The sequence below is a fragment of the Myotis nattereri genome (genome assembly GCF_964212035.1).
Source record: "Myotis nattereri genome assembly, chromosome: 3".
NCBI classification, from domain to species: domain Eukaryota; kingdom Metazoa; phylum Chordata; class Mammalia; order Chiroptera; family Vespertilionidae; genus Myotis; species Myotis nattereri.
This window is the reverse complement of record NC_138077.1, coordinates 212658108-212727533: the sequence shown is the minus strand read 5'-3', so window position 1 is coordinate 212727533 and position 69426 is coordinate 212658108. Positions and strand designations below refer to the sequence as shown.

At 52.0% G+C, this 69426-nt stretch overlaps 3 protein-coding genes across 12 annotated transcripts in view; all 3 read left to right on the top strand.

The window, feature by feature from the left end:
* CAMTA1 (calmodulin binding transcription activator 1) overlaps positions 1-5351 on the top strand; it is a 675715-nt gene extending 670364 nt beyond the window's left edge. For all 9 annotated transcript variants that reach the window (XM_081085448.1, XM_081085446.1, XM_081085447.1 and 6 more), the window contains one exon: positions 2081-5351. In XM_081085448.1, the coding sequence (XP_080941574.1) occupies positions 2081-2144 (64 nt within the window). In that variant the 3' untranslated portion in view covers positions 2145-5351. The remainder of the gene's footprint in view (positions 1-2080) is intronic.
* A 1672-nt stretch (positions 5352-7023) lies between these two features.
* VAMP3 (vesicle associated membrane protein 3) lies at positions 7024-15938 on the top strand. Of its 2 annotated transcripts, XM_081085438.1 has the most exons (5): positions 7024-7136; positions 9451-9532; positions 12533-12691; positions 13445-13496; positions 14228-15938. In XM_081085438.1, coding segments are annotated over exons 1-5 (315 nt in total). In that variant the 5' UTR covers positions 7024-7134; the 3' UTR covers positions 14248-15938. The 2 variants fall into 2 exon arrangements, with proteins under 2 accessions (XP_080941564.1, XP_080941563.1); XM_081085437.1 differs by lacking the exon at positions 7024-7136 and having other exon boundaries at positions 9104-9532.
* A 3289-nt stretch (positions 15939-19227) lies between these two features.
* PER3 (period circadian regulator 3) lies at positions 19228-55351 on the top strand. The gene is made up of 21 exons (XM_081086543.1): positions 19228-19456; positions 19876-20021; positions 20834-20949; positions 22152-22353; positions 26110-26158; positions 27256-27410; positions 29982-30060; positions 31526-31632; positions 31854-32010; positions 33853-33958; positions 34862-34990; positions 35338-35464; positions 40073-40205; positions 44258-44379; positions 44624-44797; positions 46166-46411; positions 46646-47253; positions 48526-48634; positions 52472-52655; positions 53410-53548; positions 54437-55351. The coding sequence occupies exons 1-21, from the start codon at positions 19254-19256 to the stop codon at positions 54599-54601; spliced, it is 3456 nt and encodes a 1151-aa protein (XP_080942669.1). The 5' UTR covers positions 19228-19253; the 3' UTR covers positions 54602-55351.
* The last annotated feature ends 14075 nt before the right edge of the window (positions 55352-69426 follow it).

Sequence of the window (69426 nt, the reverse complement as noted above, 5' to 3'; positions counted from 1 at the left end):
TAAAATGTTTCTGGTTATACTTCACTCCCCTTTCATCTCATCTCGATGAGGAACTGGGTATTTTTAAAGCATCCCTGTGTCCCTCTAGAAAACGGAACGGCTGTCTTTGGTTTATGCTGTCAGGTTTGGAGTTAAGGATTCTCCCTCTAGAGGTCTCCTCGGCGCTGGAGTCATGTGCATATTTGTGAATGAGCCCCGCGGGAGAGCAGAGATACAGTGTAGCACTCGAAGCAGCATGCACATCTTGCCCTAACTCGGCACCTGAGGTCTGCGCAGGCGCAGACAATTGCATGCCCGGAAGTACACGTGGCATCGCTGCATGCCTTGCATTTCTCCAGCCGAAGAGCTGCTAGTATAGACGTTGCATGTTTAAAAATTGAACCCAGACCATAGCATGTTTCAATTTTTAAAACGCCACCGACTGATCAAGTCTGCATGTCCAAAATCAGGGACCTAGAATGACGCACCCCTCTGCGTGGCCGTAGCCGGGTTACCTGAGCACGTCCTAACCCACGGTGTATTTCCTTACAAAACTGAAAGCTAAGTAATGCCTAGGTGCCGTGGTGGACACAGCAACGGTTTCTAAACGTGCCTGTTAAGAAAGGGATTTAACCGCCTTGAAGATCCACGGTTTGATCGAGCTGGGCTCGCTGGATGCCGCAGCTAATCAGACGAGCAAGGTGCCCACTGCTGTCCTGGTCTTTCGTATTAATGACGGTGCAATGGGAGCAGCGTCCCTGAGAAGCCGTTCTGCGCGGGGGCGGTAAATAGAACCGTCGTCTTGAACGGCTGTCCCAGCAGATGCGCCACCTCTGTAACAGACGCCTGGATAATTCGCCGCGGGGTTTCGAATGTCTCCTCCCCACGGGGTTTCCAGAACGTTTTCTGCCCGCTCGAGTTTATCCAGAAAGTAAACTAGCATCTGCTTTGCAGTGAAATGTAAATGTGCTGATATAACTGCAGGTCCCGGGAGAGGCATGACACTCCGAGACCTGAAACTGTGTGGGATTACTGACCTCCATGTGAGAGGCCCGGGTCCGAAAGGCGCGAGGCAGACAGACCAGGCTGTGCAAGTACAGCCCGGCGCCCTGGGAAACCGCCCCTCTGCTGGCCTCCGTCACCTCTCCCGGGTTTGGGAAGCAGATGTTACCATGGGGCACGCAGGGCTGCGAGCTGCCCGTGACGCCCGCGGCGGGCACCGGCCTGGGAGGCTAGACCCCGGAGTCCCTGGCATGGGGTCCTTCTGCCCTGACGGCAGGGGTCTTGGTTGGTCAGTGAGGAGAGCTCTTCTCGGCGCTCACGGCCTCCGCCCTGGTCCCTCGTCTGCATCGGGGCCCCCCTAAAACACCGCGGCGAGTGTTTACATGAAAACAGACCGGAGGTGGTCAATAACCAGTCATTTGCTGATAGCGACTTCCCAGGACTCTGTAACAGTTGCATTTGCATGTGGTTAGCACACCATGTGGGACACCTGGAACCCCCTCCCTTAGGTGCATTGCCCCCTATGGCTGCCCCCCGGGAGCAGGGGGCGGTGACCGGAACCTCTCCTCTGGGAACAGCAGAAGCCCCTGGGGTGAGCCCGAGCTGTGCAGGTGTGAGCTCAGGGCCGCGACCTCTGACAACCTTGAGCCTGTGGGCAAAGGCAGCTGGTTTCCTAGGCCAGGCCGCACCCGCATAGAGGCGTGTGCAGGCCCCCTCACTTGCGTCACCTGGAATTACAGGAATTACAGGGCGCTCACGGTGGCCACCGGGCCGAGAAGAAAGCTGTTTGAACAGTTAACACCGTCTGAGACGCACACGTGACTGTTGGCGCTCAATTCGTGAAGTGGGTTTCGGTTCTCCTTTGTGTTGGGAGCAGGTGGCGGCAGAGCGGGGGTTCAGGAAGGGCCCCCCTTCCTCTGGAGTATGTCCCCCAGCAGTTAAACGGGTTCTTTTGGCATCAATCCTCAAATGGTCTTTTTCTTCTTCTTCTTCTTTTTTTTTTTTTTTTGCTTGAGAGGGAATGGGAACGCCCTTTCCTGGGTTTGGTCAGTTCCACCCTGTAGTTACCACCTGGTGTTGTGTTCTGTTTCTCTTGCAGAGTGAAAGAATTGAAAAAGACCAAGGAACTTGAAGACATACAGCAGCATCCCTTAGCAATGTGACATTGCTTTTCAGACTGTTTTCATTTCTGTTTTTAGCAGAGACATGCAACAACACACAAGCGCGCGCACACACACACACGCACACACACACACACAATCCCTCTGCAGTTTTGGAGAGATCAGCTGCAGGATTTTAACAGGAATGTTTTGTTCATTGCATTTGCACTTTCATGGACAACTTTTAATTTGATCAGCGAGACATCATGGAACTCAACCTTCTGTTGGGTCGCGGGAAAACCAGACGCCGCGAGGAAGGGAAAGAGGCTCCCCCTGGGGAAGCGGCCGCTTTCCTGCTCACATAGGGCTGTACTCAAACATCGCGTGGAACTGTACAAATATTTATACCAAAAATATAGGGAAGAAGTGGTGGGGATGCGCTGGCAACACGAGAACGCTGCTCCCGCACCTGCCAGTGGCTTCCAAGAGGCTGACTCTTCGGGATTCGTTGTCAGCGGAGGGCTTAGATCACCCCAATCTTTATTGCGTCCGTGCGTTCTCATTTCCTTCACTGTTCCGTTGGTTCTTGTTTTAACCTCGACAGCACACTTAATGCAACTTTTTAAAAAATCTGCAGGTTTTTAATGTCTTGTGGAAATGTGCAGAGGGGCGGGCGTGGCAAACGGGTAATGCATGGGAACTGAGGAGAAACCGCTTCCAGAGTGAAGATTTATTTTCTTGTCCCACCCCCCCCCCCCAGGAACCTGCGAGGACTCATCGTGTCCCTTTTCTCATGTTCAGCACTTTAATTTTTTTGCCTTACTTTCATGTGCAATGGGGGTTACTCAGAGAATCGGTAGAGCATGTAGCTTTCTCCAGTAACCCTGGGAAGTGTAGTCATTCTGAGGAATCATAAACCTTGCCTGGACATTTGCCACCTAAAAGATCAGCGTGGTGCTGCGTTCTGGCCAGTAAATTCCATATTTTTGGCTATATCTCATCCAAACAGAGCAGTTTCTGTGTATATATAGAAGGTAGAGATGGAAAGTGAGAAATATTTGAAAGGGATTATATTAATTGCTAAATATTTTATTCACAAAGGTCAATAACATGGCAAGATAAAATTATTTGTATAGTTTTGTCTGAATGAGCAAGAAAAATGTGGATGTATTGTTTGTATATATTGTATATATTAAAACAAAGAGATATGTGCATGAAATCAAGAAAAAAGAAATGAACACAAGCAAAGCATTAGTGGCTATGGTCTGTAAAATGAAACAAAAAAACTTTATTTCACTATAAGAGTACTTTATTTTAAATGTTCTTTAGAAGAACATTTTGCTAAAGCATGACTAAACTGCAAATAAAATAAAAATTAAAAAAAGAGCTACTGTATTTAGACTTAGGAGAAAAGGCAGAGTAACATTACTTAAAAAAAGGATATGTTTACATTTAATTTTGGCTACCAGGAGTTTATTTTATTTTATTTAAAAAAAAAATTTTGCCAATGGTGCCAAGTAATGTGAATGCTAATATTGCTTAAGAAAATTAAGTTCCTTTTGCTAAACAGATAATCATAAGATGAATCCGTAAAACAGCTTAATACCATCCACTCGCTCCAACGAAGAATACTTAGGACGACCAAACCCTGACAAAAGAAATAGTGCGAAAGGTAGAAAAATGTCTCACGTTTTCATATCTCCTGCTGGAAATCAGAACATGTCATTTAAAAAACTGCACACAAAAGAAATAACTAAAACTTTAAGAGATGCAGACTGGTCTTGTAGGGATGTCACGGCACATGACTATTTTCACAGAACGAGGAGCCAAAGAAATCTGATGCTTTTAAACATTCAACTACTAACGTCCAATCGAGGAGAATCCAGTTCGCATCTGCCGATGCCAGTTTAAAAATTCCCAGGTTACGTTTCAGGACCAGTTGGTGTAAAGCTGAAATCATAGTGTGTGTGTGTGTGTTTTCTTCTTGGTTCTGGCTGCCAACTGTAAGTTCAAACTCAAGGCTCGTTGTGAAGCCTAAAAATATTCACAAATAAGCTTTTAAACTGGTGTCTTTTCAGAAGGAAGGTAGACACAACAGGATCGAGGTAAACACTGGGGTCAGTGCTCTTGGTGCCTTTTCTATAATTGTACTTGTTTTTTAATTCCTTTCACTGCCAACCTCAAATTACTGTACAGTATATGTCTTACTGCTTGTGATCAGCTTCGACCACAGTGACAGCCCCACAACTAGTAGCCATCTGTACATTTGTAAACTGAGCTGACTCAATTTTGTTATTTTAAATGTGTGGGTTATGTTACAGCTGTTGCAGTCCCCCCCACACCCCACCCACGATCCCTTTTATTTTACAGTTTAACCTACAGGAGGACACAGTCATTTATACACACACACACACACACACACACACACACACAATTGCATTCCTAAGTGGGAATAGAACGTGAAAGCCAGCTCTCTCAGAATATCCTGTCTTAATGCCGAATTTAGATGTTTATTCCATTTATTCTGGTACAAATAACTGATCTTTTGACAAGAGTAATGACCTCAGTGGGTTTGCTTTAACCCTCACACTTATTTTGTTCATGTTCCACATGCTACATTATTCGCTGAGTGAGTTAGACAGTTCGGGAAGAGAAAGACTGATGTAGAATTGGGAGGGTTCTCGCGGAGGGGACAGGAAGTAGCAGTACAACTGTGAATCCTAGGGGAGGTACCAGTACGCTCCCACCGATACGAAGCACTTCTGACCGCTTTTCCTCGGTTATGAATCTTAATTTTGAATATAAGATGATAGATAAGCGCAGCTTTCTTGGATAATCTGAATTCCCAAGTGCCAGGAGTAGATTTCATTATAAAAGTTAATAGCTAATCTTATTCTGTCTCCTGAAGATTTCATTGCTATTCTTGTTACCCATCTGAAATCAGCTGTACTGTGTGAACGAAATAAAGACACTAACTCGAACCCCTTTCTGGCTGCACGGTCGCTTATGGCAGTTCCACACAGTAGTTGGCGCCCAATGGGGGGTCCCTGAGACTTGCATGTAAAACTAGTCTAGATGTCTTCTTTTTTGTAAGTTTTATTTTTGTAATTGTGCATGTAAAGCATCATTGAATCAATGGATCTGTTGAAGAACTCAGCTGCTGGAAACCATGCAAAATGTTTTGAATTGCCCTTAAAAATATGGAAAATGTTTTCTGAATGCTTTATATTCTTTCTGCTGTAAATTAAAAATGAAGAAAATTTCCCCATATTATGTGTGTGTGTGTGTTGCTTTCACTTTACCTGATACTGCAATCCAAGTTGGATGGGCATGTTTCAAACCATGTGAAATAATTTCAAGTACTTCCTCAGACCCAGATGTGACGTTTTGACATTGAATGTTACATGGTTTCAAATATGTCCACGATGGGAAAAATTTCATAGTAGATCCATGATTTCCAGAACACTTTCAACTATGTTCTCAGGCACCACTCAATGTATCATTTTCCCCAGTTCAGTTATTTGAATGGTAAAGACACCAGGCTACATTTACCTTTTCAGGCCCGACCTATCAACCAGGAGGTCACGGTTCGATTCCCGGTCAGGGCACGTGCCGGGGTTGCAGGCTCGATCTCCAGTGTGGGGCGTGCAGGAGGCAGCCGACCAATGAGTCCCATCATTGATGTTTCCATCTCTCCCTCTCCCTTCCTCTCTGAAATCAACAAAAATACAAAGATCCATAAATAAATTCACCTTTTCCGTTAAAACCCTCTGAAGTCTGTTAACAGGCACGGTCCAGCTGGCTCCTGTGGCAGAATCTCACCTCCCTGGCGGTCTTTCCCCATCTCATCCGACTCAGCGCCACTGCCAGACAGATTGCACGCTCTGCCTGGGGCCTCGATGGTTTCTGCAGTCACTGCATGTAAACGACATGTCTGTCCAGCCTTCATTCCATCTTATGTTCACCTGTGCCCCAACCTGCTCCCTCTGGTTGGTCTGGGCCATTTCCACTGTTTTCTTTGTTCGTGGCCTTTGTTCATCCTTCGGTGGGAAAGTCTCAAATCCCACCTCCTCTGTGACGCTCTCTTGTCTATTCTAATATATACTAACATTTCACTTTTCAAATTGTTCCATTTACAGTTGGAAAAGACAGGTTAGTGTTTATTTTCCGGGTCTCATCTAACTTGCCACATGACCTATTAGTGTTTTGTCTGTTTTTAGGGCAGGAGTTGCCTGTGTTGGTAGGGATACTTTGTTACAACGTGAAAACGCTGCCAAGTAACCCTCTGCGTTCAGCTATGTGCCTCCGCCTCCATAGGATCAAAAGTTGGAGACCTACTCTGTGCTAGGGACCCAGGAAGATGCAGTGTAGAAACTGCAGTCCCTATGAGCAATGACAAATACTTATTCGCGTCACGAATACGAAGACAGCGAACCCAAACCAATCAATGTCTGATAAATGCTCCAAATGGACTGCATACCCCATTTTAACAGGTTTCTTGGGAAAATGTGGGGTCTGCTAGGTTAATGTGGGGAACAGGAACACACAGATGTCTCCAACGTAGCCACCGCCCGAGAGGCGGCCCACCTGGTTTACCTGCAGCCCCTCTCCTGTGGGTAATGCACCACGTCCCCCAGGTCCGCACGGGCGGCAGGCGGCGGGCGGCGGGCGGCGGGCGGCGGGCGGCGGGCGGCGGGCGGCGGGCGGCGGGCGCCTGAGACAGGAGCGGGCGCTAACCCACCCGCGCTCGGCTGGCGGATACCAGCCCCCAGCGCCCTCGTGTGGCCCCGCCCCCAGCGCCCCGCCCCGACACGCCCACCGCGGCCTGCGCGCCCCGCCCTCCCATCCGGCCCCGCCCCTCCGACACGCCCACCGCGGCCTGCGCGCCCCGCCCCCTCCGGCACGCCCACCGCGGCCTGTGCGCCTCGTCCGCCCATCCGGCCCCGCCCTGTGACGTCATCGGCTCCTGCGCCGCCACCGCTCCGCCCAGGTCCTGGTCTCCGGTCCCTCTCCGCCGCTCCGTCGACACTCGCCCGCCGCCACCGCCGCCAAAATGTGAGTGACGCCGTGCGAGCTGGACGGCTTCGGGTCCCGGGGGGCGGCGGCCCGCGACTGGGAGCCCCGCCTGGCCCGGTTCCCGGTGGCGGCCTTTCGGACGCGGCCCGAGGCCGTGCGAGGCTTCCGAGGCCGGGGTGGGGCGCGGCCCCGGGAGTGCGGGCTGCAGACGGGCGGAACGACCCCGCGGCGCCGCCGACCGCCCAGCGGCTGTCGGGGGGACCCGGAAGGGACCAGGGCGGGGCCGGGGGCTTTCCAGATTAGGAGTGCCCGCCCCGCCCCGCCTCCGTCCCCGCCCCTTCGCCGTGCCCTCCTCTACCTCCCCAACCCCCCCCACACTGCCGGGGTCCCCGAAGGGGCGCTGGTCTCTGCCGGGCTGCTGCAGGGCTGGGCTCCGGAAGTTGCCAGGGAAGGGCCTGTCCTGTCTCCAGGCGCCCACGGTCAGAGTGCACTCGGGCGTCCCGGGGCAGCGTGCAGACACTGGAGCCACGAACCCGGCTCCCTCTCCAGCCTGCTCATGGCCCACCGAGGGCGGCGAAGGGAAGCGTTCTTTCCCGGGCTCCTTCCAGGAACTAGGGACCCCACTCTGCAGGGTGGCTGCCGGGGCCGCTGGGCCCGGAGACCCCAGTGGTGAAGGTCCGGGTCCGTGGGATTACACAGCACCTGGTCTCAGCACACCAGCCCGCGGTGCTGACTGCCCAGGCCTCGCCTTACCCGTCTGTAAAATGGGGATAATAGTAGTATCCGCCTCAATGAGTTATGAGGACTAAATGGGAAAATGCACCAGTCCTGGCCTCCCAGACACTAACCTCGCGGAGGCCGAGTGGGACCTGCTGCCTCCCTGGCCTTTGACACGCGGTGGAGCACTGCCTGCTGGCTCCGTGAGTCCGTGGCTGCTGTATGCAAGGCACCTGCGAGGCGCTGTCTTAGAAACAGGGAAGACCTCTGAGACACAGGGGCCTGTGAGCCTTTAGGATCCATTTTGATACACAGTAGGTCCTCGGGTTTCGTCCCTTATCTAATAATAGGCATTTGCTGTGCCTAATCAATGTTACTGGTTTGTTATTGTTACTTTTGTTCCTCGTATGTAAATGTTATACTAGATGCAGAAAAACAAAACTTGACAAACAGCAGAAAGACTCTGATCCTGGTGGCTCAGAAATTGGAAATGACCCAGAATACTTTTTAACAAGGACATATAGGATCTGACTGCCTCCCATTTACCTGCCCTTTTTGAATAGTAATGCATCAGGCCCTCGGGTTACGTCCGAGATCTGTTCCTAGGGCGAGACTTAATGTGATTTTCACCGTAAGTCGGACCCCAGTAAGCACCTACGTCACCCACATGGAGCACAGACACAGCAGTAATGAAGTGAAACAGTAAAAAAAATTTAAAAGAAAGATAATTCCTGACCTTTACTTGTGGTAAATAAATAATAAAAAACATAAAGCACATATGTACATACATCAAAATGACGGAGCTTTTTTTTAATAAATAAATGGGAGATGGTGATGTAACGACGAACATACATCAAGTCCGACGTAACTGAGGACTGCCTGTATATAAAATCAAATCAAAGGGTTACCAACAAAGTCATGGAAACAGTAAGGTCTTCAAACCCAGAGTGGTCAAGGAAGGTCTGCCTGGGGAGAAATACGGCGTTTGATGAGACGTTTAAAGAGAGGGAGCATTGTTTGCTTGTTTCTGTAAATGCCTGTATTTACCATACTGGAAAAAGCATTCCATAACTATCAGAGGAATATCGAGTGCTTTAAAGTAGATGTGTGGCTTGAAAAAAGTAATTAGAAAATTGGAATGTAGAGTTTACCTATCTTAGGACCAGGTTCTTCATTGATACAAAGCAGATTCTATTAAACCTCTCCTTAGACCAGTGATGGCGAACCTTTTGAGCTCGGCGTGCCAGCATTTTGAAAAACCCTAAGTTAACTCTGGTGCCGTGTCACATAGAGAAATGTTTTGATATTTGTAACCATAGTAAAACTAAGACTTATATTTTTGATATTTATTTTATATATTTAAATGCCATTTAACAAAGAAAAATCAACCAAAAAAATGAGTTCGCATGTCACCTCTGACACATGTGTCATAGGTTCGCCATCACTGCCTTAGACCCTGGTCACCTGTCACGTGTGGATGAATGTTGGAAATTCCAGAGTTAGGAGAAATGTCATTAGAACCGTTGTTCGTTATTCGTTTTCTGCTGTAGTTCCGAAGTTACTGGAAGGACTTCGTACGTACAGAAATGTATTTGGAATGCTCCTCGACTGACGCTCGTGCCTTTGCGTGTTTCAGGTCTACGGGTGCGCCTGCAGGTCCAAGCGCTGCCTCCGGCAGTAACCGCAAACTTCAGCAGACACAGAACCAAGTGGATGAGGTACTGCTCTGAAAAGCTGAATTTTCAGTCAACATGGGAACACTCTGGAAATAATTATTTAGGAAGAGTGGCACAGAAGGGTGAACGTAAAGTAAATTCTGACCATATCATAAAAGTAACAGTTTCGCCCCTGCTATTCTGGGAGCCGTGATCTAAGCAGAAGTCAGATTCTCCTGCTTCCTGCTTGTTTTCCTGAAACAAATGCCCCTCCCTGAGGGCATTCCTCCCAGAACTGCCTTATAATGTATATTTTCCACAATAATAAAAAAAAAAAATTTGGAAAAAAGAGAACTACTTTATAAAATAGGGTAATCGAATATTCAGAATTAGATCTATAGGTTGTTCAAGCCAAGACCAACCCTTCTGATCAGATTTTCATCAAAACGCTGTTCCAGTAGCCTGACTTTGTATTACTCGGCCTGTGCAGGCCTCTAGCATCAACTCCAGTTGGTGCTATTGACATGCAGAAGGCAGGTGCTGGCACAGTGCTCTAGCCCCACAAATCTGCGTTTGTGGGATTCTTGAGTTAGAGGGTGCTCACAGCATCTTCGTTCTGCCCTGTTTGCAGACCCACAACAGAAGATTGGCAAATTCAAACTACTGTTTCCCTGTCCCTAAAAGCCATCATTGTCCAACAAGGATATCTTGGCCTTTCTGCATGTAGCTGCCCTTAGAAAGCAGCATTCAACTTCTGTTAAACCAGGGGCCACACACCAGTACATGGTGATGGAAGATGTGGTGGGCATGCAGTGCAACATACAAATCATGTATCCTAGAAATGTACACTGGAAACTTACATGATCTTATTAACCAGTTCACCCCAATAAATGTAAGAAAAATATAAAAGTAAAACTTTGGATTGTTAAAGCATATGGTAATATTTTTATATGATGGCTTTATGAACTTCTGAAAATTTTGTATTTTCATGCTAAGAAACCCATTCTCATTCCATCTTGCATGAAACTTTTGTTTACTTACAAAATCAAATTGGGTCCCTTTTCTTAACCAAAGGAACTTTAAGGAGAGGTGTTTGTTTCTTTAGTTCAGGTGAAATTCACACAACATAATTAACCATTTGAAAGCGTACAGCTCAGTGGTTCTTTGTTATAGTCACAGTGTTGTGCAACCATTGCTTCTGTCTAGTTTCACAATTTTTTGTCATCACCACAGAACACCTTGTACACATTTAGTAATTACTCCCGCCCCCCTTTCTGCTGTTCTCTCCCATTCGGACTGGCTGCTGCTGCTGCGAATGCTCTCATTCTGGATCTGTCACACAGAAGGAATCACGCACGAGGGGGCCTTTTGTGTTTGGTTTCTTTCACTTAGTATATTTTTGATGCTCATCCAAATTGTAACAAATATCAGCACCTTGTTCCTTTTTATGGCTGAGTAATATTCCATTGCATGTGTATACCTTGTTTATCCATTCATCGGTTGATGGATTTTTCAGTTGTTCACCTTTTGGCTTTACCAATTATGCTGCTGTAAACATTTGCATACAAGTTTCTGTGTGTGCATGTTTTTCTTTCTCTTGGGTATGTATCTAGGAATGGAGTTGCTGGGTCATATGGTAGTTCTGTGTTTAGCTTTGAGGAACCAGCAAACTTTTCCACAGCAGCGGCACCATTTTACATGCACACGAGCAATATCCAAGGATTCCTGTTTCTCCACACCCTCACCGACACTTGTTTTCCTGTTTCTGTTGTTATAGACATCCTAGTGAGTATAAAGTAGTATCTCTTTGCGGCTTTGATTTTCATTTCCTTAATGACCAGTGGTGTCGAACTTTTCGTGTGTTTGTTGACCATTTGTATGTATGCTTTGTAGAAATGTCTATATCAGTCCATTGCCTTTTTATTAAATTTATTGACTTTAGAGAGAAAAGGGAAGGGAGATAGAGGGAGAGAGAGAGATGCATCAACCTGTCATTCTATCTATCCATGCATCCAGTGGTTGTTTCCTGTACGTACCTTGACCGGGGATCAAACCCGCAGCCTTGGCGTATCTGGATCATGCTCTAACCAACCGAGCTGCCAGCCAGGGCCACGACCACTGACATTTGACAGAGATTGTGATGACTCTGCACATAAGTACATCATCTTGGCAAATACTGTCATCGTAACAATACTAAGTCTTCCACTCTGTGAACACGGGATGTCTTCGCATTTAATCAGGTCTTCATTTTTTTCCAGTGTTTCGTAGTTTTCAGTGTCCAAGTTTGGGCTCCTGGCCTCAGTTTATCCATGAGTATTTTATTCTTTGGATGCTATTGTGTACAGAATTGGTTTTATTAATTTCCTTTCAAATGTTAGTATATGGAAACACTGGCTTATAGATGCTGATATTGTACCCTGGAACTTTACGGCATTAGTTTATTAACCCTATTGGGGATTCTTTGAGATTTTCTACATATGGGATCATCTGTAAATACGGCTCATTTTACTTCTTCTTTTTAATTTGGACGCCTTTTGTTTCTTCTTCTTGCCCAGTTGCTCTGGCCAGAACTTCCAGTCCCTGGTGAACAGCAGGAGAGCGTGTGGGCATCCTTGTCTTGTCCCTGCTCTCAGGGGGAAAGCTTTCTGGGTTTGTTCCTTCGTTTTATCCTTACCCGGAGATACGTTTATTGACTTGAGAGTGAGAAGAAGGGAGAGAGGGAGGAGGAGAGAGAGAGAGACATCGATTGGTTGCCTCCCATACATGCCCCGAACAGGATAGAACCAGTACCCTTTTAGTGTCAGGGACAGGACGACACTCCAGTCAACTGAGCCACCGGCCAGGGCAGCTTTTTGCTTTTGCCCATTGAGCACGGATGGTAGTTGCGGGTTTTTTTCCCATAAATTCCCTTTATCTTGTTAAGGAAGCTCCCTTCTAGTTCTAGTTTACTAAGTGTTTATTTCATGGAATGGTGAGGCCTGGCCCCCTTTTTAATGAAAGTTTGGCTCAAAATAACAAAGGGCTGACCTTTTGTTCTTCCGCGGTGGGGTCATGTTCCTGCAGGTGGTGGACATCATGAGAGTGAACGTGGACAAGGTGCTGGAACGAGATCAGAAGCTCTCCGAGTTAGACGACCGCGCGGACGCACTGCAGGCAGGAGCTTCGCAGTTTGAGACCAGTGCTGCCAAGTTGAAGAGAAAATATTGGTGGAAGAACTGCAAGGTAATCCTCTTCAGTTCGTCTTTACGTTCAGTGCCCTCTGCATTCTCGGGGTGGACAGAGCCCACAGATACTGGGGTGCACGAATCTTGGCGGTGAGTTTGACTCCCCATGGGAATTTGGGTTGACGCTGACTGTACACCCTTTTCCATCCCCACAACGAGGAGACTGCCACGTTCTGTGGCTGAGCTTGGGAAGCATGTAGACAGTAAAAATAAAGTTAAAAAATAAAGAAGCAGCATGTAGGAGTGTCCAAAATCCATCACAGACATTAACCCTCCCAGCCCCGCCCCCGGCGGAGCCCTGCACACAGGCTGCCGGGAGAGGCGGCGGGGTGAGTGGAAGAGCTTCCCCGAGGCCGCAGTGCGCTCGCAGAGGAGCCGAGGGCAGTGCTACCCAGGACAGGGCCCCTGCAGGTCTTACGTGACTGTCAGAGACACGCGCGGCCACCAGATCCCTGTGTCCTGCCCTCCCCTGGCTTGGAAGTGACACTTCCCATACACCATGTGCCCGGGAGCCCCTCCCGATGTGGGAAACTCATACACAAACACGTGCTGCGGAGGGGCCGCAGGTCACTGAGGGGCTTAGGAAGAGCGGGTAAGTAACCTGATCGAACCGAGAGCAGCACGTTCAGGCGTTCACAGCGGCATTCTCTCAGACCAGTGGCCTGACCGCCTTTCCGTGACTAGGGTGGCAGGGCGCTCTGCAGTCAGGTCGTCTTTCTTTGGGGAATGTGACCTGGACCTTTCGTTGCAGATGTGGGCCATAGGCATCAGCGTGGTGGTCATCATCATCATCATCATCATCGGTGAGTTCTGTCTCAGCTCAGCGGGGCTGCTGACTTCACGTCCGTGGCAGTTTAGTCCACAGATTCTCGTTCTCTTCAGTAAATGTCTTAAACACGAGAGTTGTATGATGGAAGTCTGAGGTATTTTATGTAAACATGAATGCCTTGAAACTCGAGAAAATGTATGCGTTCCCACTGGCCTACCCGTGTTCTCTCTGGATATATTTCCATCTGAGATCACTGCCTTCTGTGAGAAGCAGTGTAGTCTAGCAGTTCACAGCACGGGCCATCCTAGCTCCACCGCCATCCAGCTGCGTGGCTGTGGCAAGTATTTTAGTGTCTCTGAACTTGAGTCTCCTCGTTTGTAAATGGGGATAATAAGAGTACCTCCCTCACATGTTGGTTATGAGGCCAAAACTGGTTCATATACAAAAAGTGCTGAGGGTGTTACCTGGCATATGATAATAATAGTTACATAAATAAATAAATACACCCATTGTTACTGTTACCGCTAATGAGACTACCTACAGTTGTGAACAGCCCATGGCCATTTTAGCCCAGTGCAAACACACCTGCGGGCCTGCCTCTGGACAGTCTGGCCTGGCCTGGCCTGGCCGCCACCACGTGTAGCTGAGCCACGGGGAGAGCCGGCCCGGTGCCCGCTCCGCTCACATGGGGGCTGGAGCGCGAGGCTCCTGAATGCGCCGGAAGCTAATGCGTCTGCTTGCTCTTCCCCTCTCCCTGCTCATTAGTGTGGAGTGTGTCCTCATGAAGAACCAGCCAGCCTCCAGCCTGCGGTTCCAGAAACCTCTTCAAGACTTTGACTTAGAGCCTGCTATCTTATCAAGCTTACAAACTGTAATGTGTAAAATGATTATTCTCTGCTAGTTAATGTAAAGTTTGATTTTTAGGAAATGTGCCCTTTTTTAACATGCACTCCAAACCGGAAGTGTGGTCAGCCCAGCCCGCAGTTTGCACAGTGCCTTCACCACTTCACAGGGCTGATGGGAGACTTCTGGAGTCCCAGAGTGCGTCACCTGCAGTCGCGCTGTCTAGCGATCGCCTTTAGTTCCAGCTAGGGAACTTCCTTCCAAGCTAGCTGTCCTCGTCAGTGACCTTGTCTTCAGAACCACCTTTAAACCTTTGGGTAATCAGCTCTCCCGTCTGTGCCTTCCAGAGAGAACACTACTGTCCCTCAAATCTGTGACCATAACAGGTTGTGCCTTATTTGCTCCTTTTCTGGTTCCTTATGCGAGAACCTCTGCTGTTTAAAAGCACTACTGATGCTCTCACTGTGTTTAAAATAAGATGCTGGTAAAGAATTGTTGTTCTTACATTAGATACGAAGATGTTTACGTTCTTGTTACTGTTTTGTATCATATTTTAAAAATATTTTAATCAGAAATAACCTCTTTAAAACATTTTGATAGAACTATGGCTATGACCAAAGTTCCTATTTTGCCAAAAAGTTAAATCCAGTAAAATGCCCTTGAGTCTGCTCCTGACATAAATCCAGAAAGTGACCAATGGAACGCCAGGTGCCTTCAGAATTCAGGTTGTAATATTGCTTGTGAAGCTTCTACATCCTCAGGCCTTTCTTGCCTTAAAACCCTGCAGGCGTTACAACTCCCCTTCCTAGTCAGCGCGTTTCCTGGGGTTAGAGAAGGTTCCAGCTAGACCCTGACCCTCTCGCACCCAGAGACAGATGGCAGAATACAGCCGTGGGCTCCGTGTGTCTCTGAGAATGATGTGAGCAACAGCGTTGTATGTCGCCTTCAAGGAAGACCCTCTGTCAACTGGTCAGGAGTGGCCCAGGCCTCACAGCCTATCGCTTTTTGGAGTTTGTTTCCATGTTCGTTCATATTCCCCTTCCTGGGTCTGTCTCCGACGTTAGCTGCCGGTTAGCGTTGGTCAGGGCGGCTGGCTTCTCACAGAGAGCTGCCCGAGACACTGTCTGTCTTCGCTGTCAGACGTAGACTGTCGGCACAGGTGCTGCTTTGTCCCCTGAGAGGGTTCTGTGGGGACTGTCAGCATCAGGCTGTGCGGCTCAGGGCGGGCCGTCAGGTAGGAATGAAGACAGGCAAGGCGGCCCCGAGGGAGAAGCAGAGGTTCACACTCCGCCTGCGTCCTGGGGCGCTCACACGCTAGCCGGGCTTGCAGAGCAGGCAGCCGAGTCCGCCAGCACACAGGTCCGTTCCTTTGGCATCTGTCCCCTACGGCGCTGATGTGAGTGAGAACCCGCCGGCTGTGAGGAGGAAGCAGCCGTCAGTGTAGGGACGTCCGCCTCCTCCGCTCAGGGTCTCTGGCCGCGTCTGACGTGGAAACTGGTGCTCTCTCCTTGGCCTGTGCTCAGCCCCATGTAACCCACCGGCTCCTGCATTAACCCAGGATGCCTCGCTCGTGCCTGCATGTAGCTGGGAACTGCCCACTGTAATGACTTCAATAAAGTGTTTATCAACATCATTCTGGTCCTGTGTTGCTTATAGAGGAGGAGCTGTGCCTGGCCAAGTCCTAAAAATGGCGTTCCTTGCCGTGCCCCTGCCTCCCTATCATCCCCTGCACGCCAGTCCCTCCCTGAGTTCCCCAACTTCCTGTTACCCAGCGTCCCCTCCGCCAGTGAACAGAGCAAACTACCCTCTTGTGCAGAGTGCTTTTCAGTATAGGAGACGGGGGGGGGGGGGGGGGGGGGGGGTAGGGGCGGGCGGGGGCGGCTGGCTTTCTCATGGACACCGAATCGTCAGCATTTGGCTTCTGAATTCTTAAGTATGTGGTCTTTCAAGGTGCTGTGAGACTGCCTGCGTGTGGAACAGCAGGCTGCTGCCTGCCTGGGACGGGGGGTATCGTTTGGGAGGTGAGGGACACTTCAAACCCGTGGTTCCTGTTCTGATTCTGCTTCTCTTTCCCCTTGAACATGGTCTCTTACTCAGCAGCCCCTGGGGAGCCATATCATGTGGTGGAAGTAGACTTACGTTTTCAGTAAAATGTCCATTTCCATGGCATCCTATTGGGAGAGAAGAGGTGGACTTTCCCCACTGCCTTCGACAGATGAGCACTCCTTTTCTTGTCCGACCTACTATTGTCCTGGAAAAGAATTGTGCCTCTTCTTCAGGTCCTTCTTATCATGAAATCTGTAGAACTTCGGTGCCATTTTCAAGATTTTGAAGGAAATCTACCATGTATGGGCTCCTCTTTCTCTGCCCTCCCTTAAATGTCAGGGTTCCTGGGGCAGGGTGCTCAGCCAACGTGTCTTTCATTCCACTCACGCTCCATCATCTATTCCCATGTTTCTGTCATGAACCTACTGATGCCCGGCCAGGTAGACACAGGCCTCCCAACTCAATATGAACCTAACAGCATTAAGTATTTCCCCTCCCTCCCACTCCTCTTCTATCTGTATATATAAAGGCCAAGTGACCGGAACCCCGGTGGGACCCCGAGACGACAAGCACTGCAGCCCCGATTGGCCCGCCAGCTGCCTGCGGCCCCTCCCCGCCAGCCAGCCTGGCCCCCCATCGGCCCCATCCCACCCCGATCGGGGGCGGGGCCGGCCCGCTGACCTCCTGTGCCCCCCGCCACCCCAGCCCCAATTGGAGTGGGCTGGCTGGACCCCACCTGTGCACAATTCGTGCACCGGGCCTCTAGTCAATAATAATGTCCACCCAGAGAATGGCTGAGAAATCCAATGGCTACCTGACAACTCTACTTCTCAAACACAACGTGAAAACGTAACTCTCAGTCTTCCCTCTAAGTTTATGTCCCATCACAAATGGCTCTGCTTAAACCAGACTCAGTAGTCACCTTGCTGCTCTCCTCATTCCATCCACAGGGCTCTGTGCCCCCAAATGTATCTTATTGGAATCAAGGCCTCCCAACTTTGAACTATTTCCTGTGCAGCAGTCTGATACAATCACTGTCTTGCTTAAAACCCACCCCTTTCCACTACCATTAGAAAGAAATCCAAGTTTCCCTAATGATAAGGCCCCCTGTAGTCTGGCCCTTCCTCACTTCTGACCCCAACTGGCACCATCCTCCCCCTCCCTGTTCTCCAGGCAAAGTACCCTGCCTTTCGGTTTCTCACCAGCAAACCTGCTCTATGGCAGGGTCTTCCCCACCCCCTTCACACACCCAGGTTTCAATTTCACCTTCTCAGAGGCCTCCCGGATCCCCTGCCAATGTGCCTCTTGCCGCCTTCACCCCCAGGCCTGTCCTGGTTACACCTTATCCAGTGGTTCTCAACCTTCTGGCCCTTTAAAACAGTTCCTCATGTTGTGACCCCCAACCATAAAATTATTTTTGTTGCTACTTCATAACTGTAATTTTGCTACTGTTATGAATCGTAATGTAAATATCTGATATGCAGGATGGTCTTAGGCAACCCCTGTGAAAGGGTCGTTCGACCGCCAAAGGGGTCGCCACCCACAGGTTGAGAACCGCTGCAAGCTCGTTTCATGTTCTGCACAGCACCTGCCACCTCCTGAACTTTATGGAGTTGTTCATATGTTTTATGTCAATAACATGTGGACTCCCTGAGTGGCCACAACGCTCTCCCCGCCCAGGGGCCACACTCATCCCTACCGAGATATGCATTCAATAAATACTTGAATGAATGCAGTCTGACCAAAGAGCTTCAGAGGCGAGAGCAATCTGCCATCATTTGGAAAAATAAGATGGTTTATCCAACACACGGCATGAACAACGGGCACACTTCCCTTCCTATGCAATTCCCTTCGTTCACCCGACAAACACTGAAGATTTCTGATGGACAGGCCCTGGCGAGGGTGCAGGTCTGCACGGTGCCCTCCATCTCGGATGAGCTGGTGCACCCTCAGCCTCCGGTACTTTAAACGGGCGTCTCCACGCCCCCCTTTCCGGGAGGCGCGCCCTTTACTTGCACCGTCTTCCTCCAGGGCCCCGCCCCCTGCTTCCCCGCCAGCCTGTCGGGATTGGCCAGCCTTCCGCCCAACCGCGTGACGTAAGGCGCTCTGGGGGCCTTCGCCCCCGCCCACTCCCCTCGGGTTACGTAACCTGGGCGCCGCCGACCGGGCCCCGCCCCTGGACCAATGGGAGCCCGCAGAGCCCGCCGCGGCGGCCAATCGCGCGGTCAGGGGGCGGGGCCTCATCACGTGGCGTGCGGGGGGCGCGGCGCCTGGGACCCGCTGCACGCGGCTGGCCTCGGGACTCCGCGGCCCCGCGGATTGGGGCCCGCGTGCGGCCTCGCAGACGGCAGCGGGTGAGTGCTGGGGTCCGGCCGCAGGTCGTCCCGAGCCTGCCGTCCAGGCTGGGACCGCGGTCCGGCAGCACCGCCCGCGAACTTGGGGTCCCCGAAACTTTGTACGTGAAGCTGCCCGCCCGCGCGCGCCTCACCGGGTCCCCTTTCTGGCGCGCTTCGGCTCTGCAGGGCTGCGGCGGGCAAGTGGTGAACCCGCGTCAGGCTTTGCGGCCGCCGGGGCCAAGGGTCCCCTCCAGGGCTCCCAGCCGGCGAGCCACAGCCGGTCTCCCGCGCCCAGTGGCCCGTTTCGCTTAACATTGGTCACTTTTCTCTCCCCCCCCCCCACCCCCAGGCTGGACCTCCCGTGAGCGGAGACACCCACGATTGTGTGGAAACACTGGAGAGAACCGCCTCCCGATGACCCGAGATCAGTAATCGCCCATTTGTGTTGGCCGATCGTTTCCCTATAGCAAGGGCGCATGGACCAGAGTGAGCAGTGAATTTCTGTCGCTGGTTACAAACTAGGAAAGAAGCAGGCAACAGGCTGAGACTGCCGCGAAGACCTAAGAATGTCCAGCAGTCAGTCTCCTGACTCCGGGGGGACTGAACCGGATGACCTTGCAGGACCCGGGGCCAGCGGCACCCAACCCCCTGATGACCTTGCAGGACCCCGGGCCAGCCGCCCCCGCCCCGAGGCCCCGGGGAAAGACTCTGATGACAGGTGGAGCCAGAAATACCAGCTTCGGAGCAAATATCTGGAGAGCCGCCACAGGTGATACTTACAACCTGGCTGGTTTGTTTTTCCTCGCCCGCCTGTTGTCAAAGGCACTGGAGGGTGTGTAGGTCTTTTTGTTTTGTTTGTAAGCAAAGCTAGGAGCAAGTTTAGGGCGGGAACTCGGGGAACCTGGAATGAAATGCTCTGGGAAGCAAGTAAATGACCGGAGAAGTAGATGAGGAGGGGTTCAGGAGTTTAGCTGCGTGGAGGCTGGGGTGGGAAGGGGAGTGGGAAATGTGTGGCCGCGTTCCCAGGTTCCGTGGCTGGCATTGTCCCACCTGTAAGACAGATAAACCTGCGCACTCAGACTTGCTCCACGCTAAGCGCTTAGAAAGTTGCTTGGCACGTAACAGGCTGTTCAGTAAAAGCTTGGCTGTTGCTGAAATGGAAAGCGTGAGTTTGTTTTGATCTTACAGCGAACAGCAAGACCGGGACAGAGTTTCTGAAGAACTGATCATGGTTGTCCGAGAAATGAAAAAATACTTCCCGTCGGGGAGACACCGTAAACCGAGCACCCTGGATGCCCTCAGCTATGCCCTCCGCTGTGTGCACAGCGTACAAGGTAAACGAGCCGGAGCGCACGGTCCCAGGGACGCCCTTGCCCAGGGACCGCAGCCAGGCCCGAGGAGCTGTCAGTGTGGTTGCCGTCACAGAAGCGTTCTGAGATTTTCATGGTGTTTTAGGGAGGATGAGCGAGTCCATGAGGGTCTTAGGCTTTCATTCTGGGAGACCCCGATTTGTGCAATAGCGGGGTGCAGTGTTGTGCGTGTCTCTCGCAGGAGAGTCGAGTTTAGCACAAGCACATTTTGAAGGAGCGTCGCCTTCAAAAATTAAGGGGAAAAATACATTTGGGGGAAAATACATTTGGCTAAATACCGGTTTCACACTTTCCCTGCCTCACACATACTTTTAAAACGCACTCCTGACAGTACCAGGAGTTTACCAAATTACGAAGGCGCAGTTATAAACACTTTTTCCTTTCGATCTCTGACTTTTCTTCTCACGGGATTTCGTAAAGTGCACGATCTCTAGCCCAACCTCAGGGGCTACGTATGTGACGCGTGGCTCCGAGGGCCGGAGTAACGCTTCTGTCGTGGTAACGCCCTGTGTGTGCATTTGGAATGCTGGGGCTCAGTCCCCCCTTTAGGACCTTCAGTGTTCTGTTCCTTGCGAACTAGAACATGCAAGATTCCTAAAACTCAAGATCTTAAGTTTGCACAGCGATAGGTATTTCCGGTGAAAGCAGAAAGTGACCTGGTTTCGAGGAAAACACGGAGGTGTCCTCTTGAGAAACGCCAGCTTTGCTCGTCAGAAACGTGGTTTCCTGGAGCTGCTGTGTTCACTGGACTCCCTGTTTATTTTCCTGTTTCTCAGCAAGCAGTGAGCTTTTCCAGACTCGCAGTCCCCATGGAGCGCCTCAAGCAGATGTGACCACGTACAGTCTTGGGGAGCTGGCCTCCATGGCTGCAGAGCACACTTCCAAGAACACAGTAAGAATCCGCGCATTTTGCCATCTCCTCCTGGGGGATTTTCCTGAGCCTGATCTAGACACAGATTTTAAAAAACAATAACCAAGAGTGGCAATAACCATAGCTGGAGGTAAACAGGAGGAGAAAACTGCCCGAGAGGCCCCGTGTCGCTGCCCCGGCCCTCGAGGGGAGCAGGTCCCTCGCAGGGAACAGGTCTGCGGGCAGGAAGCAGCGCAGGTGCACTTGGCTTCGCCTGGGTCCTGAGGCGCCCCCGTCTCCTTAGCATCCCTGAGTTCTCCCCCAGACAAAGATAACACCGCAGAGCAGTGCCCTGCGTTGTATTCTAATCTCCGGATTGTTAATTTCTATTTATATCATTCTTAATTCCAATACCTACTCCTTCAAGTTGTAACAACTGGATTTCACAGGTGAGTCAAGATGATGCTGTCGTTTCTTTAAAAATGTTGGAAGAGACATGTAGTATATCCCTTTTGAATCTCTGTTGACAGAATAACGTCACCTCGTGTTTTGTTGATATGCTGGAGGCTACTTACCTTTATGTTTAGATCTCAACACAATTGCAACGAATAGGTTTTCTAATATCGGGACCTGAGCTACCCCTGATGTCGCCGCAGTGCTTCCATTACTGACTGGTGTGCTCATAGCACATAGTAGGTGCTGTTGAGATTTAAGAAAAGGAAGTGTAAGGACACATTTCCCCTTGCAGGTCTTTCAGATCAAGCGAGGGAGGAGGACGTAGGCCAGGCTAGCAGCGGCGGCAGCAGTGGTGGTTAAGCTAGGTCCTGTGCATGTCTGTTGTCTCACATTCGAGAACAGCTCTTAGGTGAGGAGGCTGGTGAAAGGCCACACCCTGGAGGTGACTCTGGAGCTTGGTCTGAAGCCTGGGCTGTGCTTTGGTGAAGAGGAGACAGCCTCCAGGTGTCGGCACCGTGTGCACAGGAGGAGGGATCGGAGCCGGCGTAGACGCAGTGGAGGGGTGCTTCGTCCTGTAGAGGGAGCTGCCGTGTTTCTTGGCCCAGAAATCAAACCTTCAGAAGGCTTTGCGGTGACAGTTAAAAGTACATGTCGAGAGCTCTGTTGCGTCTGCAGGACATGTGTGTCCTGAGCTATTGATCACGGTAGAAATCTAGGAGAATTACCTTTTGGGGGGCCTGCCTAGTAAGTATCTCAATATTTGCATTTGTTTTCCACGCTTTCCACAGGACACCTTCGTGGCCGTGTTCTCATTGGTGTCTGGGAGGGTGGTGCACATCTCCGAGCAGGCGCCTTCCGTCCTGAACTGTCGGAGAGAGTCCTTGGCGTCCTCTCACTTCGCGGAGCTGCTTGCCCCTCAAGATGTGAGGATGTTCTACACGCACACGGCCCAGGCTCAGCTTCCCGTCTGGAGCAGCTGGACCCAAAGAGGTAACGGCCGTCTGTACATGTCTCCCCGCCTCCTGGAGGTCGCGCTCCTGCCCCAGAGGCAGCACAGAAACCCACACATCATTCAGAACAGGCAGGCGGAACGGCTTTTCTTTCTTCCTTCCTTATTTTAAAAAGCAGCGTGTGATGACAATAACACTTTAAATGCTTCTAAAAACATAGAGATGCAGTAAATTTGCTTTCACGTAGTCCAGTTGATTTCATAGAGTATAAATCATAACACAGCTTGATCGCCACAGCCTGCGTAGCAGGTTAGTTGCTATAAAGGCTCTGCTTCTGGGAAGTGAATGGAATTAAATGTTCTTCCTCTTATATTGGCTTCATCATGTGTGAGCTCTGCTTTGGAGAGAAGCTCCTGAGGGTTAGCTTTCTTCTCCCGCTTTTCTTGTCCGAACCAGTTCAGGAATCTCATTACTTTTTCTTCTGACCTGGGAGGCCTGTTTGCCATTGATTGTGACGTCGGTCCTGTGTGGTCTCTGAGTGACCCGTCATTGCTGCTTTTCGTCTCCCTTCCACGCCGCGCTTTGTGGAGGGTCTCCTACAGAGCTCGCTATAGATGGCCCTTCTCTGTGGTTTCACTTCTTGTAGAAAAGCACATGAACAGAACTGGCCGCTGCCCCTCTCACGCGCGGCCGTGGTGTGGGCACGCTCGCTGCTGTGAAGCGTCTCCGAGCCTCTCCTGCGAGTGGAGCTCGTGTCGTCCTGGTTTTTAACCAGGGCAGTCTCGCCGGCTTCTCTTTCCAGGCCCAGGCCGTGGCCCGTCTTTAACGCACAGACGGTGTGAGCCGTAGAACGCACACCTGTCGTCTGGCTTCCTCCTGGCTCCTCCCCTGTTGCCATCACACAGCAGCACTGATTTCCTTCCTCTTCTGTCCTGAACGCGTGCGTTCGGCCTTTCATTGTTTATAGTGTTTCTCTGCGTTTATTAGTCACTTATTCCTCCCGTGAACATTTACCCACGATCCCCGTGGGCCGGGCCCCGGCCCAGGTGCTGCAGTCGAGGCGGGAGCAGAGCAGCCAGAAGTGTCTGCTGCTCGCTCGCGCGCGTTGCCCGTGTGCGCCTTCCTCTTCGCCGGTGGAGTCTCCTCTCTCCAACCTTTTCCTCCTTGCTGACCGCTTGCTGCTGTGGGTTTCCTCTCCTTGTAACAGCCGAATGTGGCCTGAAATTGTCTTGTAACTAACCCTTCACTTCCTCCACTGAGCGGACCTCCGCCTGGGGCAGTGACGGCGAACCTTCCGAGCTCGGCGTGCCAGCATTTTGAAAAACCCTAACTTAACTCTGGTGCTGTGTCACATAGAGAAATTTCTTGATATTTGCAACCGTAGTAAAACAAAGATTTATATTTTTGATATTTTATATATTTAAATGCCATTTAACAAAGAAAAAAACAAAAAAAAGTTCACGTGTCACCTCTGACACGCGTGTCATAGGTTCGCCATCACTGGCCTAGGGCGCTCCCTGCCTTGCACTTCTGCCCGCAGACCTTGAGCTCTGCCTTCTGAGCGCAGCTGTCGAGTCCCCAGCTCGTGGGCTGTGCCCGCCCGCGCTCCTCGCACCTGTCCCTCCCTCTGAGCTCATGGGACATGACGGGCCGTGGGAAGCCGCCCCGCCGCTGCTCTCACCGTTCGGCCTGCGGTAGAGCCTGGTTCACTTCCCCTTGTCGTGCCGAGGAGCCGACCACGGTTTCTTTAAATGCACCCAGAAAGGAGAAGTGGCACCCACCGCCGAGGGCCTGTCTGTGCCGCCGCCTGGGCGGCCCTGTGTCAGAGACTCCAGGGAGGGGGCTGCGGCAGGGGCTGCGGTCACGGAGAAGCGGGGCGGGGAGTCGCCTGCATGGAGCTCAGCGTCTTCTCTGTGCGAGAATCTCACGCCGGGACCTGGTGTGCGTGTGACACTGAGTCCTGTCCCTGGTGAACCTGGAGGCCGCTCAGCTTCTCGGTGTGCAGTGGCTTCTGACCAGCCCAGGCCAGGGCCGCCGTAGGGTCCCCGTGAGCAGGCGGGAAGCTGGGGGCTTCGCGCATCGCACAGCATCAGGGTCGTCGTAGTTGCCGTCTGCGGACGGGGACTGTGTGCCGGGGCTCTTCCTCCTGTTTTAGGGGATTTAATCTTCACAAGAACCTTGGGAGGCCTGGGCACCGCAGTATCCCCCGCTGACAGGTGAGGTAGCTGTTCTCTGGGGTCGGCGGAGAGGCAAATGTCAGGATGGGGTTAGCTGTGCACGAGACTGACGGGAGGGGCCCCGCCCAGTGCAGGGCTGCGCCTGTGGGAGGAGGCTGGGAGGAGCCGTCCTGGCCCCCACAGCTCAGAGCAGCTGCCGTGGCCAGGCAGCCACAGGGAGGGCCCGGCCGCAGGCGCGCATGGAGGAGGCTGCCTCCCTGGAGTGGCCGGCCTCGGGCCCCGCTGTGCACAGGCGGCGGCTGGGAGCGGCCTGTACCCCTGCAGCCAGGAGCCGGCCCCTGGCTCAGCCACCACAGTCACAGGCGCGGAGCAGGTGACTCACCGAGGTCACCGTGTCCACGAGCCCAGAGCCCTGCTCTTGCCCACGGCCCCGCCCACTGCCGGGCTGTCACTCACCGGGGAGCCGTGAGCAAACAAGAGCGTGCGACAGTGGCACCAGGCGGTGGCTCCCCTCCCGCCTGTGAAATCATCTCGGGACTTGGAGGGTGTTTGATCCTTGCCCACCGTCACCCTCCGTGAGCTCGTCTGCGCCTCAGCAGTGTCTGCGTTGAGACGGCAGCATAACCTCACGTCGCGAACTCGGCTGATGGCCGGGGTCTCTCACAGGGTCCCCCAGACGCCCTGTGAGAACTGTCTTCTGCTGTCGGGACTCGGCTCTGACTAAGTTGCCTTCAGGCTGGCAGTCTGACCGTGGGCCTGGGCTTGGACACGGGAGTCGTACTCACGGGCATTGTCCTGGTCACCGAAGCCCGTGTTCCGGCGCCTCCTGCGCCCCTTTCCCGGGAAGTGAGAAGACCTGGGCCTCTGTCAGGACTCGGTTCTTAGAATTTCCGTTGCCTGTGCTCCTTCGGTGCACAAACCTTCTCCTTGTTCCTAAACTCCGGACTTTCCCTCCAGTGAACACATGCCCAGAAGCCATATTCAGGGAGTTCCAACCAGAGGAAACAGCCAGCAAACCCCTGGGAGAGGCCAGCCCCTCCGCTGCCCGGAGTTAGCACAGTTCCTGGTAAACATTTCCGAGGGACCACGTCACAGATCGATGAAGTCCCTGCAGAAATCAGCGCAGTCGATGCGCACCACGGCCGCGATGGAGAGCGATGTGGTCAGCGACGCTGCCAGGGGGTCCCACCCAGACGTTCGTTTGCCAACACACGAGTCCTAAAGCGATCACGTCCCTGAACCCAGGAACACAGCTTTGGGGAATGTGTCCAAGGAAGGCGAGTGGGGAAGGAGGACTGTGTATCATGTGTCCAGGCGATCGCAGGGGACGCGGGTTCCCACGCAGTGGTGTAGAGGGTTATCGCACTGGCGGGGAAGGGAGGAGTTCGGCGGCGACGGGAACAGAGGGGCCGGTGGGAGGAGGGAGGACTGAGCCGGACCCCCACGGCCTCCCCCGGGGCTCCTGTTGGGAACCCCGGACGCGCCTGCACCTCGGATGGCAGGGGAGGCCCGTCTTCACCAGCGTCTCCGTCTTAAAGACAGTGTCTTGTTGGTGCCATGAGGACGGCTGCTCTGCGGTCGCCCTGCGGGTGCGTGACGGTCTGTCTTTGTCTCCGCAGCGTCGCGGTACGAACTGGCTCCCGTGAAGTCCTTTTTCTGCAGGATCCGGTGAGTGAGGGCTGCGGGGCCACGCGGCTCAGCCGCTTGGACTTGGCTCTTGGTCCTTTGGTGTTCGCCAGGCCTGTTGTGGAAACCAGAGCCAGGGCTTGGTTCTTGCCACAGGAGTTTGTCTTTTGATTGAGGGGAAGAAACGCCCCCTGAGAAGAGCAGATGATGATGCAGCAGGAGGAGAGGGGAAGGTCACGGCTACCCTGGGGGCGTAAGAGCCCCTGGTGGTTCAGGACACTTTTTTTTTTTTTATTCAGAGAGGAAGGGAGAGGGAGAGAGAGAGAAACATCAATGATGAGAGAGAGTCATTGATCACCTGCCTCCTGCACGCCCACACGGGGGATCGAGCCTGTGCCCTGACCGGGAATTGAACCGTGACCTCCTGGTTCATAGTTCGATGCTCAACCGCTGAGCCACGCCGGTGGGGCCAGTACACTTTCAGATGACCACTGTTTGGGTTCTTTTGTTTGTTTGTTTTTTGTTGTTTCATCACATTTAAAATTAATTTTTGACATTTTGAATAATTTGAAAGAAAGCAAGATAGATATATTTACAAGGATTTATAAGGTCCAGAGATACTAAACTAGAGGAAAATAGAACAACATTGTAACCCTTCATTTCTCATAGGAATTTTAGTGAATTTATTTTCCTCTAAGTTTACCAACACGTTACTGTTACATCAGTTACTGTTACTTTCACAATAAAATGTGGTGTCTGACGAGGCACTGGCACTGAGCCTGGCTGGCGCTGGGGGAGGAACCCAGCTGGAGACGGCCGTTGGGCCGTCTGCGCGTGGCTGGCACGGAGAGCCCTCGCCCCCAGCGGACGCAGGGAGTCCGGCGGGAGTTTCGGTGGGGAGGCCGGGGGGAGAGGCGTGGAGTGCCCGGTGCCCATCCCACACTCGCGGGCTCCAACAGCTCCACCAAACCTGCGCGTGCAGAGCGAGTGGCTGGACTTGCCCTTGGGTGCTGACATTTTAAACATTTTTCTTTTTCGGAAAATAAATTTACTTGTTTTAGATGGGGCTGTGTGTCTCAGAAATGACAGGGAAGCGTTTCCCAGCCGTTTCACTGGCTGAGCTATTCCTTCTCGTGCAGCGAAGGCGGCGGCCGAGGGCAGCGTTACGCCCCGTTCCGGGTGATTCCCTATTTGATTCACGTGCGGCCGCAGCCGGGGCCGGAGCCGGAGCCGGGGCCGGAGCCGGAGCCCTGCTGCCTCGCGCTGGCCGAGAAGATGCACTCTGGCTACGAAGGTGAGGGGGGAGGGGGGCTGTTATCGGCGGGGTCCTGGGGATGCCCGTTCGCTGCCGCGGGGACAGGCAGCGCGCCGGCCTTCGGCGTGGCCTGCACTCTGCGCACTGCGGCCGGTTTACTGACCCGGACGTCTGTGCGGTGCCCCCTCCAGGGACCGCACGGCCGAGGGCGCAGCAGGGACTTGCCGCGGCCGGCCCTCTCCTCTGCTGCTGCCAGTCGGCGGCCCTGTGCGCCCTCTGCTGCTGCCAGTCGGCGGCCCTGTGCGCCCTCTGCTGCTGCCAGTCGGCGGCCCTGTGCGCCCTCTGCTGCTGCCAGTCGGCGGCCCTGTGCGCCCTCTGCTGCTGCCAGTCGGCGGCCCTCTCCTCCTCTGCTGCTGCCAGTCGGCGGCCCTGTGCGCTGTCTTGCGTGAAATAGGAGCATGGACATGGTTGCACAGTGCGGTCACAGGAATGGCTTTATGCTTTTAAAGTGTTTGAAACCCCTGGTTTCTCCTGTGTGTAAATAAGCGCTTCAGTGTGGCTTATGTGTCCTGATGGCAGAGCTACATGCTTATGTTCTGTGTGAGTCAGAAGCAGCTCCCACTGCAGTCAGACCTGCTGGACCGTCCTGTGCCGAAAACTCACAGAGAATGAGAGCCACAGGGCTTCTGGGGAAATGAAGTTGGGGGCACAATGCTCGAAGAATTAGCCACACGTTAAAAATAAGACAGAAGCCTATGAAAATGATAACAATGATTAAGACATGAAATTGGTGCAGCCACTATGGAAAACAGTATGGAGCTTCCTCAAAAAATTGAAAATAGAACTGCCATATAACTCAGCAACTCCCCTTCTGAGTGTATATCTGAAGAAATTCAAAACATTAATTTGAAAAGATAATATACATCCCTGTGTTCATTGCAGTATTGTTTATAATAGCCAACATATGGAAGCACCCTAAGTGCCCATGAACAAATGATTGTATAAAGAAGATGTATATATATCTTCTATATACATAAAAGCCTAATATGCAAATTATCCCCTCAGGAGTTCAGTTGCTCGCTATGATGTGCACTGACCACCAGGGGGCTGTGCAGAACGAAGGAAGGTCCCAGCCAGCAGCTAGGGAAGGAAGGCCCCAATTGGCCCTGATTGCCAGCCAGGCCTAGGGGCCCTATCTGTGCACAGATTTCATGCACCAGGCCTCAGTAATGGAACATTACTCAGCCATAAGAAGGAATGAAATTTTATCATTTGCACAAGATGGATGGACATAGAGGGTACTATGCTGTGAGATAAAGACAGATACCATGTGATTTTACTGATAGGCGAAATCTGAAGGACCGTATGGACAACAAATCACAGATACAGACTCACAGATACAGAGGACAAATACAGGGTTACAGATGGGGAGGGAGTTGAGGAAACTGGGTGGAAAGGTGAAGGGATTAAGAAGTACCGATGGGCAGTTACAAAATACAAAGTATGTAAAGTATAGCCACCGTGGAAAGCCCCGGTTTGCTGGTGGGCGGGGCCATCACGGTGATTGTGAGGGTGGAGGAGGGTGTCTGAAGTTCTGACGTCAGATTGACAGGCGTCCCGTGACACTAGTGCGTGGAGGAAGTGGTGGGGGTGTGAGGTGTGTGCAGTCCCAAGTGACTCCATTCAGTTAGATGTTTCCTGCATTCACCTCCTGTTTTTTTTTGCAAATGAAATCATGCGTCAGCAAATGCAGAATTAGCATTATGCTCACATGGTTTCCTAATGTGTTAGCCACTACGTTTGCAAAGCAGCCATGGCTGACCTGACCGGACCAGCTTTATCACACAAATGTACAACGCTCCTGTCCTGTGGGCTGTCCAGGCCTGTGTGCTGAGCTGCTTGCTCCTGCACCCTAAGGTGCTCCAGTAGACGATCTGCAATGAGCAAGCTGGTCCGTGCACACAGACTTCCTCTGTCCAAAGTTAACTGGGGGGCATGGCATTTGACCTGATTAAAAGTAGATGATGCCCTGGCTGGTGTGGCTCAGCTGGTTGGAGCATTGTCCCGCGCACCGAAAGGTGGCAGGTTCGATTCCCAGTCGGAGCAAATGCCCAGGGTTCGGATTTGTTCCACAGTCAGGGTGCATGTGGGAGGCACCTGATCAGTGTTTCTCTCCCACATCGATGTCTCTCTCCCTCTCCCTCTCCCTCTACCCTCCCTCTCTCCCTCTAAAATCAATTAAAAATTATTTTTAAAAAAGAGAAAAAGATGTAAGTAATAATGAAAATCATTACCATCTGATGTCGCTCTGGCTGCTCTGAGGCCAGGCCAGGGGTGGGCAAACTTTTTGACTCAAGGGCCACAATGGGTTCTTAAACTGGACCGGAGGGCGGAACAAAAGCATGGATGGAGTGTTTGTGTGAACTAATATAAATTCAAAGTAAACATCATTACATAAAAGCGTACGGTCTTTTTTTTTTTTTTTAGTTTTATTCATTTCAAACGGGGATCCGGCCCGCGGGCCGTAGTTTGCCCACGGCTGGCCTGGCCCTACGTGAGATTTCACCGTTTCCCCTGAAGTGGATGATTAACTAGATGTTTGTCTCCTAGCTCCTCGGATCCCCGTGGATAAAAGAATTTTTACCACAACACACACTCCAGGCTGTGTTTTTCTTGAAATAGATGACCGGTAAGTACTTCTTTAAGCCTAAGAGAGATTTGTTTCTGGGAATAAGTACAAATATGGAAAGGTTTACGTATGCTCACATGCTCCTACATTGCATATGTGATACCTACCCATTATCTGTTTGATTTTTGTTAGATTGAAATTATTTTTTGTCTAAATCAAGCATGTCAAACTCGCGGACATGCTTGGTCTAAATGTTTAACATAAATACCTTGCCTGCAACACTTCTCACATTTACAAGTTATGTTTGATCCCCAGCTGCTGTAGGTGAGTCAGTTGTTACTGTTCCGTTTACACTGGAGGACGGTGCGGCTGGGGCCAGCGTGCCAGAGCGCGTGTGGGATGTAATCACAGGGTGGCCCCGCCCCGCGCCTCTTGCAGCGCCATTTCCACGGCACAGCTGCTTCCCGCCAGCTCATGACTTCCTTTTTAAAGGGGGTTGGGGAGAGAAAAGAACAGATTTTTTTTGTGCGTATGAAACTAAATTTATTTAAATAATTGTTATTTATTTTGAACTTAGGTCCTTCCTACTTCTTTAAGTGTTAAAATAATCCTTTTTATTGAAAGAACAGTGATGATGAATAGTAGTTGCTAATTGTTGTTTTTTAAGATCTTTATTTGAAAAAATGATAAAACATTGTTACCCCCTGATTAGTATCTTCCATTTTCCCCTCGTTTATTTTAAACTTTTTTCTTATTCATGAAATCTCAAAACCTGGATAGCAAGCCTCATACCACATGGAGGTGTGAAGCAAAAGTGTCAAAAACTTGGCATGGTTATGATATGTGAATGTTGATTTTTAAAAATCTTAACATCTGAAAATGGGTTTATGTCCTTACAGTTACCCTGAGGTAAGCAGTAATTGGTGAGACACTTGGTATAATATAATCTGTCGAAAGCAGGATGATTTAACCAGGATATTTTGAAAACAGCTGACATGTTGTTGCTTAGACAGTGTTTGTGAACTTGTGCACAGAGAACGTGTGTGTGGAGTCGGGTCTTTCCCAGCCACCTGAGTGCCTGTCGCACCTTGGGTGGGAGCCGTTTCCGAGAGCCTCGGGCCTGCAGCACTGGGTGACCGTTGTCAGGGCGTCGTTTTGTGTGATTGTCATCGTAGTGTACAGACGCGTAGCACGCTTCCTTCCTTCACCATCCTGAGCGTGTTTCTGTTAGGATGCCACCTTTGTAAACTTAAGTGGTGGCGAATGCAGGCCCTCGAGGGCCTCTGAGGAACTTGTAAATGCACAGATCCCCGGTCTCGCTCCCGACATTCCACCCCGTTGGCCTGCGGCGAGCCAGTCTGTGAGCAGGTGCCCTGCGTGTTTTCGATGCAGATGGCAGCCTTTCTTAGGTTATGTGACTGTTCCCCATAGTCTGTATGTACCTGTTGACTCGAGTTTAAAATGAAGGAAAGGAGTGTTTTTAAAGTGTAACTGCATCTCACCGGTGGCCTGTGCGTCTGCCCAGGGCCGTGCCTTTGCTGGGGTACCTGCCGCAGGACCTGGTCGGCACGTCCATCCTCGCGCACCTGCACCCGGAAGACTGCTCTCTGATGGTCGCCGTCCACCAGGAAGGTGAGGGCTGCTGCCTGGGGAGGAGGTTCTTTCCTTCGTCGTTGATCGAATTGTTTTTCATTTCTTACCAGAGCTTAACCTTTAATCTGGTGAGCAAGGTGTGGAAACCGCTCACACTCCTTTTTTTCCTACTTTGACGTTCTGAACATTGATCCGTAACTGCCTGACAGTGAGTTTGTCGTCACGTGTGTGTAAGTTCCTCTCCCGTCCCCTCCGTGCAGTGCTGCGGTCCGCGGGCCACGCCCCCTTTGAGCACCGCCCCGTGCGCTTCTGCACACACAACGGCGACTACGTCACCCTGGATTCCAGCTGGTCCGGCTTCGTGGACCCGTGGAGCCGCAAGGTGTCCTTCATCATGGGCCGGCACAAAGTGCGGACGTGAGTCCCCCAGGTTCCTCGTTTTCTGGAAACTCTCTTACCAGGTGTCATTCCTGCCTCCACTTCCCCCCCTTGATCAGGCAGCACGCGGACGGACGGACGGACGGACGGACTCCCAGTGCTTTCAGCAAGAAGTTTCCACGAGTGATTTCCTTCCCGGCCTCATACTTCCCTTCTGGGGATGTTCCAGGGAAAGGTGGCGAAACACAGAAAAGCTATAAAGAAAAGATGGGTTTTGCAGCACAGTCATAATGGCCGACTTAGAGTAGCTCAAATGTCCGTCATTAACTAATTTGGAATGTCTCCTGGACATGTTATATTGGTCAAGAAAAATTTTTACAGAGATTATAGAACATGGGAAGTTGACAGATTAGATGTAAAAAGCATATAAAGTTATTTATACCATATGATTAAAATTACATCTAAAACACACACACTAACCATGAGATGTGACAAGATTAGAAGGAAATAAAATAGACTTTGGTTGTGTGTGGGGTAGTGGGATTATGGGTAAGTTTTGTGTTTTTTTTTTGCCTTTTCAGAATTTTAAAGTGCTGCTTAGTGAGCAAATAAAACTTATTCTATCAGCTTCTGTCAAATCCCACTTCCTTGTGTCTATTTTATTAAATCGTTATTTTTAAAAATTAGACTCTGTGGTACTGACTTTCCTGCCAGCAGGGCTGACTCCGGCCTGTTTGATCCCCGTTCCCTGCGCATTTGCCGGAACCGGTGAGGCAGATCCAGAGCGGCCCGGCCCGGTATCGGAGCCTGAGACGCCCCCATCCCCTGACTTTCTGGCCCGTTTACACTTGACCTGCAGGTTCCTGGGCTGGGCCATCGGTGCCCTTTGATGTCTTTTTACGCGTGGAAATGAGGCCTCACCCTCATGCTGGGACACAGGCGCCGTTCGCTCTTGCTCGTGCAGCCGGGGGACCTGGCTCAGCGGCCACCTCGGGCGGAGGAGGACTGGGTAGCGCAATTGTCACAGTGCCGGGCGCGTCACGGGGTGGAGAAGGCTCGCTCCTGCTGTGGGGGGAGCAGCACAGTGCCTGTCGCTCAGAAGGCCCTGGCAACGTGCCAGACAGTCCTCCTTCCTGCCCCTGGGCTTGCCTGCCCCTCGCTGTATTCGGGTGGAAGATTTAACATGTTCTAGGACGTGAGCACAGATGACGCGAAGGGTGTGACGGCCACACTTCACCAGGGGGGGGCGGCACAGTCATCTTGGCTGCAGAGCTTCAGTCAGGAGGCACCTTCAACAGTCAGTGTTGGGCAGCCTCAGGGTCTTAAGGTTCCTGCAGTAGGTTACGCAGGTGACGTTCCGTTGTGAGGCCCGCAGTTGTGAATATGGTCCGGTAGCTGAGGAGGTTCCGTGTCCCGATCGAGATTTACACCAACAGCGACCGCAGCCGAGAGAGACTGCAGCAAGGGACGCGAGCAGCCTGAACTGTCTCGTTCATCTCTCGGTGCTTTCTCTACCCACGTGAATAGGATTTCAGCTGCAGATTTTCTATATTTGGGATCAAAGAGTGGCTTTGTAAAAGCATAGATTTAGTATTTGAATATTTAAGATTACTTTAGACTTCATTGTAAATGAATTTCATTTTTTTAATGTTTTTAAAATATATTTTTATTGATTTCAGAGTGGAAAGGAGAGGGAGAGAGAGAGAGAAACATCAGTGGTGAGAGAGAATCACTGATTGGCTGCCTCCTGTACCCCCCACAGTGGGGATCGAACCATGACCACCCGTTTCATAGGTCGATGCTCAACCACGGAGCCACGCCGGCCGGGCTGTAAGTGAATTTTAAATCGCCCGACCCAGCCTTTCATGTGCTATTTTGTAGGAGCCCGCTGAACGAGGATGTCTTTGCTGCCAGAATAAGCAAGATGGACAATAACGACAAAGACATAACGGAATTACAGGAACAGATTCACAAGCTTCTGTTACAGGTAAAATGGGGGAGATTTTAAAAATGGACAGAGAATTCCCATAATTGTGTTTTATTTTAACATTCTGTCTAGTAAAGTCACTTCACAAAAATAAGCTGCGGAGAAAGATCCTTACCCTCTGCATTCCAGAAATTTCTGTCTTCCTCTTTTTTGTTTTTAAGGAAACTTTATTAATCTTCTTTTCATTTTTCTATGTTAAATGCACAGAATACTCTGTAAAAACCCATTTTAAGACAATGAAACTGAGTCACAGTGAGCAGTGAGACAGAGAAGTCATTTCTGAGCGAGAGACTTCTTCCGGTGTCCCAGGCTCCCCCGGTGCTCAGCCTCGGATTCGGGGTTTTGGGGATAGTTCACATTTTAAAGGTAGGGAGAGCCTGGCCGATCTCAGTGTCTGGTTGTTATGAGGCAAAAGTAGGAAAAACTGCTTGTTGAAAACAAATACCCGAAATGGTTTCCGTTAGAGATTCCGTCATAAGCTTGTGATGTGCTGCTGGCCTGGCAGGTCTTCAGAGACGCTCGGGTCCGTAAAGCACCTGTCAGGTCCGTGGGGACTGGGGTGTGTATTTCATTTGTTCTGTCTGCTCTAAGCGCAGCATAAAGAACAAGTGATTTTCATATTTAGGAAAATTATGCTGTGGCTTTAAAACAATATTTTTCGTTCCAGAAATACCCACTTAGATTAGAAACTAGACTTTGCCCTTGAAAATTACTGAAATGAGGGGACTGTCTTTCATGTCAGACATAGGGCTAAAAGCATCAACCCTCAAGCCTACTTTAGGGTGTCGGAGATGTCAGTCTTATGTTCTGATGAGTTTAGGTAAGCTCTGAGTGGGTCATGCTGCGTCCCCACCGCCCCGACCGCAAGATAGTAACCCCCAAATTGGACCTGTGTCCTTGCAGCCAGTCCACGGGAGCGCCTCCAGTGGCTACGGCAGCCTGGGAAGCAGCGGGTCCCAGGAGCAGCACGTCAGCGTGGCCTCCTCCGGCGAGTCCAGCGGGCCGGGGGCGGAGGACGCCCAGAAGGAGCCGGTGAGTGGGCGGCACCCCGTCCTCCACCCTGGCACCTGCAGTGCTCGCAGTGCTGGCCTGCAGCCCTGCCTGCTGGGAGCCATTCCCACCCACCCTGGCGTGGGAACCTAAAGAGAAAACCTCCCCTTGGGAAGTGGTGGTTGCGTTAATAGTGTGCTTTCTGCAGACCAGCAGATTGTGCACAGATGTGTGTTGTCAGGTGAACCGGGTGGGAAAGGGAATCAAGGCCATTGCTGTGCTTTTCATCACCACGTGTTCGGGGGACCAGAAGTTTCATGTATTCTGCTCGTGTATCTTGTAATGTTCATGTGATAATATGTGAGACATATTTCGCTCTTTTCCCCAAGTTGACTTTGCAGCAGGTCTATGCCAGTGTAAACAAAATTAAAACCCTGGGGCAGCAGCTGTACATCGAGTCCATGGCCAAACCACCCAACAAGCCAGCGGTGGGGACGCACACAGGACGGCCCAGTGGTGAGTCAACGGGGCCCCAGCCTCCCCCACGTCTGGCCTCCGCATGGACATGGGTGTGTGCTGCGCTTTCCATCATCACTTGTCCCGTCGTGATCGTGGTGATAGCAGCAGCAGCAAGTACTGGCCTGGAAGCTGAGGGGGATGGGAAGGTAGTTACAGTTACGGCTCCTAAAGAGGCGATGTTTCTGGCAATACCAGCACACTCACAGATTCCGCCCGTGAGCTCTCCGCAAACCAGGAGTCAGGTTAGAACCCGTTCCAGAAATTCTAATCCCTTTGTGTCATTTCAAACGTGTGGACAATGCTCAAGACCTGAGTTGAATGAAAAACTTGGCATTTTTCCGACACACGTATACTTTCCTCAAATATAGGTAAGCAGTGCTCTAGAAGAATCAGCTTTTAAGTTAGTTGTGATAGTGGCAGTATTTTGAAATTTTAACCGACTTGCATATACGGCACAGGAAAGTCCAATAATGTAGACATCAAATTATATTGACCTTTTAATTAGCTAGCTTTCCCTTTATCTCTCTCCCTGAATATTAATATAATTTGGGAGTGGTTACAGATTTTGGGCACCTCAGTGTGATTCATGGTCTCTGTCATTGTCAGATGCGGCTGTTTTAGAGTAGAGGGGGCATTGTCTCCAAGGGCAGTGATAATGGCTGCTGTGTTTTGGCCTGGGCATGATCTACACAGCACACATCAGACTCCTGCGCCTGCAGTGCTCTCCCCGGAGCCGTAGGGTGCCGCGGGGCTAGCAAGTCCGTCCTTCCCTGTGTTCTTCACCGGGCGGAGCTTTCTCTGTCTTCTGTGGACGTCGGCACAAGGACAAGGAACGCTTTCCTGTCCCTTGAAGCCATCAGGTCTCCTCTCACAGGAGAGTTCGTCTTCAACACCTTTCTCGATGCGGATCGCTATCCCATGTCTTGGCAGAGAAAGTCTTTGCGTAGATTTTAAATCTACGTTTTGTGACTGTTTTCTTTGTCATCTGGTCCAGTCAGTGCCACGCGGGCTGCCCTGGCCTAGGCCTCGTGTTGGTGCCACAGTTCGGTGGCCTGACGTCTGTGTTTTTCTCCGAGTGGAGACCTTTCTCCCTTCCTGCTTCGCTTTGCTCAGCTTCTCGCCCGTCGCCTGGTAACACGTCAGGACTGGCGTTGGGAGGCTGAGTATTTCAGCAGACCTCAGTCTGCCGTCCTTTATCACTGGATAAAGGCTAAGCTGGACCTCACTGTGCACCTGGGCTGCTATTTCAGACACTGAAATTTCCCTGCTCCTTATATTTATGCTGCACTTGACTCGGAGACATAGGATGGGAAGGAAAATCCATTGCCATTTGGTATGACTTGGGAGAACTCATGTTGTATATATATATATATTTTTTTTTAAAACATATTTTATTGATTTTTTACAGAGAGGAAGGGAGAAGGATAGAGAGTTAGAAACATCAATGAGAGAGAAACATCGATCAGCTTCCTCCTGCACATCTCCTACTGGGGATGTGCCCACAACCCAGGTACATGCCCTTGACCGGAATCAAACCTGGGACCTTCCAGTCCCCAGGCCGACGCTCTATCCACTGAGCCAAACCGGTTTTGGCTATTTTTTTTTTAATTGATTTCAGAGAGGAAGGGGGAGGGAGAGAGAGATAGAAACATCAGTGACGAGAGAGAATCATTGATTGGTTGCCTCCTGCACGCCCCCTACTGTGGCTCAAGCATGGAACCCAGGCATGGGTGACCTGGTTCATAGCTTGATGTTCAACCATTGAGCCACACTGGCTGGGCATCTTGATTTTATTAACATTTAAAACCTACAAGCTTAAAGAACCTAGTGAAAAAAATCTAGTGCTCCTTACTCAAGAGAAATCAGTGTGCAACGTGAGAATAAAATGTTACATTAGAAAGTGAGTGGTGATTCACACCAGTGAAACACTGAATGGTCATTGTGTGCAGCTTCATGTACAGGGTGCTGAGCCAGCAGGCACGGCGGGCGTTAGGTTTTTGGGTTTACTTTCTTACAAGGGCAGGCTACCCTTTAAAGAACAGTAAGAAGGGACACTTTAGAACTTACTGTGGAGGGGCAGGGAGCAACAAGGAGAGAAAGCTCTTCATCAGCTCCGTGGACCGAAGCCAGTGCCGGCGCAGTAACTGGGGAATTAGGGAACACTGAACGTCCCTCTTTGGGCGGACGCGATGCCCGAGTGGAAACAGACGATCTGTAAACGGAAGTGACTCAGAGAGAGCGTGCGCTTTGGTTCCGCGCAGGGAGAGCTGGGGTGAGCATCATTCCAAACGCAGAGGAAGGAAGCCAGACGGATCGCATGCTCATGGTCTTCCTTTTCTTTTTTGAGATGTTTTTATTGATTTTTAGAGAGAGAGGAAGTGAGAGGGATAGGAAGGTGGAAACATCGGTGAGAGAGAAACATCACCGGTTGGCTGCCTGCTGCAACCCCCTCCAGCGACGGAGCCCACAACCCGGACATAACCCCTGACCAGGAATCAAACTGGCTGCCTCTTGGTTCATGGTCGACACTCAGCCACTGAGCAGCACCTGTCAGGCTCCTGGTCTTTCTGGAACCTGTCGGTGCTGAGGATCCAGGGCGGCCAGCAGGCCCGATTCTGAGGGGAGACCACACCTGCAGGGAGAAGGGACGCACACTGGGTGCCGGCGCGCTGGGAACCGAAGCAAGTAACTGGCAAGAGACAGACGTTCTCTGAGGCGCGATGCAAGGGAAGACCAAAAGCTGACAGTGGAGCAAACGCTGGAAAAAGCCGTCCAGCAAACAGCCCCCTGAAGCACCGCGTCTTCAGAGCAATTGGAAACCTAGCACATCGAGCAAAACCATGGCAACAGCCCACCGGCACCCGGGCCTAAACCTTAACAAGATTAACTCAAACACAGGGCTAGCAGGAGGGCTCGCCCCGTCTCTACTGTCCTTTTCCATCAAAAAAGGAAGATGTTTCAACAGATGAGAAAGCAAATGGAAAAGCAACAGCTCCCAGGAGACAGAGCAGTCGTCAGATGAAGAGTCAGAGATGACACAGGTGCTGGGACACCCAGACGGGAATTTAACGTAACTGTGAATGACGCATTAAAGGCTTTAATGGACAAAGCAGGCAACATGCAGGCCTCCCAGGGCAATCACAGCATGGAGATGGAGCGTACACAACCACATGGCAGAGCTAGGAGTGCTAGACAGAGAAGAATAGATGCCTGCGGCGGGCACTCGATGGAGAAAAGCAGCCGTAAATTTGAAGATAGAAAAATAGAAACTGCACAAACCGAAACGCAGTGAGAAATAAAAATACAGACTAGAGCATCTCAAGAATGAGGGACGGTATCAAGTGTTCTACCAGATGAATAATTAGAATCTCACAAGAAGTACTTGAAGAAATACTGGCCAAGGTTTCCCACGAAATCCAGAGAACACTGACTAGTGGAAACACCAAAAACAGAAAAAGAAAAACACCCGCCACAAAGAAAAGCACACCCACGGGAGCATGGCCAGTCAGACTGCTGAAAAGCAAAAGACCGGCTCGAAGCAGCCGGAGGGAAGCACAGGTTATGTCCAGAGAAGCGAAGGTCAGGATGCCAGCCGACACTTCTTCAGGAGCCGTGCAGCCAGAAGACAATAGAGTCTTCAGAGGAAAAACTGCCGGTGTTCGTTTTACACCTGCTGGGAGCTGTCATTCAGAAGTGAGGGAGATACAAAGATTTCCTCACATAAAGACTGGGAGCTTATTGCCAGCAGATTTACTCTGTAAGGAATGCTAACGGGATTTCTAAAGGTAAAAGAAATACAATACAGGCTTAAGACTCAAGTCCATACAAAGTAATGAAAAGCGCTGGAAATGGAATAAACGAAGGCAAAGTCAGTTCTACTTTTCACTTATTTTTAATCGTTCTAAAAGGCAACTGTCAGAAACAAAACCCGCGTTCTGCATTCGTGGTTCCTGTGAAAACTGCAGGCCCTGGGCTGTGCCATCGTAACGTCCTTAAAGTGCACCTGAGGTAGTGCCATTTGGAGGTAGAAACTGAATCCTTAATGACATATTGTAGACTTTAGAACAGTTATTACAAAAAGTTTTTAAAGAAGTGGAAATAATGTCAGTAGAGGAGATAAAATAGAATTTAAAACACCCCAACATGAGGCATAAAAAGGAGGTAAAAAGAGACGTGATAAACCAGCTGGAACAAGGGGAAAACAGCTGGCAAGATGGTTTGTATGAGTCCAGCTATATCAGTAGTCACACTGACCGTGAACGCAGTTTACCGGTTAGGAGATGGGAACGATCAAAGCAGATGAAAAAAGAAGATGCAGATGTATGTCACCTATAAGAATCCATCCTTTAAAACAAAACCCGGTTAAGAGCAAAAGTCCAGGAGAGAGATTCTGTGCCAACAAGGATCAGAGAAAGCTGGGGAGCTGCATTCCGTCAGGTGTGGACACCTTTCTGTGTCAGTGCCTTTAGATCTGTGCTCATTGTTAATGGCTGCATGGTAGTCTATTGAATATATTTATTCTAAATTACTGTGATTTAATCTTGCTGAATATATGTTCTTAAAAATAATGCACTTGTCATTGTACATATTTTCATTCTCTTTTAGGTGAGCAGAAGGCCTTTTCTTCCGTACAGCCCTGGAAGAATGAGAGCGTGCGCACTGAGTCTTGTCAGGGTTTGAGGAAAGACCAGCATAGCCCTTCCTACCAGCAAATCAACTGCATTGACAGTGTCATCAGGTACGAAGCCTGCGTTTTGAGAACATGTTTTTCCAAAGGCATACATGGCCCCTGTGGAGCCCTGGTATCATTTTTAATAGCTGTGGCTTGATTTTTCACTGTAAATCAATAGATACCATGGACTGCCCCTCACATACCGTCCATGACATGCTCAGCATTCCGGGGGTGCAGACAGTTAGAAGATGTATTCCTGGTTTGGAAGGAATGGTTGAGAAGATAAGGCCTCTGCTTGTTGAATGGAGAGGATGTAAGATGTGAAGATCAATTCAAGACTGTGGGAAAAGAGAGGGAACACCAGTGACTCCGGCCGATGGCCAGGGAGGACCCCTTCAGAAGGAAGTGCAAGTCAGCAGCTTGGAAGCGTGAGTTGCTTTTTCTCTCTCCTTCAATTTCCAACTAACTGGACATCCATCACCGTAAAAAGTGCCGCATACAGCAGACCGGACACTGAGAGATCCACCCACCTGTGCACCTGAGAGTGGGTGGCGTGGACCATGGGAGTGGCAGCGAGAGGGCAGCGCCATGGGCAGGCAGGACCTTTGTGGCAGAGGATGTGGTGGGTGAAGGTGGGGAGGGGGGCCAGCCCAGCCCTGGGTCTGCAATTGAAGGGATCTCTGCTCTCTGAGGAGAGACCACAGTGATGGGGTAGGGGGGTGGAGGTGCAGGGAAAGCCATGGGGAGTAGGCAGGAGAGAGAACTGAAGGAAAGGGGCCAGGATTCCGGCAAGAGTTCTGCCACGAATCTCTGGGGACCCCAACCCAACTTGAGCATCTCTCTGTCGGGCCAGGGCGCACTAACGCCCCAAGTGCCGAGTACACAATTCTCCCCGCTCTACTCCCACCCTTGTGTTTCCTCTTTTGGCAGCTTTGTTAAAATGCGTGTACTCTCAACCTTAGCTCAGGTCAGACAAACCAAAAACATGGCCGTATCCCCACCTTGTGGACAATGAAAGGAAGCGTCTAATTGCCAACCTGTTGAACTGTTAGAATCAACCAGGCCTTGTCTCAGTGACAACGGTGTTTGCTGCTTCAGATGCAGTGGGGATGCACTTTTCATCAAACACCATGAAAAGCATGCAGTACAGGATCACAGAAAGGAAATAGCCATTTCCCAGCAGCCAGCTCCACCCGAAAGGCATCCAGCTGGTCGGGGATTCAGAGCAGCTGTTGGGAAGAAATTCAGCAAGCTGCAGAGAGCTCAGAGGGCAGTGCCATGCTCTCAGGAGTGAAAAAGATAGAGGAAGACTTCACCAAAGAGATTAAAATTCCAAATAATAACCACACTAACTCTGGAACTGGAGAATTCAATGAATGAGATAAAGCAGGCGTTGGAAATGTAGCAGGTCAGATGGAAGAGATGGCTAATGAGGTGCGAGATGGGAATCTAGAAGTGATGAAGGTTGAAGGAAAGCGAGAACTCGGATTTTTTGAAAGTGCATAAACCCTCTGAGCGCCATCGGATACCACGCAGAAAGCCAGCCTAAGAGGATGGGTGATCCAGGAAGGGGTAGTCAGCATTACTTTGCTACCAAAAGAGAGAAGGGTACCACAGGGAAAGAAAACTGTAGACCAATATCCTTGATGAATGTAGATGCAAAAATTCTCAACAAACATTAGCTAATTATACGTTAAAAAGATTATATCCTATGACCAAGTGGAATTTATCCCTGGAATGCAGAAAAAGCATTTGAAAAATACAACATCCTTTTATAATAAAAACCCTTAACAGATTGGGTATAGAAGGAACCTAACATAGTGAAGGCCACATACAGTAACTCACAGCTAACACACTCACTGGAAAAAAATTGAAAGTGGTTTCTCTAAGTTCAGTAACAACAATTAATATAATACTGGAAGTCCTAGCTAGAGCAATTAGGCAAGTCAACAAAATAAAAGGCATCCAATTTGGAAAAGAAAAGGTAAAATTGGTGCTATTAGCTATGATATGAACTTGTATGTAGGAAATCCCAGAGTCAGGAAGCTGTTGGAATTACAGTTTCAGTAAAGTGATGGATACAAAATCAACATGTGGAAATCAATTGCTTTCCGTTTTACTAAAGACAAAGCACCTGAAAAAGAAATGATAGCATCCAAACAATAAAATGCTTAGGAATAAATTTAACCACGGAAGTGAGAGATCTGTACAAGGAGAACTACAAGACTTTGCTGAAAGAAATTGGAGGCACAGCAAATGGAAAGACATCCCATGTTCATGGTTGGGAAAAATTAATATTGTTAACCGGCCAGACTACCCAAAGCTGTCTATAGAGTCAGTGCCATCCCCATCAAAGGCATTCTTTCCAGAAATTAACAATCTAAAATTCTTGTGGAGTCACAAAAGACCCCTTATAGCCAAAGCAATTCTGAGGGGAAAAAAGACATGCAGAGATATCACACTTCCAGATTTCAAACTATACTACAGAGTTACAGTCATAAAAACAGTGTGACACAGGCACACGAATAGACACATGGACCAATGGGACAGAATGGAAAGCCCAAAGTTAAATCCTGATGTGTATGTTCAGTTAACATCTGACAAGGGAGCCGAGAATGCCCGACAGAACAAGGAAAGTTCCTCTAACAAACTGCTGGGCAAATTGGAGAAACACGTGCAGAACAGTGAGAGGGGACCCTGTCTAACACAGAAAAATTAACTCAGAACGGGCCAGCACTTAAACATAGGACCTGGTACCATTACACTCCCGGGGGAAGACGGGGAAGGAGCTCATTGATACTATGCTTGGCAGTGATTTTTTTTATATATATATGACACCAAAAGCAAATATGGACAACAGCAAATATTAACAAGTGGAATTCATCCAACCCCAGAGCTTCTGCACAGGCACATCAAAGAGACAAGACGAAAAGATGGCCTACGGAACGGGAGAACGTGCTGCAAACCCTGAGTCACTAAGAGGTTAATGTCAAGAAAGTATAAACCACTCAGCAACAACAAAAAGCAGTCTGAGCTAAAAATGGGCAGGAGAACTAAATAGGCATTTCTCCAAGGAGGAGACATGAATGGCCAACACGCACGTGAGATGATGCTCAACATCACTAACCATCGTGGGAAAGCAAAGCGCAGCCACAGTAACGAGGTGGCGCCTCCCACCTGTTAGTGCGGGCACCATCGAGAAGACGGGAAGTAGGATGTGGAAAGGAAGCTCCCACGTTGCTGGCGGAAACGTAGATCAACCTCCATGGGAAGCAGTACGGAAGCTCGTCAAAAATTAAAAATCTGTCATACAGTCCAGCCGTTCAACTTCCGGCTATGTTCCCAAAGGAAATGAAGCAGGGTTCTGGCCAGATAGCTGCACTCCCATGTTTATCGCAGCATTGTCACGATAGCCAGGATACGGAAACAACCGAATGCCCGTCCGCCGGTGGATTTAAAGTGTGGTCTGTGCAGTCGAATGTTATTCAGCCGAGAGGAAGGAAATGTCCTCCCGCCTGCAGCAGCGTGGTGGGCCGACGTGGAGGGTGTTTAAGGGCACAGACTTCTCATGAGTGTAAATAAGCCGTGGAGATGTGACGAACAGTATGGTGAACACACAGTAACATGGCTCTCTCTTGTGGAAGGTGATCAATACTTCTCCTCGGGTGATAATGTGACATTTTGTAAACAGGTCAGAGTACACACTGGACACCTTAGATCAGCGATGGCGAACCTATGACACGCGTGTCAGAGGTGACACGCGAACTCATTTTTTTGGTTGGTTTTTCTTTGTTAAATGGCATTTAAATATATAAAATAAATATCAAAAATATAAGTCTTTGTTTTACTAGGGTTGCAAATATCAAAAAATTTCTATACGTGACACAGCACCAGAGTTAAGTTAGGGTTTTTCAAAATGCTGACACGCCGAGCTCAAAAGGTTCGCCATCACTGCCTTAGATATACGCAGTGTTACTTGTCAGATGTACCCCATACACGAATACATAAAAGGAAGTACATGTTTCCCAGACAGAAGTGGTGCGAGAAAAGCAGAGGGAGAGGCCGTTAGGGGTCGGGGGGAGTCCCGCCCTCAGCCTGTCCCTCCTGTGTCCTTGCAGATACCTGAGGAGCTGCCGCGCCCCAGCTCTGAAGAGGAAGTGTCTCTCCTGCACAAACACCACTTCGTCCTCAGAAGACGACCGGCAGGCCCACACGGCAGACGGTGCCCACGCCTTTCGAGGTAGCGGGGACGCCCTTCGTACTCGGATAAGAAGTTACGGCAAAGCCACCCCGCCCTCTGTTTCTCTTTAATTTTCCCACTTCCAATATTCCATCGTAATCACACATGATCCGAGTTCCACGGTCCTCTTTACGGCCCGGAGGTGGTTATTTATGTTATCAGTGTCTGTAAGCCATTTGGTCTCTAACATAAGCTTCCTGTCAGGAGTTTTTCTTTTCACTGTCAGCCTCTCTCACATCCCCAGCTGCGTGTCGGATCCCATCAGTCCCTTCACCAGAAGCGCCCGCTCACGGACGGCCCACCGGTGCCGAGGGCGGAGCTGCGCGGACCGAGGCCAGGGCAGCGCCAAGCCTGGGCTCCGGCATCAGCCAGTGCAGCTACAGCAGCACCATGGTCCACGCCCCGCCCCCAGAGCCAGGTACCACGTCACCTTTGACCTCAGATACACGCCACACGGACATGCTACTGTGAGACAGTCGTTTGTACCGTTTACTTAGTAGTAACTTCTCAGCTTTGGGAAGTGTCACACTGGTTACCTATGTACATACATTTTGGACTGAATTTCTTACGTCCCTCAACTAGAGTCACTAATGCAGCTTGGGCCACGTTGCTGCCCTGGAAAGAAGGTTTCAAACTTGGACTGTCGTTGGCCTAGATAGATCATACGTATACACAGGAGGTTCATGTGGGTCTGACCACGCTCCTTCTTTAACAGTATACGACTTGGTAAATTACTTGGATGATGTCTTCTTCTTATTCCTTTTTACGGCCTCCTATTCTTTGACTTTTTCATTACCCATAGCAGTTTGGTGGGTGAAGAAATAGTGACATGTTAAATCAGGTTTTCAGATGAGCTCTAACTTATCTTTGCTAGTTCCGTGGTGAGTCAGTCAGCACGTGCTGAGCTGACCGTGTACACTCCCTGTCCTTAGCCCGTCGCAGAGATTTAGCTCCTCGGAGTTCACACCCCCCAGAGATGGAGAGCGCAGTCCTGGCAGGCGAACTGTGGTTGGTGGGAAAGACCGGAGATGGAACTGCTGTGGGATTAGGTGGCGTTGCTAATGAGCCAAAGATTGCCTGTTCATTTTTAACCATGTGAATACATTACAGATTAAAAACTAAAAGATAAAAAAGAAACATTTTAAAGAGTTCAGGGAGATAGATATTTACAATAAAAGCAAGATTTTAATCCTATATAATAAAACCCTAATATGCAAATTGACCAAACGGTGGAATGACCGGCGAACGACCAGTCACTATGATGCACACTGACCACCAACGGGCCGGTGCACAGTGCAGGAGTTGCCCCCTGGTGGTCAGTGCCGCTCAGCCAGAAGCCGGGCCCATGGCTGGCGAGGGCAGCGGCAGTGGCGGGAGCCTCTCCCACCTCCACTGAAGGCAGGCGGTAAGGAGGGAGGGGTTCTGTACTGTGAGAGCCCCAGACTGCAGAAGGGCACAGGCCGGGCTGAGGGGACAGACAGACACACACACACACACACACACACACACACACACACACACCCCAGTGCACAAATTTTGTGCACCGGGCCTCTAGTTAATATATGTCTACACATTGAGTATTACAGTGCTGTAAGGCATCTATACAGGCATACAAACAGTGTAAAGACAGGCAGAAAAAATAAAAGTATGTGCTAATTGATGAAATTTTTTATATTCCAGCTATTGTAACAGTGTTTGTAAAACTTATCAAAAGGTCATTGAGTTGGTGAAAATAAATGCAAATAGTTGGTAGCAACGACCATTAACCTCTCTTCTCCCACCTCAGCAGAACCGACTCCCGCTGAGGATGCCGCCCCCGCCTGCCAGCCCTGGGCGCCCGGCACCCTGCCGGCCCCGTTAACCGCAGAGGAGTCTCAGCACGTGGGGCTCACCACGGCCGTGCTGTCGGCGCACACGCAGAGGGAGGAGCAGGACTACGTGGACAGGTTCCGGGAGAAGATGCTGTCCTCCCCCTACAGCTCCTACCTGCAGCACGAAGGCGGAGGACAGGCCATGTGTTCAGATGGTCAAGGTAGTTCAGGTCCTTCGAATACACTCCATCGGCCCACGAGCCCTCCGTGTACAGCCGTGTGTCCGCGCTGGGAGATGGGGGTGGGAACGGGCGAGGGCCGAGGAGGAGCTGAAAGGAGTTTGTCCTGTAGCAGCGCTCCCGGCTGCGTGACGGAGGCGGCACTGCCTCTCCCTGCGGGACCTGCACGGCAGCCTTCCCTCCCGGTGGTTTCCTCACTGCACCCTCTGTCCTCAGGAGCCGCCTCTCCCGGGCAGGCCAGGCCTCCTGGGGGCAAGAAGGGGAAGCACAAGCGGAAGAAGCTGCCGGAGCCACTGGGCAGCCGGTGTGCGGGGGACGCCTGCTGTCCCCACTTCAGAAGGGACGTCCAGGACGCTCAGCCCTGGAGCCTGCCCCCTGCCTCCCCTCTCCATGCCCCCGGCCTGGCGTTCCCGGCGGCGGTGGTGGCTCCCAGCCAGGCCCTCCCTTACCTCGTGCCAGCATTGCCCTTGCCCACTGTGGCCCCGGGGGGGCACTGCCCGCCTTTCCCAGATGTGCCTTCACCTTACACAGAGACTTTCCTAACCATTGTGCTGCCTGGCCCCTCTGTGTGTCCTCTGTGGGCACCGTCGTTCTCTCCATACCTGTATTTGGGTGCAGCAGGCCCTTCTGAAACGCCACCCTCAGTACCAACAGCAGCTCCCAGTATGGAACCACCGCCTCCAGTCACCACCCAGAGAGGCGCTGGGCAGAGCTGGGAGACGCAGAGCACAGGGCGCCCGGGCCCCAGCTCCAGGGGCAGCTCGCCGCTGCAGTTGGCCTTGCTGCAGGAGGACAGGCCCCCGTCCTGCGAGTCTGCAGAGCAGGTGAGGGTGTGGGCCCGGAGGCGGAGCCTGTGCGTGAACCGGCTTCCGCACACGACTGGAGAGGGTCGGGCAGAGGGTCTCGCTGGGCGCAGCACAGGTGGCTGAGTGGTGATGGCGGAGGCTGAGCGCTGGGCTCCAGAAACATGCACTTTGTGTGAAGCGGAATGAGAAGCTGCTGCGTCCTGGCTGCTTAGACGTGTGTGGTTTCCCAAAGTGCTTCCAGATGTTCTATAGCAACTAAGTTTTTCCTCCTTTAAAACTTGGCATCCGAGCACTAAACTCAATATGTTCATTGTGTCTAAAGTGCGTTTTACCTACAGCTGAGGGGTGGTCTGGTAAGACAGGAGTAAGCCGTCCTGACAAGGCGTGACTCCAGTAATGTCACTTTTCGAGCGCAGTTACGCGACGGCAGCTGTGTAAGGGGCGGGTCGGAGGCTGTCGGCACCGTCAGTGCAGCAGGCAGTTCATAGTTTCACGTGTGCTGGTCAGTTTCAGAAATGAGGGCTTTGAGTCCGTTTCCTTTGCTTGTCATCCTTACGCTGAAAGGGGTTCTCCGATGACCAGGTAGCCTGTGGGCAGGAGCCAGGACGAGCGTGAGCTAGCAGTTCTCTCGCGCTTCCCTCCCAGGCGTGGCGCCCTGCCTAGCATCAGATTAGGACAGTCCGCCCGGGTCAGCCAGGGAGCTCGGTGTGGAAGCCTGACCCCAGTGCACCTGCCGGACGCCAAGGCCAGGCGGGGCCGGCGAGCGAAGCCTGGGCCGCTGGACAAGACAGGCCCGCATCCCAGCCCGTCCCCTGTTAGCTGGGCTCGTGGAGGCACGTTATTTAGCCTGTCTTTGCCTTTGCTGCTGCTTTGAAAAACAGAAGGATTAATACTTCCTGGCTTACTCTGAGGATTAAATGCAGTCACACTATGGAGTCCTCCCCCAGGAGATCAAGATGGCTGGGCCTTTGCTTCGTCCACCTTCTGTTCCTAGGGTTTGGGACACCGCCTAGAACACACAGAAGTTCAGCACATCTTTTCTGAATGACAGGAAGCCTTAAAGCGCCCACCAGCACGTTCTGTGGCTGTCATCGGTGCTCACAGATCAGTACCTGACAGTTACATGCACAGGGACTTGGCCCCCGTGCTCAGGGCCAGGCTGACCTGTTCCGCGTCTCAGTTACGCCTGGCACTTCATTCTGTTTAACGGGTGACGGTAAAGATCTCCCAGGTATTTTGTCTTATGATGCTTGAGATGCTAACGTGTTTTCTTGTGTTCTTACTCCCCAGCAGTGTGCTCCAGGCCACAGCGGGGAGAACAACCATTTCTCTGCCAGGGACCCGTCCCCGGGGCCCCTGCCCAGGGAGTCCCCGCCTGGACCCGGCTCTGCGGCATCAGGTAGCGTCCAGGGGACACGGCCCTCGGGCTCAGCCGCCAGGAGGTCCCCGTCTGAGGACGGGCTGTTTGGGTTCCGCCCTGGTGTGGAAGGCCAGTGCGTTTCCTGTTTTCTTTGTGAAAGCTTTATGGGGTAATTTACTCACATACAACAGAAGGCACCAAATCAGGGTGCCACGCGAGAAATCTGAGGAACGTACGCTCAGACCCTCACACCCCATCCCCCCAGAACAGCTCCGTCCCCGGGAGAGTCCCGCGGCCTTGGGTCAGCCCTGCCCGGCCCAGCTGCTCCGCCCCTGAGTGCTGTCCTCCCACGAGGCCACGCGGATGGAGTCGCCGCACGCGCTCTGTCGGCATTCTTCCCCGCGCGCATTGCGAGCCCCCATGGCCCCATCAGTAGTTTGTCCTTTTCGTTGCTGAGGAGCAGGACGCCGTGTGGATGTCCACTCACCGTGGCTGGTGGTGGGGTTTCCGGTGTGGGATGTGAATGCTGAGGTGAACATGTTCGTCTGAGTCCTTCGTGGACCTGTTCCCTCTTGAGTAGGTGCCTAGAAAGGGAATTGCCAGCGAGGTCATGTGTGCGGCGACCACAGGAAGCTGCCCAGCTGCTCTCCGCAGTGGCTGCCCCGCGCTGCACGCCTGTCCCAGCACGTGAGGGCTCCAGTTCGCAGCACCTTGGCCAACACGAGGCCTTGTCCACCATAAGCTCAGCCATACGATGGGTTTGCAGGGATACCTCATTGTGGTGTTAGTCTGCATTTGCCTGTTGGTTAATGGTGTTGGGTATCTTTTAATGTGCTTTTTGCCATCATGTGTTCAAGTCTCTTGCCCATTTTTGGGTGGGGGGGCAGTGTTACTTTCCTATTGAGTAGTAAGAATTCTGTTTATATTCTGGATACAAGTCCTCTATCAGATATTTGTTTTGCAAAGATTTCTCCCTGTGTGTGGCTTACCTTTTCATTTTATTATCTTTTATTTTTAGCTTTATTTTGAAGAGCAAAAGATTTTTTTAATTTTAATAAATTTCAGTTGATCAGGTTTTATTTTATTAATCCTCACTTAACGATATTTTTTCATTGATTTTTTTTTTTTAATTGAGTCACTAAGATAGTCTCTGCCTTGGAAGTTTTGTAGGTTTAGCTTTTATAGTTAAGTTTGTGATCCATTTTCAGCTAATTTTTATGTGTGGTGTGAGGTTAGGGTCAATACACTTTCCTTGCACGTGGGTTATCCAGTTGTTGCTGCCCCATCTGATGGAAAGACTGGCCCTTCGCCCCTGACTCTCCAGGGCACCGTTGTGGAAATAGACTGGCTGTATGTGTTTGGGTCTGTTTCTGGACCGGCTCTGTTTACCTTCACAGCCAGCCGTGGGGTGATCCCCCTGCTTCTGAGGCAGCTTTCAAGTAAGTCTGCAACTCTGGTGGGTTAAGTCCTCCAACTTCATTCTGCTTTTCAGAATAACTCTGGGTATTGTAGGTCCTTCCTTTGTCCACAGAAATTATAGAATCAGGTTCTTAGTTTCTACAAACAAAAAACAAAACCCTGCTGGATGTTGATGAACACTGTGTCGGATCGATAGGCTGGTTCTGGGAGGATTGTCACCCTGACAGTATTGAGTCTTCTGACCCATGAGCATGATGCCTTTCTTTTTTATGTAGGTCTTTAATGTTTCTCAGCAACTTTTATTATTTTCCATGCACAGATCTTACACATACATGTTTTGCTAAAACTACCCCTAAGGGTTTCATATATTTGATGCTGTAGTGAATGACATTTTATTTTTTTTTTTAAATATATTTTATTGATTTTTTTACAGAGAGGAAGGGAGAGAGGTAGAGAGTCAGAAACATCGATGAGAGAGAAACATCGATCAGCTGCCTCCTGCACATCCCCCACTGGAGATGCGCCCGCAACCAAGGTACATGCCCTTGACCGGAATCGAACCCGGGACCCCTCAGTCCGCAGGCCGACGCTCTATCCACTGAGCCAAACCGGCTTTGGCGTGAATGACATTTTAAAAATCCAATCTCCAGCCCAGCCAGCGTGGCTCAGTGATTGAGTGTTGACCTATGAACCAGGAGGTCACTAGTTCGATTCCTGGTCAGGGCACATGCCCGAGTTGTGGGCTCCATCCCCAGTGGGGAGCATACAGGAGGCAGCTGATCAATAATCCCCTCTCATCATTGATGTTTCTATCTCTCCCTCTCCCTTCCTCTCTGAACTCAATAAAAATACATTTTAAAAAAATTAAAATAAAATTCTAATTTCCAATAGTTTGCTGTTAGCATATAGAAATTCAATCAGATTTTGAATTTTATATTCTGCAGTCTTCCTAAACTCATGTATTAGTTTTTGTAGCTCTTTCGTAGATCCTGTAGGCCTTTTCCACGTGGACAGTCTTGCTGTCTGCGAATATAGCTTCACTTCTTCCTTATGATCTGATGCCTATTGGACTGGCCAAGACCCCAGAGCAGTGTGAGCAGAAGCACTGAGACAAGCTTGCCTGCCTGCTCACAGAGTTCCACCATTAAGTGTGATGCCAGGTGTGGTTCCCTTAAATGTTCCCTGTCGGTAAGAGGAAGGACGTGCCTTTCCCCTGGTAATTCGCTGAGGTGTTTTCCTACCCCTGTTGAGATACTCATATGTTTCTTTTCTTATTTTATTAATATAATGAATTATATTAATTAATTTTCAAATCTTAAGTTAACCTTGTACTTGATCATGCTGTTTTATCTTTTTAATATATTGCTGGATTCTATACCCTAATAGTTTGTTAAGGAGTATCGCACCTATTATGAGAAATATTGTTTTATTGGTTTCTTTCCTTGTCTTGGTATTAGAGGAAGGATGGCCTTAAAAACATGACTTGGGAACGTTTCCCTCTTCGTTTCCTGGAGGAGCTCGTTTTGAGTTGATGTGTCGTCCTTGTATGTTCGGTAGAATCGCACGCGGACGCCATCGGGCCTGTGGTTTTCTCTGTGAGAGGCTGTTAACAGCATATCTGATTTCTTTCATAGATTGCGGTCGACTCGGTCATCTGTTCCTCCTTGAGGATCTTCGGGAATTTGTGTATTTCCAGGTTTTGTCCATTTCATCTAAGTTGTCGAATTTATTGCCATCAACTTGTTGACAGCATTCTCTTACTCGCTGAATGTCTGTAGAATCCATTGTACTCTTACTGTTCTGACTCTCTGTTTACCAATTGTATTAACTTCTCCAGGAAACAGTTTTTAATTGTTTTTTTCCCTGTTGTTGGGCTTTGTGTTTTATCGATTTCTGCTCTAAGCTTTGTTACTCCCTTCTGTGTACTTTTGGCGTTTATTTGCCCTTTCTCTAATTTCTTAAGGTGGGAGCTTAGACCATTAATTAGTCACCTGTTTCCTCCTAATATGAACATTTAGTGCTTTTCATTTTCCTCTACGCAGCGCTTTACTCATCCCTCAGGTTTGATGTGCGTGTTTTTATTTTCATTCAGTGTAAAACATTTTCTCATTTCCCCTGTGTTTTCTTCTTTGACCATAGTTATTAGAAATTATTTGATCACCTAGTATTGGGATTTTTCTAGGTATTTCATTGGGTGCGAGCTAAATTGCAGACAGAACACATTCTTTATGCTTTTAAATGTCCTGGCACTTGCTGAAGGGTCCAGCTTGGCCCATCCTGACCAGTGTCCCAGGCACCCTGTGAGGGAATGTGCTCCGCAGGGTCGAGCAGCGTCCTCTGAGTGTACCCTGGCCAGCCGGGCTGGTGACCCGGGTGGGCAGGGCTGGTGGTGAAGGGGGCGGAGGGGAAAGGAGCTGGCAGGCGTGTGCTGATCTGTTCCGTGCTGGCTCTTGGCAGGGAGCAGTGGCAGCAGCATGTGCCTCTCTGGCAGCGACGGCTCCTCTGAAGTCGCCCCCGACGGGCAGCAGCCTCGGGAAGTGCGGGCGGGGGACGCTGTTCCCCATGCGGCCGAGGAGCCCGTGTGGAGGATGATAGCGCAGACGCCCGAGTGCGTCCTCATGACGTACCAGCTGCCCGAGAGGTAAGTGGCGCCTGGCAGACCCACTCCATCGGCTCCTAATCGGCTCTTCCGTGGGGTCAGTGCCGAGTGGCTGTGAGCTGTTTATACACAGACCCTCGGGGAGCTGCGTTTTTAAATTCGCTCATTTGAAGTCCAATGATGAACGATTACGTGACACAGTGGTCACGGTGGTGGGGCACGCACGGCTGGTCCAGACTAAACAAAGGTGCTCCATCAGGGCAGGGGGGGAGGGGGGAGGGGGGAAGGAGGGAGGAGGGAGAGCTGGGGAGTAGGAGGTGGGGAGACAGGAGGGCAGGGGAGGCAGGAGGGCAGGGGGAGGAAGGAGGGCGGGGGGCGGGCATGGGCAGGGGGGCAGGGGGGAAGGCAAGAGGGCAGGGGAGGCAGCGCTCCAGGCGGCGTGAGCAGGGCTGTGCTGTTCAGAGGGGCTGTCTCTGCACTCACAGTGGGGGGCTGAGGGCGTCTCTCTGGCGCCTCCTCAGACTCTGCACAGATGTCCCCGAGAAGAGGAGGTCTGGCTGCCCACAGGACAGAGGAGCGATGCTGTGTGTTTAGCACGTGCATCGTATGTTTAGCGCGTGCATCGCATGTTTAGCATGTGCATCACATGTTTAGCGTGTGCATCGTATGTTTAGCATGTGCACCGTCACTCACAGGCGATGGAAAGCGCATCGCACAACAGGAGGAGCCCGTTCTCCGGGGGCGTGACAAGCACCCGGGCCCCAGGGCCAGTGAGGTTGCTGCCGTCTGTTCTCAGGGTGCAAGACGTGGTCCTGCGGGAAGACCTGGCGAAGCTGGAGAGCATGAGGCGGCGGCAGCCACAGTTCTCTGCGGGGCAGCGGGCGGAGCTGGCCGGGGCGCATAGCCGGGGCCTCCCTCCGGGAGCGGACACGCACGTGAGCACAGCGTCCGGCCGGGTCCTGGGCGGGAGGGTGCTGGGCACGGAGTGTGGGTGGCAGGACCCTCCCGGCGACTTCTGTGTGGTGTGACCGTCCGGCCGCTGAACAGCCGGTAGGCGTGGCGGCTGGGGGCTGGGAGCGCGGTGTTCCTGACGCAGGCGGCGGCCTCCCGCCCGTCGGCCGGTTCCGGGGCGAGGGGGGCAGAGCGCTGCTCTGAGCTGAGGTGGACGGGGAGCGAGGTGTCCGATCGCGTTCAGACGCGCGTGCATCTCTGAAGGGAGTTCAGACTCAAGAAGTGAGATCCACACCAGAGGGGTGTCCGTGCGTAGCGGGAGCCCCCGGGGACCCAGGTGGTCTTTGCTCTGATGCGTCCCCACAGGAGGCCGGACGTGAGCCGCCCAGGCAGGACGCCCCGTTTGCCGGTGGCCGAGGGGCTGGCTCTGTAGCGATGGTGTGACGGCTGTGGGAGGTGATGTGTGAGGTCAGAACTTAGAACAGGACGGTGCCCAGAAAGTGTGCACTGAGGCTTATGGGCTGAGCAAGTCCTGGAGTCCCCTCTTTCTGAGGAGAGGGTGCGAGCCTGCCTGTCGGAGGGCCATGTGCCGTCTCCCCAAGACCAGGGCGGCTGGTCACTGCCAGGCCCTGTGTCCTTTAATCCCGTCTTCCTGGTACGTGAGTGAAGGGCCTGTGAGGAATGAGCCCCACGCAGGTGAACAGAAGCGTTTAAAGTTGCTGTCGTTTACTTTCTAAGAAGGAGCGAGCGTGTGGACGTCCTGGACGTGGGTGGGTGTGGGAACTGGACGCGGTGCCTGGCCCGCATTTCACTGCCTGAGACGCCAGCTGGCGTCCCGTCAAATAACCCGCCTGCCTTGTTCCTCCTTGGAGGGCTGTGCCTCCTGCAGGGAGAGAGCCGCGGGCGGTGACACAGGAGGAGCCTGCAGCCAGGACCCCGGACGGCAGCTGAGTGGCTGTGAGGTGCCGAGCACAGCCTCCCGGGACATCTCGGAGCCCCTGACTGTAAATGACCGCGGCGTTGTCCTTGAACGCTAAGGTTTCTCCTCCTTGGCCTCTCGACAGAATCGCTTCTCCGAAACAGACTTGGTATATAGAATCTTTTCCTTCTCCCTGTTCCCGGCGTATGAAAACACAGTCGGCTTTTTCTGGCTCAGCCGTGTCCGGAGGACTGGAGGGCTTCGCAAAGCTGTGTGTGCAGCAGAGGGAGGGATAGTGAGCGTAGACTGCAGAGCCCAACCAGACCTCAGCCTCATGGCCTTGGCTCTGCTACTACGTCCGTCATTCCCGTCAGAGATGAGGCAAGTCCCGCCCAGGGCCCTGTGCCTCCCGGGGTCCCTAAACTGTCCAGTCAGCACAGGTGACGCTGCCCCATGACCAGCATCAGACACCCGTGAGCTCACAGCACCCGGCCCTCCTGTTTGCCGATGGCACGCGCTGCCCGCCGGGGCCCGGGGTGCCGAGCTCCGAGGGCATCTGGACCTTCATCCGCACAGAGGCTCCCCCTCGGGCTCCACCTGCCACGGAACCTGAGTCTCATCTGCAGAAGCGACCCGCTGCGGCCGGCTCATTCCGGGGCTGTTGAAGTTCGCTTCCGCATGTGAAAGCTTCTGACTCAATGTGGTATTTCCTTTTTAATGTCTTTGTTTTTATGATTGTAAATCATACAGTCATAATCAATGATTGTAAATCATTATATGATTGTAAATCATACATCAGTGATTGTAAAAAGTTTTGTAGAAATTAATATTGGTTTTATATGCGTCTGTGTTTAAATGCGTTTAAACCAAAACTACCAGTTAACGCTTTCTTTCCAGCTAATTTACACCAAAAGGTCCGGCCCTGCCAGAGGTCTGGGGGCACTGCCTCTTGTTTGCCCCTAAACGGGGGTCAGTGGGGAGGGGCTGCACAGTGAGAGAGGTCGTGGGGGCTCGGTGTTGGGCAGGCGCAAGCCCCCGCGGGACCCATGCTCCCTGCGGCCGAGCTGGGTCTGCTCTGAGCGGCTGTGTCCCGGGTCAGCCAGCTCCTGCTCCTGCTCCTGCTCCTGCGGGGAAGGCACGCAGCTCCCTCCACGCAGGTCAGAAAGAGGAAGGAGGAGACGTGGGTCACGGGAGCCTGTCCTCTGCGCGGACGCGCTTGTTTTTCTTCCTGGTGGCTGTGTCTGTGTGTGTGTGTGTGTGTGTGTGTGTGTGTGTCTATGTGTGTGTGTCTGTGTATGTGTCTGTGTGTCTGTGTGTGTGTGTGTGTGTGTGTGTGTGTGTGTGTTTTATTTTGTTTTAGGAAAACACTTGCTCCTCCTCCGAGTTTTCCAGTTTTTGTAAAATGCGTCCTGGTGACATTAGGAGACTCGACCCTGCTGGGCCTCATTCTGGATCCCCCGACTCTCAGTCCCCGGGGCGTAGCCTCTGTGCAGAGTCGTTTCCTGGAAGGAGATTCTGTCTTTTACGGGGTCAGAACCTTTTCCAGATGCTTCCGATGACATTCCGTGGCATTTTTTAATATTAAGCGGCTCCCTGCAGATACGCCTGTTTCATGAACGAGAACCCGATGTTCCCTCCATCTGGATTGTGAAATGATTTCTGAAGCCGTGTTGCGCTGGGCAAGTTGTGTGGTTTTTATGTTTGCTCTTGGTGAAAATGCCACTTTTTTTTAATGAGTCACCCTGGCTGTTGTGCCCCCGTAGAATCACTGTGCCTCCGATCAGAGCGGACGCGCAGCTGTCGGGGCCTCGCTGCTCTGCGCGGGCGTGTTTTAAACCTGCGTCCCGCAGCGCGAGCCCTTCCCACGTGTTCCCGACGTGGTTGTACCTGCACCGCTGCCTTCCCTGCCTTCTGAGTGCACGCCCCCGGGGCTTGATCTGAGACTGGTGCTCGCTGTGGGCAGATTCCTCAGCGTGTGGACTCTCGGTTTCGGCCTGTGGGTCAGCCGGTGCCCGTGGAGGCCGGGCTGCGGGCGCTGGGCGGCGAGGAGGGAGGCTGACCGCTCCCCGCGGCCGCCAGCGCCCCGGTCCTGCGGGCTTAGAGCTGCTGTACTGATGCCTGGAGAAAGTGCTGATGAAACGTGTGTCACAGGCTCCGATGTTCACATACATGTTCCCCGAGAGGCTGTGCTTCCCGGGTGAGAGGTGAGGGCTTAGGAAAACGAAAGTGCTGTATGAATGGGACCGTTTTGCAACTAAGTGATGTTTCATTGTGATTCACAAGGTCAGCTTAATCCGAATGAACTTTCGTTTTGGCTGAATTTATAATTAGCTGTGTGAGTCCGCTCGTTTTTAATAGTTGCCAATGTTTTAATGGGGGATCTTTTTTAAGTGGAAACAGTAAATAAACTACATGTAAAGCTTGGGAAGCGCGACAGGGCTTCACCCTGAGTCTGGTGTGTCGGGGGGGAGGAGGAACGTGGCCCAGGCGAGCTGGTTTCTCAGCAGGATTCGTGTTGTGGGTGTGTGAGCTGTGGGGGTGTGAGCTGTGAGTGTGTGAGTTGTGGGGGTGTGAGCTGTGACTGTGAGCTCTGGGGGTGTGAGCTGTGGGGGTGTGAGCTGTGACTGTGTGAGCTGTGGGGGTGTGAGCTGGGGGTGTGAGCTGTGGGGGTGTGAGCTGTGGGGTGTGAGCTGTGAGTGTGTGAACTGTGACTGTGAGCTGTGAGTGTGTGAGCTGTGTGGGGGTATGAGCTGTGGGGGTGTGAGCTGTGGGGGTGTGAGCTGTGGAGGTGTGAGCTGTGGGGGTGTGAGCTGTGAGTGTGCGAGCTGTGGCTGTGAGCTGTGTGTGAGCTGTGGGGGTGTGAGCTGTGGGTGAGCTGTACTGTGAGCTGTGGGGGTGTGAGCTGTGGGGGTGTGAGCTGTGGGGGTGTGAGCTGTGACTGTGAGCTGTGAGTGTGTGAGCTGTGGGGGTGTGAGCTGTGGGGGTGTGAGTTGTGAGTGTGGGCTGTGAGTGTGTGAGCTGTGGGGGTGTGAGCTGTGGGGGTGTGAGCTGTGTGTGAGCTGTACTGTGAGCTGTGGGGGTGTGAGTTGTGAGTGTGGGCTGTGAGTGTGTGAGCTGTGGAAGTGTGAGCTGTGGGGGTGTGAGCTGTGGGTGTGTGAGCTGTGAGTGTGTGAGCTGTACTGTGAGCTGTGGGGGTGTGAGCTGTGGGGGTGTGAGTTGTGAGTGTGGGCTGTGGGGGTGTGAGCTGTGGAAGTGTGAGCTGTGAAGGTATGAGCTCTGGGGTGTGAGCTGTGGGGGTGTGAGCTGTGGAGGTGTGAGCTGTGAGTGTAGGCTGTGAGTGTGTGAGCTGTGGAAGTGTGAGCTGTGGAGGTGTGAGCTGTGAGTGTGTGAGTTGTGAGTGTGGGCTGTGGGGGTGTGAGCTGTGAGTGTGTGAGTTGTGAGTGTGGGCTGTGGGGGTGTGAGCTGTGGGGGTGTGAGCTGTGAGTGTGTGAACTGTGACTGTGTGAGCTGTGAGTGTGTGAGCTGTGGGGGTGTGAGTTGTGAGTGTGAGCTGTGGGGGTGTGAGCTGTGGGGGTGTGAGCTGTGGGGGTGTGAGTTGTGAGTGTGGGCTGTGGGGGTGTGAGCTGTGGGGGTGTGAGCTGTGGGGGTGTGAGCTGTGGGGGTGTGGGCTGTGGGGGTGTGAGCTGTGGGGGTGTGGGCTGTGGGGGTGTGAGCTGTGGGGGTGTGAGCTGTGGGGGTGTGAGCGCATGTGGACGATCGGCGTTTCCCAGTCCTTACACGGAGGCATCGGTAGGTCCTGAATCTGTGCCTATGTGCTTGATACTAATGTTGGTGCCGAGTTTATAAAGTCAGTAACCAAGTGACTCCTCAGGACCCTCCAGTGAACCCGTCTTCACCAAGTCTGGGTCACTGGTGGCAGCATCATCTCACAATTAAAATAGGAACCGAGCCTGAAACCAGCAGGACTTGCCAATGGTGCACCGTTCAGCCGTCTGCACCTTCTGTAACAAGCAGCAGGACACGCAGAAGACAGTTTCCCAGAGAAGGGGCTGAGGTGTGCGGGGTGCCACCTGGGGAGGGCTCCCGCCAGGTGCCCACGTGCTGGGGACAGGCTCGGACCGCGGAACCCGACCGCAGAGCCCATCTGTCCGGATAGCGGCCTCCCGTCCCCACACCAGGGAGGGGTGTAGAGCCGTGTGCAGTGGAACTCGCCTTCTCTCCGGGATCGTAAATATGAATCGTCTTGTGGCTCGAAGTTCTGTTAGTGAGTTCGTATTGGTGCCGCTTCAGCACGAGACACCCGTGTTCCCCCCGCAACCCGAGCGTGAGTGTGTTCCCAGTAACGCAGCCGCTCCCCGGCCCTGAGGCGTCTTTCCCGTCGGTCTGTCTGCAGTGGGGACGGGAGGTTGGCCTGGCCTGTGCCCTGTGCGAGACCGGTGTTTGCTGAGATCAGTGGGCCGCTCTGCCCCTCCCAGGTGGTGGTGGGATGCATGCAGGGTTCGGGGGACGCCAAGGCGGTCCGTTCCTGCTGGAGGCACGCTCTCGGGCTCCCTGTGCGCCGCCGCCTGGCCGCGTTTGCGTAGGTGTAGTCATAGAGCATAGGGTCCCACACGCCAGGCTGTTCCTTCCCCTCCACAGCCTTAAGTCCCACCCACCTTCCCACTTGGTAAGAATGGGATTGTGGTTTATGGGCTCACGGGACTGAGATCAAACCCGGCTCAGCGTCAGCAGACAGGTTTCCCACGTTCAGCACATGGTCAGCTAAGGGACGGGGCAGAGCACGTGACCCCCCACCAGCCTCAGGGGACTCAGACGGTGCCAGCCCCATGGCCTCCGTCGCTCCCGGGGGCTTTCCAAGTGGAGATGCGGGTTTTGTAAGTAATAACTCACGTCATCATTTTTGAGAGCTGAGAGGAGGTCATAGCTAAGATGATGTCATTTATTTAAATGATTTGCAGTTTAACTATTTTAACTAAATTTTCTTTTTAGGACTTTTTCTTAGCATTTGCTTCTGTTCATTTATTAGCTTTATTTTTACATTTTCAGATAATTTTCTTAAAAATCAATTGAAAAAAGAGCTAGAGATTTTAGAATCCTATGTAATAAAAGCATAATATGCAAATGGACCTAACAGGTCAGAACAACCAGTTGCTATGACATGCACTGACCACCAGGAGGCAGACACTCAATGCAGGAGCAGCCCCCTGGTGGTCAGTGCACTCCGCAGAGGGAGGGCTGCTCAGCTGGAAGCCAGGCTTATGGCTGGCAGGAGCCTCTCCCGCCTCTGCTGCAGGCGGGCCGTAAGGAGCAAGGGGTCCTGGACTGCGAGAAGGCGCAGGCCAGGCTGAGGGACACCCCCCCCTCCAGTGCACGAATCTCATGCACTGGGCCTCTAGTATGTTTATAATTAAATAACCACTGATGCTATTTGCAAAACATAGAGGATTTATTTTCCGAATGACAACGAACAGGGCAGAGTTTGCCTAGCATTTCTTCTGGGCTCTTTTCAGATGAAGCGTGTCTGCTGTTCATTTTCTAAGATGGTTGGTTTTGAGTTGACAAGTAGGTGGTCCTCACTTCAGACGCAGTATTTCCAGAAGCACTCAGAGGGGTGTCCACGCTTCTTGTGCTGCTCCCTGATTCGGGCCAAAAGTCGATTCAGCAAAATGTCGGGGTCTTGTCCAGAGAAAGCCTGAAACCAAGACCCAACAAACAAAAACAGATGGATCATCGATGAGTTAAAAGGAACTGGGGTCCAGACGTGAGGCCTTTCCTTGGGTTCTCGGGGCCTTAACTGCAGCTGGAGCCCAGCACGTGGGCTCTAACCAGTGGCCCGTCCAGTGTGTGCAGCCCTAGGGTTGCCGAGAGTCTCCCTGCACCCTCGCCCACCTATTTCTATTTAAACAATCTGTCTGTGCCCTGGCCAGTTTGGTTCAGTGGATAGAGCATCAGCCTGCACACTAAAAGGTCCCGGGTTCGGTTCCGGGCAAGGGCACGTGCCCAGGTTGCAGGCTCCATCCCCAGTAGGAGGCGTGCAGGAGGCAGCCGATCAATGATTCTCTCTCATCATTGATGTTTCTCTCTCTCCCTCTCCCTTCCTCTCTGAAATCAATAAGAAGATATTTTTTGAAAATAACTTCTTCGTAACAAGTTCCGGACATGCATTATCTTCTGTGTAAAGCAGATCTTATTTGGCTTGAAATTAACTTCTTGGACCCTTGGTTTGGGGGGTATTCTAAATTTTCACAAGCAAATCACCCGTATGATATTAGAGTCTTTAACCAGAATTCTTCTGTTGAGAATATAAACATCTGAATGATGACTTCTAATTAGTCACAGGTAGAAGCCACCCCATCCCCTTCAGGGATACCCCCAGAGGGACCCAGCTGGGTGGGACCCCAGGTGGTCTCCCCCGTGGGGCTCAGGTGGCGTGCCGTCCCTGGGACCGCGTGTCCCTGAGTAAGTTCGTGCAAGGATGTTAGCGGGAGAAGCTGCCTCTGGTCAGAGTGTCTGGGAAAGGCCTGGTGAAGTGAACTGAGCTGCTCAGGGATTCCTGCGCTTCCGTGTGCCCACGGGCAGAGGTGCGCCAGGGCAGGAGCGGGGCTGGGACGGTGCTCGGCTGCCGACGGGCTCAGGACTGGGGTCCCCAGAAAGCCCGTTAGGAAACGCGGATCTAGAGTTGGGGTGGGTGACGATCAGAGTCAGGTTTCTCTTTCAGCTCTTAAGGCCTCCATTCGTGGTTCTCATGTCTAACTTTCGGTGCCGTCCATCGGCCCCGTCACACAGTCTCCTGCCCCCAGCCCCTCCCCCCTCCGCGCGCACCCTCCCCCCCAGTGTCTGCGTGTGTCCTTCCTCTCGGATGTTACACTCAGTGCTTCTCGAAGCTCCCCCGTCTGAAGCAGACCCCCCTGCCCCCCGGGACCCTGGTGAGCTGCAGACTGGGACTCCGTGGTGCTGGGGTGCGGTCCGGTGTCAGTGGTGCTGGGGTGCGGTCCGGTGTCCGTGGTGCTGGGGTGCGGTCCGGTGTCAGTGGTGCTGGGTGCGGTCCGGTGTCCGTGGTGCTGGGGTGCGGTCCGGTGTCCGTGGTGCTGGGGTGCGGTCCGGTGTCAGTGGTGCTGGGGTGCGGTCCGGTGTCCGTGGTGCTGGGGTGCGGTCCGGTGTCCGTGGTGCTGGGGTGCGGTCCGGTGTCCGTGGTGCTGGGGTGCGGTCCGGTGTCAGTGGTGCTGGGGTGCGGTCCAGTGTCAGTGGTGCTGGGTGAGGTCCAGTGTCAGTGGTGCTGGGGTGCGGTCCGGTGTCCGTGGTGCTGGGGTGCGGTCCGGTGTCAGCATCTCACCTTTGTAGGCCTCACTCGGTCACTCACCTTTCTCGTGTTTCCTCTTGCCTTACGCACGTTGGTGCCGGCATCTAGAAAACAATATTGTGAAACGGTTCATCATCAGGTCTGCTGCTCCCACCTCATGCTGGTCTGATGGAAAACACAGGCCGGACCATTACTGACGCGTGTCTCGTGGCCGTCCTTGCCCCCCCGCAGCGGTGTTCGCCGAGGGCAGGGCAGCCCACACTGTTCTCTCTCCTGCAGAGTTCACGGGGCCCTGCATTGTCCTCAACACTTAGCAGGCCAGTCGTTTATCAAAAACATTTTATAACCAACTCCTTCCTGTTAGGCAATGCCTATGGGAAGTCTCCATTCCTTCCGGAATGCCCTGGGCGTGTGGCAGTGCCTGGAGAAGTGCGGTCCTGGAGGAAGGGCAGGACCTGGTGTTGTACTGTGCGTCACACGCCTCACAGGCCTGCCTTGGTTGCACCGGGAAGGCCTGGCTCCCTGCGCTGAACGAGTCCCTCGGTCAAGTTCCTTTTTCCAACAGCATTTGCGGACTTCAGTCTCGGCCACACTTTGGTCATCCTCCCGGTGTTTCAGGGTTTCTTGTCACTGGTGATCGATGGCCAGTGATCTCTGGTGTTACCATTGTCGTTGTTGGGGGTGCCACAGACCAACACATGCAAGATGGTGGCTCAGATGTATGTGCTGTGGCTGCTCCGCCAGCCAGCCGTCCCCCTGTCCCGCCCCTTCTCCTCAGGCCTCCTTGTCCCCCCCCCCCCCCCGAGACACAGCAGTCGTGAAATGCGGCCAATGGATCGCCCTACAGGGGCCTAGGGGTTCAGGTGACGGAGGAATAACGCATCGCTCCCTTTGGACCCAAAGCTACGCTGAGTGAGGAAGGCATGTGGAAACTGAGAGGCCAGACACCAGGCTGCTGGAGCCATTTAGCCAAGTAGTGAATGTGAAGGGGAAGTATTTTTTGTTTTGTTTTTTTGTGAATCCTCCCCTAAGGGTATTTTTTCCATTGATTTTCAGAGAGTGTGGAAGGGAAGGAGGGAGAGAGTGATAGAGAGAAACAGCGATATGAGATGTGAGACAGGGTCGAACCTGCAACCCAGGTGCGTGCCCTTGACCGGGAATCAACCCCACAGCTCTTAAGGGCGCAGGCTGCCGCTCTACCACTGAGCCACACCGGCCCGAGCGCAAAGGGATTAAAAGCGCTACCCCAGCGAACACACGAGTGATACGACATGGAAAAGCCTTGCTGCTGGTGTGGGGAAACCCTCAGAGGTCGGGACAGATGCCCACGGCAGCCACAGCATTCCCTAAGCCACGTCCCATCTCTCCAGCCCTAGGATGGCGGTCAGGGGAGGGAGCTGCAGGAGGAGGGGGAAGCTGGCCGAGGCTGGTCATGCGGTTTAAGGAGAGCAGCCATCATCACATCAGAGTGCAGGGAGCTGCCTGTATGGGAGCAGACGCCATCCAGGACTTTCACGGCTCGGAGGACAGGCCGGCTCTCCTGTTGGGGGCTAATGCTGCTGGCGGCTTTAGGTTGAAGCCAATGCTCATTCGCCACCTGGGAAGCCTAGGGCCTTAGGAACAGGCTCAGTCTACTTGCCTGTGCTCCGCAAATGGCCAAGAAAGCCTGGGTGACAGCGCCGCTTTTACAACGCGGTTTGCTGCATAGTTTAAGGCCACTGTGGAGACTTCCTGCCCAGAAAATGAAAGGTTCCTTTCAAACTGACTGCTCACTGCCAGCGCCCGTCCACCCAAGCACTCGGACGGAGACACAGCAGCCGTCTGCAGCCCGTGCGCCGAGGAGCCCCTGGGCTGTCAAGTCTCATTTAGGAGCTGCATTTTGTGAGGCCGTAGCTGCCAGGGATGGCGGTTCCTCTGGGGGACCTGGGCACAGTCCACTGAAACCTGGGAGGGACTCCCCACTCTAGACGCCACCAAGAACACGCGTGACTCATGGGAAAAGGGCTGATTAGCAGCATCCAGAGGGGTTTGGAGGAAGTTGGCGCCGGCCCTCACGGGCGGCTTCGAGGGGCTCAGACTTCATGGAGGAAGGAACTGCCAGAAGCAGCACCAGGCATGGGGGTGGGAGGGGTGACCGCGTTGCTGCATCTCCTGTGAAACTACCGGACGGGAGGCGCCTCCCTGCTGGAGGCTCCGGGACGGTACTGTTAGTTAAGGCGCGCACAGCGTTGTTGCTTGGCCGTAGTGCTGTGGCACACGTAATAGAACGCAGTTCCGTGTAGACAGTCACAGGCACCGGGAAACCAAACGTTTCATTGTGCTGCGTGACCGGCTTCGTGGCGGTCGCCGCTGCACTGCGGGCTCTGGACCCACCCGCGGCGTCTCAGAGCGCGCCTGCAGCAGCGTCGGCCGTGGCTGTTATGTGTGTGTGGCTGTGCTGGCCGTTTTGCTGGCATTTCCTCACGGGCTCCTCACCATAACCCCGTGAGGCGGTATTTCTATCATGCCTGTCTACTGTGAAGGACCGGGTGCAGAAAGACTGTCATCTGCTTAAGGTTTTAGCGAATGGGAAGCCAGCACCTGTAACGGCACATACTAGAAACTGCATATACCCTCTCTCCCCCCAAAACAAAAATCTGCGCAGAAGAAGATGCCCCGGTGCCAAGGAGAGCCGGCGGGTGCCAGGAGTTGGGAAGAGAGAGAAGAGGCTGCAGAGGGGGCTCCGTGCCAGGGAGGGCCAGGCAGGTGATTGGTTTACTTATTTCATGAAGAGCATCTTTATGTGCCAGAGGAGGGCTCTGCCTCCAGGGAGATGCCACTAGAGAGTGAATTCAGAGCCATAAAATCAGAGGAGCTGTCACCACCAGAACCCTTACCTGCTTTCCCGAGCCCATCAGCTGTCTCTGCCCCTGGCGTCCCCAGCAGCCCACGCAGAAGGGACAGGGACACTCTGTCCAGTTCGTCCCGAGCTGACCCGCCTCCATCAGCTGCTGCAAAGAGTAACGATGGGTATTAGCAATGCGGTTCCTCCTTCAGCCCTTCCTTTCATCCGTTCCCTCTGTTCCCCATCGTCTTGGGGGCGGGGTACCAAGCACAGGGAGATCATACTGGAGAAACACCACAGCTAAGCCGATCGATCGTGGTGTTTTCATTAACAGGGGTGCTGCAGCCCAGTTTGCAAGCCAGCAGGACAGCCAGCCAAGAGGAGAGGATCTACTTCCGACTCGACCGCCTGCGACCAGCCACGCCGTCGACTGCCGGGAGTCGGGGTAGAGCTGCGCCCGATCGGTTAAATGTGTTCCCACTGGAAGTGGCTCTTCCTCCTGCCTGGCATCTGCTGCTGCCTCTGGCTCGTGGGGACTCGGTGGGAAAATGGGGGAGGAGAGGGAAGGACCGGCTTTCTGCAAGCAGGGTTATGTGCTTCCTATTGGCAGAGATGCCATCGCCGCCCCTTTCAGGCCTTTATGAGGTCAAGGCCGTTATTAGACAAGAGTCAGCTTTCAAATCCTCTTTAAAGAGCTTGACAGTAATGTTTCCCATGTGAAGTGCGGCCAACGTCAGGCCTGTGTCAGTTGGAGAGAAAGTAGATATGGACGGGAAGAGCAGGGAGCACAGGGAAGGCGTGTGGGTAGTGCCTGTGGGTGTGAGGCTTGGCCGGGGTAGCTCTCGGCCAGGGGGCACCATGTTGAGATTGGAGGCTTGGCGTCAGGTGATGCATGTAACACAAGGCTTGCACGTCCCCAGCTGCAGCCTTCATCTTAAGACAGTGAGCCAACATGATAAAGGCACCTGAGCAAGTCCCAGCACTTCTGAGAATGTGAATGAGAACCTGTGAAGTCGGCCACATAGACGTGTTGATGTCATAAAGGATCATTTATGGAGAAACAAATGAGAAAAAATATTCAGGCAAAAACTCTAACATAAGGTGCCACCTGTTTGGAATTTGAGTGAGATGGCATCCTCATTTCATTGAAGTTTTTTTTATTTTTTTAAATACTTTTTTATTTCATCTAAGTTTTTAAAATCATAATAATAATATGCACATTTTTGAAGATGAGCCAGCCACTCCAAGCGGTGCTTGGCAATTATCAGAAAATTGGGAGAAACTTGACAGACTAGAAGTTATAAAATCAGTGGCTAAGAAGAACTCTTTTTTTCTTCATTTAAAGAAAAATCGTTTAAAAGAACCCAAAATTAAAGACAAGATAAAACCCAGTGAAAATGTTTATGGAACTTGCTCCCTAAGCATCAGTCCTCGTTTTTGTTTCTTAACCTGAAGAGGTGAGAGCATAATACGCATCTGCTTCACTCATGCATTTTTTTAAATTGAACTCAGACCTGAACTGCATGCAGCATCCACCCACAGGGAGAGGTGAGTGTGCGCGGGGAGCCGTGGTCTCCTGGCTCCAGCCGGTAGCTCTTTACATTTTAAATACACATTTTGTTCCATATGACATGTCAGTTACTTCTCAACTTAAAATAAGAAAGGATTAAAATTTAAATATTTTAAATCTCCAGTGGGAACAACCAAACTCTACATTCAAACAGTTCACTTAAAATTAAAACAAGAATAATGTTTTCCATTGAGTGCAACTTGTAACATTGAAAAGCTGACCCAAACCAAAAGTGAATCATGGAAGTGACACGACATGAGCAGTGCTCCCACCCTTCGTTCTACCCTTGCATTTTGGAGAGAAAAACCACCTGTTCCCATAACTGGATCTGAAATGTGCTGTCAGGACCCCCGAGTGTCCGTTCCATAGCCGGCACTGGATTTAACGAGACTCCCGCTAAGCAGGAACGCCCGTTCTCCTCTCTAGCACTGCACTGAAGACCCGGCTGAAGGCCCTTTCAGGACGAACGCACGGGAAGCAAACTCCTCTTACCTGAGAGCTGCAGGGGCCCTGACCTGGCGCCCGTGGTGGGGAAGGAGAGGAGAGGCTGCAGGCATCCGAGGAAAAGCAGGCAGCAGGCCAGCCGGTACATGGCTGATCCCAGACAGGGCTCTCGCTTCCGGCTGCCGCTCTCCAGAACTTCGCTCCTTCTCATTCTGTGATCAGCGACGATATATATATTATCCTGTGACCTCATCCCATCCCCTCCCAAAAAAGCAAATAAATTGATTGGCTGTGGAGGCTAAAAGGCAATCACTTGGCATTGATGTAATTTTTCAAGGCAACAACTCATAGGCAATAAATCTATTGTCTTGTTCCTAGTGTACAGCGTGGATATTCTATAAAGAGCAGTTGAGTGTATGGATCTGGCAGACGGAGCGATCCAGGGCCATCAATCATGAGCTACCGGGTCGGGCAGAGCTGAGTGGCCAAGGCGAGATGGGATCGATGAGTCCCAGCACACGACGTGGCGCCAAATGTCACGAGGTGCGTCGTTTTCCTTCTCTTAATCCTTCATGAGTGAGTCCATGGACTGCCAGGCTGTGTTTGGGACGGCCGTGCCCGCAGAAGGACAGCGTGTGGGTTAAAACTTATACCCGGTTATTGACAACAGTGAAGACTCGTTCAAACACACAGCACCCATCCAGGCCCAGGCAGGTTTTGCACAGACAGGCGGCCTCGGGTAACACTGCCCACACGTGGGTCTCAGAGAAGGCAGTGCCTTTCCTTAGAGTTGGGTGTCATGCAGGGAGGAGTGAAGAACAAGCCTGAAACCTTGCTGGTCGGTATTTCCAGAACTTCCCTGCTGTGCACCAACCCCCGGCCTGGTGCAAGCCCAGATTCGGGCATTCGCCGCCTCCAGGACGCCCTCCAGGCTGCCTTCTGCCCCACCAGCCTCCACTCTGCACCGCATGCACAAGCTCTTAGCACATAAGTCAGATCATATCCGTTTTTTTCCTCAAAACCCTATATTCACCTGAACATAAAAGTTAAAACTACAGAATTACTAGGGAAAAACATGAACACACAACCTTCGGGTAGGCAAATATTTCTTAGGACACCAGCCATGTTAAAAACAAACAACCAAAAAAACTGGTAAATTGAACTTCATCAAAATTAGAAACGTGCTCTTTGCAAGATGCTGTTAAGAAAATGAAAAAACCAACCACTGCGGTGAGAAATACTCATGAAACACAGGCCCGACAGAAAGGCTGTCTCCTGGGTATTAAAAACACCCACCACCCAAGCCCAGGGCCCAAGGGAAAGAATGAACAAAGGCTTGACTAGCTGCCTCGCAGAGAAGGTCTACAGGAGCCGGTGAGGACAGGAAACAGCGCCCGACGTTTCATCAGAGAAACGCAACCAAGACCTCGGTGAGACGGCCGCCAGCTGAAGCACCAAGTGTTGGCGCCTGGGCGCTGGGCGCGGGGACGCCCCACAGCACAGCCCCTCTGGGCACTTTCTTATCGAGGACGCACCCTGACCTGCGTGGCAGAGGGCCCTCTCTCAGGTACGCGCCCGAGTGACATGCAGACATGGCCAACGCACGCGCGCACACACATGCACATATGCACACACGCGCACATGCACACACACGCACACATGAGCGCAAACGTGCGCACATACATGCACATGCACGCACACACGTGCATAACAGCTTTCTTTACTCATAACTGAAAAACTGGCAGCAACCCCAACATCCACCAGCAGGTGGTGGATGAACTGCTAGATCTTTCCATGGGATCCTGCCCAGCCATGCAAAGGAGCTTCCGATAAACACAGATACCATCTCTCACCCTCTCCCTCTCCTTGTCCTTCTCTCCCTCCATAGTTTCTTGCCTTACCATCTCTCTGTCCATATATATCTCATTCTTTTTTTCTCTTGGCAAGAACTGGTTTACTGCCCGGCCAATGTGGCTCAGTGGTTGAGCATCGACCTATGAACCAGGAGGTCACGGTTCAGTTCCTGGTCAGGGCACAGGCCCGGGTTGCGGGCTTGATCCCCAGTGTGGGGCGTGCAGGAGGCAGCCAATCCATGATTCTCATCATTGATGTTTCTCTCTCTCCCTCTTCCTTCCTCTCTGAAGTCAATCTACTTGGCCAAATATACACCCCACTGCCAAAATTTATCTTTGTTCAGTTTAAGCAACCAACTCAGGCACCTCACTTCAGCTTCAAATGAAATTTGCAAACTCCCAGGACAGGGTCTCTGTGGCCAGGCTCCGCTAGGCGTTTGCTGACGCCCCTGCAAGGGCAGCTCTTTGCAAGAGAGGCCGGTGGCCCACAGACATCCCTGGAATATGACACAGCAAGAGCCCAAAGACACTTACACCCAGTCAGCCTGCTCCCAGCAGCGCCCCGAGGGAAAGAGGAGGAGCACCGAGTCCCCTGAGGCCTCTGCAGCCTCGTCTGGGGGGCGGGACGGGGCACACTCACCGGCACACGGGCACCAAGAGGGGCCGAGGTGGATGGGGCAGGCGGGGAAGGACAGCGGGGAGAGGTGGGGGCCAGCACCGTGGACAGCTCTCAAGGCAGCCGGTCACCCAGCTGGAGTGTTAGGACCTGCATCGTGAGGGCCACGCAAATTCCACGTGGAAAACAACAGCTATGAAGTTCTGTGTATTTCACACAAGACACACCCACAGCCAGGGTTCAGCCCACAGGCACCCGGTTTTCGCCTGAATGCCCACCTCAGTGTGTGACGCCGTACAGCATGCAGTTTCTGTAATTTTGGGGATTGTGAGAATG

What these genes read in the sequence shown, in the direction of transcription:
- VAMP3 (XM_081085437.1), top strand. Translation starts at nt 9,401, where the DNA reads ATGTATTTGGAATGCTCCTCGACTGACGCTCGTGCCTTTGCGTGTTTC. An exon ending in CACAGAACCAAGTGGATGAG is followed by an intron (nt 9,533 to 12,532) that starts GTACTGCTCTGA and finishes ATGTTCCTGCAG; the next exon opens with GTGGTGGACATCATGAGAGT. An exon ending in ATTGGTGGAAGAACTGCAAG is followed by an intron (nt 12,692 to 13,444) that starts GTAATCCTCTTC and finishes CTTTCGTTGCAG; the next exon opens with ATGTGGGCCATAGGCATCAG.
- PER3 (XM_081086543.1), top strand. Translation starts at nt 19,254, where the DNA reads ATGTCCAGCAGTCAGTCTCCTGACTCCGGGGGGACTGAACCGGATGAC. An exon ending in CTGTGTGCACAGCGTACAAG is followed by an intron (nt 20,022 to 20,833) that starts GTAAACGAGCCG and finishes CCTGTTTCTCAG; the next exon opens with CAAGCAGTGAGCTTTTCCAG. An exon ending in TTCACAAGCTTCTGTTACAG is followed by an intron (nt 33,959 to 34,861) that starts GTAAAATGGGGG and finishes GTGTCCTTGCAG; the next exon opens with CCAGTCCACGGGAGCGCCTC.